At 37.8% G+C, this 72089-nt stretch overlaps 3 protein-coding genes and 2 pseudogenes across 11 annotated transcripts in view; 2 read left to right on the top strand and 3 right to left on the bottom strand.

Annotated features, from left to right (window-relative positions):
• Positions 1-13085: 13085 nt before the first annotated feature.
• LOC149816098 (uncharacterized) lies at positions 13086-14453 on the bottom strand. Of its 4 annotated transcripts, none has more exons than XM_089987107.1 (4): positions 14236-14453; positions 14054-14119; positions 13696-13789; positions 13086-13579 (listed from the first exon to the last, which is right to left on the bottom strand). In XM_089987107.1, the coding sequence occupies exons 1-4, from the start codon at positions 14392-14394 to the stop codon at positions 13527-13529; spliced, it is 372 nt and encodes a 123-aa protein (XP_089843233.1). In that variant the 5' UTR covers positions 14395-14453; the 3' UTR covers positions 13086-13526. The 4 variants fall into 4 exon arrangements, with proteins under 4 accessions (XP_089843233.1, XP_089843231.1, XP_089843232.1 ...); XM_089987105.1 differs by having other exon boundaries at positions 13510-13579; positions 14218-14442; XM_089987106.1 differs by having other exon boundaries at positions 13510-13575; positions 14218-14440.
• Positions 14454-28571: 14118 nt separating this feature from the next.
• Positions 28572-28997, top strand: LOC149816099 (uncharacterized; annotated as a pseudogene). Its single transcript, XR_016427750.1, has 2 exons — positions 28572-28725; positions 28840-28997. The product of XR_016427750.1 is annotated as an uncharacterized LOC149816099 (transcript).
• A 2557-nt stretch (positions 28998-31554) lies between these two features.
• Positions 31555-34572, top strand: LOC149816100 (pentatricopeptide repeat-containing protein At4g19220, mitochondrial pseudogene; annotated as a pseudogene).
• Positions 34573-35770: 1198 nt separating this feature from the next.
• On the bottom strand, positions 35771-41269 carry LOC149816101 (uncharacterized). Of its 5 annotated transcripts, none has more exons than XM_089987486.1 (7): positions 40731-41269; positions 38646-38887; positions 38372-38494; positions 38107-38223; positions 37816-37992; positions 37313-37454; positions 35771-36121 (listed from the first exon to the last, which is right to left on the bottom strand). In XM_089987486.1, the coding sequence occupies exons 1-7, from the start codon at positions 41062-41064 to the stop codon at positions 36009-36011; spliced, it is 1248 nt and encodes a 415-aa protein (XP_089843612.1). In that variant the 5' UTR covers positions 41065-41269; the 3' UTR covers positions 35771-36008. The 5 variants fall into 5 exon arrangements, with proteins under 5 accessions (XP_089843612.1, XP_089843611.1, XP_089843615.1 ...); XM_089987485.1 differs by having other exon boundaries at positions 40599-41269; XM_089987489.1 differs by having other exon boundaries at positions 40642-40772.
• A 29015-nt stretch (positions 41270-70284) lies between these two features.
• Positions 70285-72089, bottom strand: part of LOC149816102 (non-specific lipid transfer protein GPI-anchored 10-like) — a 1884-nt gene continuing 79 nt past the window's right edge. The window contains exons 1-2 of the mRNA XM_089988041.1: positions 71844-72089; positions 70285-70415 (exon numbers count right to left, since the gene is read on the bottom strand). The exon at positions 71844-72089 is cut by the window's right edge and continues 79 nt beyond it. Of these exons, the coding sequence (XP_089844167.1) occupies positions 70285-70415; positions 71844-72089 (377 nt within the window). The remainder of the gene's footprint in view (positions 70416-71843) is intronic.

Here is a 72089-nt window from a genome sequence, read left to right on the forward strand (position 1 = left end):
AGAGGGATTCGATCCTAGGCCTTCAGCTTGACACAGGACCCCTCTTACCACGTGGGATACCACCTCTGTAGCACAAAAGGCATTTTGACATCCCAAGGTTTGGTAGATCACTTGGGCACTTTTTGAAGGGTAGCCGCTTTCCATGTGTATTAAGGCCTGCACAATGAAACCAAGAATTAGGCTTCTTTGGAGCTATATATATATATATATATATATATATATATATATATATATATATATATATATATATATATATATATATATATATATATATATATATATATATATATATATATATGCCGTTGTTTATGTTAATTTTGCATCTTCTTAGTAAAAGCTGTAATTTATTTTCCCATAAATGGCTTTGAGGTTTACCACTTAAGAGCTTTATTTTCTTGAACATTGTCCATGTGGGGGACATATTATTATTCATTCCCTGGTAACTTCAATTTGATCATACAGCGTTATTATAATCTATACGAAAATTATCCAATTCTTTACGTACACTTTCAATTTATTCATCTTTTTTTTAAAGACCAATTTAGACATCTGTTAATTGCTTTTACCGCAGTATAATAAGCTCCATAAGACTTGGCATCACATGAAAGACGACCGGGCTCATGACTACAAAATTTACAATTTAGAAATCCTAGTTCATGAACTTGGTGATTTTGGCTTGGTGTTCGTAAATAGATCAAGCTGACTTGACGTATCTATGACTCCTTCGATTTTATTAAAATCCATTCAAATTAAGTGTCTCTTAAAGTCCCTAAGCATAACCAACCGGGCCGGGCTCCGCTGGTAGGAGCACCTAGTGCATGTCACCTTGTGTTGGGACGCTGCAAGTTCAAAACCCAATGGTACGGTTATATAACTGGTGGGGTCTGCGTAACCCAGCTTGCCTATCAAAAAAAAAAAACATGAGCATGTAGTGTGTGTGTCTACAACAACAACAACAACTACGCCTTCATCCCAAAACAATTGGGGTCGGCGATATGAACCAACAAATAAAATCATTCTGGGTCTTCCACATGAATCCTTCTCCTCCAATCATTTCTATCCAATGCCATGTCCTCGGTGAGGTTCAAAGCATTCATATCCTTTCCTATCATCTCCACCCAAGTCTTCCTAGGCCTACCCCAACCTCTTTTAACTAATATATTTTCCCATTTATCCATCCTTCTAACTGGAGCATCATTAGGCCTTTGCCGAATATGTCCAAACCACCGTAAACGATTCTCTCTCATCTTATTTTCAATGGGTGCAATGCCTACCTTCTTACGTATCTCCTCGTTCCGAATCTTATCTTTTATTGTATTTCCACACATCCATCTAAGCATATGCATCTCAGCTACACTCATTTTTTGAATATGATGTCTCTTGGCAGCCCAACATTCCGTACCATACAGTAAAGCAAGCCTAATAGTCGTCCTATAAAACTTTCCCTTCAACCACAATGGCATTCTACGATCGCACAACACTCCAGTTGCACTTTTCCATTTCATCCACCCAACCTTTATCCTATGATTTACATCTCCATCAATTTCTCCATACTTTTGAATGATAGATCTCAAATATTCGAAACAATCATCCACCAGTATTTCTTGCTCACCAAGCTTCACTACACTCCCATCACTACTTCGTTGCTTACTAAACCAACATTCCATATATTCTGTCTTACTCTTACTCAACTTAAAACCTCTTGCTTCCAATGTATGTCTCCATAATTCTAACTTAGCATTAACCCCAACTCTAGACTCATCAATCAAAACAATATCACCAGCAAACAACATACACCATGGCACATTTTCTTGAATTGCTCTAGTAAGCTCATCCATCACTATAGCAAATAGGAAAGGGCTTAATGCAGATCCTTGATGTAACCCAACCGTTATAGGAAAATTGGCTGTCACCCCTCCACAAGTGCAGACATTGGTTACTACTCCTTTGTACATATCTTTAATTATACTAATGTACTTGAGAGAAACACCTTTCTTCATCATTGTCCACCAAAGAACATCCCTAGGTACTCTATCGTATGCCTTCTCCAAATCAATAAAAACCATATGCAAATCTTTGTTCCTCTCTCTATATCTCTCAATAAGTTAGTCATACCCTATGAATATGAACCAATGTATGTGTGTGTGTGTGTTTTATGAAAATCCTGGTTTAGGAGGTAGGGCTGGGAGAAATTTATGTTAAAGATCTTAAAAAAAAGGAATTTTTGCTATACCACCTTCAAGCCAAAACTAGGGGTGTCAAGTGGTTGGGTTTGGTTAGGACCCAGGTGGAACCAGATTTGAGATGGTGGTACCAGGTATGGACTCGGGTCTAATCGGACTCACCATAAAAGAAACCATACCCAGATCCTATAAGGATTACATGAACCAGACCTAGACCATACCTGGTAAAATATATTTTTTATCATTTTTACATTAAAAATTTGCAGGTCTTAATCGAAGCTCGGGTTGGGCCCAGGTCTGATATAAAATTTTACAAACGATACCCAGCTCTATGTATTAATCAGACTCTTCATGTCCCACCCCGATCCAGATTCTAATCGGGTCTTCTTATTTATCACCCTAACCCTATAGGATTTGGTACAGGTCGGGTTTGGTTTAAAGTGACCCGTTGACACCCCTAGTTAAAACCCCTCAACCACCACAGTTGCCCGCTAAAGAGTCTGCTTCTCTTAAGGCAAAAGCCGCACACTTGTGACATATCCTTCAACTTGAATGCTTTTAAGCCAAGTCACCAAGGAAATGTGTTGACTGCAGAGCTCTTGTAGGCGTATTGCCCCTTTCATTATTCACAAATGTATTTCTTTCTTGCTAAATAAATGTTAAAAAGATAGAAAGGCTATTATTTTAGAGAAGTTTGTGCAAAGTTTGGGTAAGACCACATCAAATGTGCCTTCTTGATTTGATGCATTCTTGTGGTTCTTTTTTGTTTGACTGGCTACGTCATTTAAATCTCATACCTTAATTTATTCAGTGTTTTGCTTAAAATCGTACGTAATAGTATCAAATCTTTATATATATTTTTTTACTCCCAGAAACCGCCCAGAGACCTAGCCACACTAGCTCAGCCTGCCATATTAATGGTTGCTTTTTATATCGGCGTAAAACTTTGAGGGCTTATCCCTTGACCCCAAAGAGTCGCCAAGCTTCGGCTTATGCAGGAGGTGACACCTATGAGATTTGAACTTAGACTGCCCGTCAAACGATCTATGCCCCATCTCACTACACCAAACTTCTTGAGTCTATCAAATCCTAATCTTGGTGGGTAGATCATACCAATGTTCGCAAACTCGGCCTGAATTGACTGGGATGCAAATTTATTTTTTAATATTTTTAACATCTTTTATTTTTAATAACATGTGTCATCTAATGATAAAAAAAGGCTGGTTTAAGATCGTTTGGGCTTTTTTGGCATAGTGAGATGGGCCTTAGGCTCTTAGGCAGGCAGTCTAGGTTCAAATTGTTGGATGTAGGAAGAGATGAGGAGGTAATTCAAATAAAGAAAATAATTGGGGACCATTCCTTTATAAAGTGCTTTTGGACTTTGATGATGTGGAATAGTCCCATATTGAAGAATCTAAAAAAGGTTGTGCGCTTTATAACCTACATGGAGATTCTAACACTTGTTCTAAAGAACAAGGGGATGGGATGTCTACCACACACACGCACGCGCGTGCCCTCCCGTTGTGCCGTGCTGGGCCGAGTTTGGATAATTGGCCCTTTAGGGCCATATCCATTATAAGTCCAATGTTTTTTTTGTCTCACATTATTGTTTTTATTTGAATTAAATAATGGGATAAGAGGAATGAATAACAGATAGTTCTGTTATCGGGTCACGTTACTTCATAATCTGTAACGGGTCTCTTCCACGTTTCGTAACCGTTCAGAGGTTATAAAACGTGGTTAGAGGGCTGGGGCTTCACATATGAAGACGCCAGTGACTCTCACATTTTTGGTTTTTTCTCTCCTTGCTATCTCTCTCTCTCTCAGTTTTCCTTATGGATGTTCCCTTGAAAGGGAAGTTCTGTATCATCCGTTTGCTGAGATTATCTTCGAAAGACGATCTACCATCGGAGTACATCGATCCAGATCATCGATGCTACTGTATTCTGGGGGAAGTACGCTTGACCTTTTTGTATCGTATGTGGGGGCAAATCTTCTCTAAGAGGAGTATTTTTATACGCTTTAGCCTTTTGCAGAATAATAACATGTTTTCTTTGTTGCTTTTATTATGTTCAATGCATATGTTTGATCCTTTGATCTTGTCTGGATTTTGGTTTAAAACCGTATATGACATGCTTTAACCCTGTTACAATTTAAATCAAATGTTTTATTTCTATATCATGTTATATGAAAATCTGATTTACATCATGATACTGTTTTTTATTCTAACAGTCTTAGAGAAGATTCTAGGCATGTCAATTGCATCAGGTTTTATACCGAAAGTAGACATGTACGGTATGCCTGAAAAATTTGTCGGTCAGAATTTTAAGCATTGGCAACAGCTTATGAAAATCTGGTTCATGACTATAGGCTTGTTATATGTTCTAGAACTCAAATGCCCTTCGGTTTTTGAGACTGATCTTGATCCTGCTGCTGTTAATGCGACTGTAGAGTGGAAAGAGAATGATAGTATATGTCGTGGTTGCATTCTGTTGGCTTTGTCCAACACTTTGTTCGAAAAGAGGCATCTGAGTCAAGATGCCAAAGAGATTTATCAGGATTAAAGATGTCAACGGAAGAGACTGTGGCTCTAGTGGATGAAGATGCTCTTTTGAGTAGAGGTTTACATGCTTTCAATGGATGGTTCACTTGATTCTTGTGTAGGTCCGACCGAGGCGATATTCTTTTCATAGGGTTTCTTCAATTTCGGACAATAAGTTTTCATGTGTCTCGGTTCTCGGCAATAGTAACAAATGAGTTTTCTTTTTTCAAATTCATTTTCTTATTTCTTATCATTTGTCCTCCCATAATGTGGGGGTTTGTATGTACGAACATGGTTTCTTAGTCTAGATACGGCTAGAAACGAGTCATCATCGCATTTGGAGATTCTCTTCTTAAGCCTATTTTATCCATGTTTAATTCTTGTATTGTGTCTTCTATTGAAGGAACATTTTCTCAATGAAGAAGAACGAATTTAGTCTATTCAAATTTCGATCTTAATCCACTAATAAATTGAAAGAAATGCACGACATTTATTTGGTTTTGACGGAGTTCTATGTCTTGTGGATAATGCCACTTTGGTTCAAGTAGAGCCAACTCTTTTCATAATTTGGACAAGCTATTATAGTACTCTTTAATGCTCTTATCTCCTTGAACCATATTTCAAACTTTGTCTTGTAAGTTGCACATATGTGCAATGTCTTTAAGAGAATACATTCTCTTAAGATAGTCTCAAGCATCGTTTGCATGTTCAAATTTTGCAAGACTTGAACATTTTTTGATATCGACACTACTTATGAGCTAAGACATAAGCTTGTCATGTCCCATTCTCCATTCCTTCAACTTTTTTTCGTAAGTGATAATGACTTTATTTTTTTCAACCTCCGTAAGAGGTAGTTCTTTCTCACCTTCTACCTTTATAAGGATTAGCTTCGGTTCTATCAACTAATCTCCACTACCCCTTTTCCCATATAAGGTGCTTCATAATTGAATCCTATGTAACATAGTTCATTTTACAAGGTTTGATAAGAGAAATAAAGAAGAAGAATAGAGAAGAAGAAGAGCATAGAAGAGATGAAAGAGAGGATAATGAGTACTCCACCATCGATAACGAGTATTTTTCCTAGCTTTCACACGATCACGTTTTCATATATACTTAAAAGAAACTTTATTTTTTTTTTCAATCTTTGAATGTTACGTTTTTTAATGCATCGAAACTCAACTTAGTTTGATCACCAAGCTCTGATACCATATAAGAATATGAGTCTTGAATCACCACCAATCGAAACTTCAAATACCACCAACCAAAGTGCCGAGAAAGATTACTCACAAGAACCACAAAGATTTATACAAAATACCTAAAGAAGAGTATGCAACAATAAGAAGAAAAAATATTTTTTATTGATTGAAAATCACACTGAAGAAAAACTTACATTACGAAGAGGCAAAGCCTCATATTTGTACACAATCAAAATGACTAGAAGGAGGGAGTCATTGGGCTTCCAACGACTCTACGCAATGTCTCTTTACCTTTTTGACTAAGTCAAACATTGATTAGTCAAAAAGATTATAAAATAAAAAATAAAGACAGAAAAGATCCTATTCTAATTAAACTAGACTTATACTAACTAAACTCAAAAAAAAAACTAACAAAGATTCCTAGTTTATTACATATAATTTAAGAGTTCTTGTGACACTGTAGAGTAGTAGCTCATGTAGTACCGTCAATGCTGGCCTTTTGTACATTAGAAGGAAATAGCCTTTAATTGTAATGCCATATATTTGTTCGCATTACTCTTATGAGAAGAGATCTAACTTAATTCTTTTGATCAACCAAAACATATAGTTATCAGTTATATGAAAAGGGGGACTTTTGCCGTATATCAAAGCAAAGGAAGTAGAGAAGTTATTTTATCCCTCGGCTTTGTTGGTCTGTTTGATTGATATCCATGGTATTCAATTGTAATCAAGTTTACAATGATTTCTTCCTAGATGTTTTTGAGGCACTATGTCAATTAAGGTCAGGCCATTGTATCAGTTGGCAGCTATATAGGTGTTTTAGTAAATCTAGAAATGGGAATGACATTTTTTTTTATGGTTGTTGGATGTATTCACTAAGGAGGCGTTTGTTACACTCCCACCCAAGGGAAGCTTCTTTCCTTAGAAAGTGCCACTTTGGAGGGAAGTGCATTCCCCATGGGGGGAGTTATGAACTCATTTTTGACAGGAAAAGCTGCTTTATTGCATTTATTACTCGGGTCTCACCACATATTTCCCAGAGTGCGAATCAGGTTAGAGTGTGCTCTTATGGTAATTCGTTAGAGCTCACTCTGATGTCGTTCGTTCATACGAACTCTGATTCTTTTGGCTGAGTTCCACACTTTATTTCAGAGTTGTTGATGCCTTATAAGATGAACAACATCTAAGGTTTGCAAAATGAATGGATAAAATTAGTCCGTATGCATGATATTTGAGATGCTATTCATCGACGACATCAGAGTGAGCTCTGACCAATTATCATCAGAGCATGCTCTGACCTAATACACACCATTTCGCATGGACATGTTTGTTCCACTCCTAGGAAAGAGGCTTCATACTATGTTTCACCCTTAGGAAAGAGGCTTCATTTTCTATGAAATAAACTAAGTGTCAGATAAATGTGCAGCATTTACTTTATATACTTATTTGAATGCTGATAGTGGAACTAAAGTAGGGTATATTTTGAGAATTGGTAGTGGCAGGAAAATTGAACTTGTCAAAGTCTACCGAATTTTTTGAGGATAAATGACTAGCAGCATTCTTGTCATTTTTCATTGTTCCTGGATGTCTAGCTGTACCGAGTAGTTGGAAAATGTAAAGACTAGTTGTTTTGGAGGTGCATATTCTGAACTTTTTTTTTGTCAATCATATTTTTTTTTGTAACAAAATGAAATCATGTAATACCATCTACTATGTTTTATGTAGGTGAGATGCCTGCCATATTCATGGGATGACCTTAGTGGGGAATTGGGAACATCTAGTGTGTAAAGCCATTTTTTTTCTAGCCATCGGTGTTAACAAGCGACAATGAAAGTAAGCGTGTTTTAACCAACTTAAGAATTGTCTACCGGTTAGCTTGTTAATCTGATTATTTCCAGGTTGCATGTTAGACATCCCTAAGGCTGCAAGATGTATGTGTTTGACGACTCCTTGGAGCTCTACCATAGTATGTGAACTGTAAAAGCTCCTGTTTTAATACATATCAAGTATAACCTCACGGTAGGGATGGCAGTGGACCAGGGCAGGGGCGAGGGACAAGGTCTCCACCCGCCCTGTCTCTAAATCCTGCCCTCCATCCCCGGTCCAAACGGGGCGAGGCAGGTCCCCTCGGTCCACTGCCATCCCTAAAGAAGGATCAGGGACGGGGCAGGGCGGAGCAAGAAGGGGATTGGAGATGGGGATGGGGGACGGGGCGTGAAAAAGCGTAAGTCCATTCCCGCCTCCATCTCCGGTCCAAACTGGGCGAGGCCCCGGTCCACTGCCAACCCTACTTCTTGGAGTTGAGTTCAATGCTTAATTGGTCAAGACAGTGGGCAAAGCCATAATAAGAGCTGATGAGCATCACGATTGGCCCAGATCCATTCTTGAGCACAACACAAGTAAGTCTCTTTTTGGGAGCTGGGCGTCGTAGGGAGTACACATGAAAAAGTGGAGGCTATCAATTCCCAAAATTGACAGCTTCTTTATGTGGAACTCGAGTCCGACTCCCAAAATTGATTTCTTCTATTGTTTGGAAGCATAATCAAGGATTCAGGCTTTCAACTCGTGATTCCTCACCATGCTTGGCTGTAGGTGATTACAAGCCTCTTGTGTAACACCCCAATTTTTATAACCCGAAATTGGTGGAATTTTTTTTTTTTTTGAAATACATTTAAATCTTTTAGCAGTTAACAGCGGAAAAATACATTGGGCATAAAACTTGGCGTGCTACTTCAGATGAATGCTTGCAAACATATACTTATGGAATTTAAACTTTAACAACTAATTAACCATGCATGAAATAAAATCAAGTTCCATAATATCCAAAATTTATCACATTTGTCATTGAATTGAATTAAAGTAAAATCAGAGTTCAGAATTCATGAAGCAGAGGAAAGGTAGGCTCAGACCCCGTCGCAACCTTCCGCCTTCGCACGTAAGTACCTACTCATTACTTGAAAATTTTTAAACCATATAGGGTCAGACAACATGTCTCAGTAGAGTAATTATGCTAAACTTGTAAGACAGAATAACAAGACAATGATTTCAATAGAAATTTCATGGTTTAACATTTAATTTAACTTAAAAAAAATCATACAACAATCATGCATGTTTAGAAGTTTCATATTTAACAGAAAGACATAAATTCATATATTCAAAATACAAAATGCATGAACCATTAAAATGCATGACTTACCATATGCAGAAGCTCTTTCAATGCATGCATATTTTCTTATCTTTAGTTACATTTTCTTAGTTAGATGATGCATGCGATGCCAAATTAATGCACACACCATTTAAGTTATCACTTCTTAGCCCTGCTGATACGACACAGGCAGACATTCTCAGATCAGGACCATGACACAGGATGTGTTTTACATACAGGGGTGGCTTTAGCCTGGCCAGGTCCATTCACTAAGACGGGGTGAGGGGCGTTAATACCAGAGAGATTCCCAACACCTTTCAACCCGATGCATCAGTTTTTTTTTTCCTCATGAGTACTATAACCTCTACGCTGCAGTCTAATGCAGAGGTTTTCCCCCTAAAATCGTGGGAGGGGAGGAGCAACCTTCCGTGCCCGTAACAGAACTTGCCCCACGAAGTTTTGTATCACCTGCTACTCTCCAAGCAAGTATCTTGAGTTTAATGTCACATGATTACTTGTTTATAGTCATACTTTTTATGCAACATCAAACTTAAACCACTTTATGGTCATGGATGCATTCTTATAAAGCATTGGACAAAGTCATATAATTAAACTTATAACAGACACTAGAGCACATGTGTAGCATAAACATCTTATTCACTTTCACACATTATAATGCATATGCATGTACATGGCCAATGCAACAAGGAGAATATATATGAACATCCGTATCAATGAAACAATCATATCATCACGATATCATGAACATACATGTAGGCAACACATTTTTAGAATTTAAAACATAAACTTGTATTCATTGGACCTTTTGATCCTAAATCTTTAATGTGTAACCTTCCATTTACAATTCATGCCATAATCATATAAGATTGCATAAAATCAGACCTACATAATCATTCACATAATGCATACTAATTCTATAAAGAATTTGATTAAAAACATATATACTATGCACCCTTTGAGACTTGATTTATGAATTTGCTCTAAATTTTTCCAATTTCTTAACTCTGTCCGACTGGTACAGAGCTCACAGAAAATTTTTGGCTTCATGAACAGAGCTGAAATTTTTACAGTATATATAAATTATTGTCAGCTATCCATAGCCGCAAACCGTTTGTAAAAACTCTTCCGTATGAGAGAGTTATGCATGTTTTACTACAGACCTATTTGTTTTTGTTTCGACTGTCACAGAGATGTGCTCGGTCCATGCACAAAGCCCAAATTTCTACAGTAGATGCACAATGGAGTTAGCTTTCCAACACAACAATCCGTTCATCAAAACTCTTCCGGACGAGGGAGAAACGACCATTTTACTGAACGGAGGTCAAGTGGAAAACTTGAAATTCCGAGATTTGCATTTGGGTGAATCAAACCGAGTCACCCGAATCCCAAGAAAAATTAAAAGAAATAGGGAATACGCATGAAATAAAATTCTGAAAATTCTAAAATATTCAGAGTAGATGAAACACTTCATAATCTATCAATCCAAACTAATATTTGCATAAAAATCATGGAATAAATCAAATACAAATATATTTTACGAATCTATTTCTAAGAAACCGATTTTTATGATAAACCCGATTTCAAAAATGGTTTTCTTTAGGGGAAAACGTGTTTTTGCCATGGATCATTAGATCTGAGTCAAATCCACGGTTAGGAAGGTTTGATCATGATCTAAACTCATGAAAAAGCATCAAAATCCATGCCAAGAACTCCGTTCTTGCAAGAAAAGCATAGAAACCCTACATTTTGTTGAAAAAAATGTATTTCTTGATAGATGGACACTCTTTTTGCTCGATCCACCGATCAGCTCCTCCTTCCAGCAAGGTGAGAACCTTAGATCTCCTCTACACACCCCTTGAGGCCTGGATCTTGCACTCAAGAACCAAAAGAAACCCTAAAAGAAGAGAATGAGGAAGGGAAAGAGAGGAGAGAGAGAAGAGGGTTTTTGGGGGAGAGAAAAGCTCTCCTTTTTTTTTCCAGCACAAATGAGGAGGGCAAGGGCTATGGGAGGGTTTTATAACCCTTCTTAAATTAGGTTATGTGCTGGAATTAATTTCAGCCCTTGATCTCATTAATGAAATTCATTTGGAGCCCTTGATCTCCACTTTGACTTTTCAAACTTTAAATAACCTTGAAAATCACTATACCTTTATTTTCAATTTGAATTTGAAGTAAGATGCCACATAGGATGGGACGGCCCACCTATGGGCTCCTACTAAACTAATGAAAATGAATTTTAATTTATAAAAAAGAAAACTATTATATTAAACTATTATTGAATAATCATAAAATTCTAATTAAAAACCGTTTTAGTTTTATATACCCACAACTCATGTGAAAATGTAAAGGAATTGAATATAAGTTAATTCCATCTTATTAAGCATATTAATATGTATATTTTTAAAATCTACTTTTGTTAATTTACTTTATTTAAATAATTTTACTTAAAAGAAAAATCAACATTTTCTTTTTAAGTAAGACGTTTTCAATTAGACATCACTTAGAATTTTCTCAGATATCCAAACCATGTAGGGTTTATATTTACTACAATTCAATATAATTAAACCCCTTAATCCTTACGAATATACTCAAACATTAATTTTTAAAGAAATTAAGGTTTTATATTGGCACGAAATTCAGGACATTTCACAATGCTATAGAAAAGAACTTAGAATTTTTTGGGATATTACATCTTGAGTGCAGCAGCCAAGTAGATCGGGTTTATGGAAAGAAGGAAACATGGTGAATAGAGGATTTACTGAGGTAAATACAGAAAAAAAATTCAACCATCGGAAATTCAATGACTGGTAGGAATCCTCATGATTCAAGGAGTTGTAAATATGTCCTCTTTATTTGATAAGTTGTAAATATATCACAATATTTATATTTTAAAAAAATATTTATCGTGAAAACCCCTAAGTTTTTTATTTTTAAATGTGTTTTATTTATACTTTTTAATTTATTTTTTATTCTTGAGATTTTGCTGAAAAATGCAAGAATTATGAAAAATTTCAAAATCTTTCGAGTTTTAACTTTTGTCACTATGGTGAGACCCATAGTCTAGATTGGGGCCAGATCAGGTGCACTGCACAAAAATATGTACCAAAAAATACGCACTGCTGTACCTGACCACCCACCAACCATCTGTTCGGTTCATTGGCGGCTTTGGTGAGTCTCAACAACAGGCTGCAGGTGGTCTGTTGCAGCGGCAAATTATTTTTGTACAATATGATTGCACTCGATCCACATACACCAGGATTGAAAGCGTCAAACAAGGAGATGCGAAAATGTGGCATCACTTTTTTTGTGCAATTACATCACACCTGGTCTCCGATGTAAGTGAGGCAGGTAATGGTTAGGGAGGGATGTCAATGAATCAAATTGTATCTGATATTCAACCAAATAGGTTTAGTTGTATATGGTAAGCCAAAACCATATCCAATTATAATCGGGATGCAGGTGTGATTTTTGAATTTTTGCAATTGAATCTGACAAATATCAAAATTTGATGAATATTTGAATATGTTTACATGTAAGAAAGTGGATTTGGTATGAGCTTTTCACTATTCAATTCCGAATCTGAATGCAAATCCATATAGCCAGAATTGATTAGTCGAATATGATATTGGCCACATGCGACCCGAATCTGAACCGTTTACATCCCCAAACTAATGGTGGCTTTGGGTGGCTCGTCCCCTTGATAGGGCCTGCTGAAATAAAGATTCATTTTTTTTGAGACACGTTCTTACGAAAATAATGTTGGATTTTGAATTCACTAAAAAAAATAAAAATTAAAAGAATCGATGTTTATGTTCACGCTGAATCCCCGAAAACAAAACACATCAAATCTTAATGGAAAGCATACCTAAATCCATTGACGCTTCGGTAGATCGTTGATAGGTATGATATTTCAAAATCAGTATATGTGATTTTTTTTTTCTAAACCTTATGAGAGGGACTATGAGGAGCCTCAAAGAGAATGCCACTATAAAAGGTTTGAGGACCATAACTTAATTTGTATTCAATTGAGAGTCTATTTTCAATTCAACCCATCATAGAGTTAGAGACAGACTTAACAAGTCTCTTCACATAATAAGACCATACTATATGAGACATTATATGGCTCAATCTGATTCGTGTGATTTATCGTGTGTAAACCCACGTGAATTTTTTCAACAAATAATTTCATTAATTGAACCAAAAAAGATAACAAATATGTAATGTAAGCAAAATGGTAATCTTTCCATCCCAAGTAGGTGTGTTGTGAGCATTCTTAACCGCTAAGGCTTCCCTTCCAGCTCGTGTTTGTAGGTTGGTCCCAAACTTCCCATATTTGTTTATGCTATGAAGATGCCTCCTCTCTATGGAATTTATGCCAAGTCGATCTTCAATCTTTATTTCTTTCATTTATTCTTTTCAATCTTGAATCAGGAATTCACTTATTGTTTGCTTTGTTTGGCTGGTTTCTTCCCTGTCTCCTGATTAGACCTACCTGCATGAAATTCCAAAAGCTAATAAATATATCTTTGCGTCTTAATTCAATATGGTATGCATCTATCATCTCATATACTAGTTTAGAGTGAGAAAGAAGTTGAAAAGGTGACAAACCTGTCTTGGTGGGTTCGTTTCTAGATTGAGACAAACGGGGAATAAAAACGCCCGTTCCTTTGCTCCACCTCTGCTCTGACCCCAACAACAAATCCTGAAATAATTTTTTTGTTAGCGAGGGAGAGAAATACAACATTACCACTCATGAAGATCAACAAAATGTTGAACTCATGAAATGAACAAGAGCAAAAGCCAAAACAAATAAAAAAAAGCAGAAGAGAAAAAGAACATCAGACAAACAAAACGGGTTTACGCAAGAGCCGCTGGCCCAGAGGGCGGCAAAAGAAGGGAAACATCAGCAAGAGGGAGCGGGAGATCACTAAGATGCATACTCAGGAAGAGAGAGAGAGAGACTTACTATGTTGGTTATTGGGTTTTGCAATCTGGCAGGGGAGAGATGTTTGTGATGGTACTCATCAAGTTGCTGGAGATTCATGAAATGAAAATTATAATGGAATCAAAAGAAGCAGGAACAAAAACCTGGCATAAAAAGTCACAACAGATGAAATGGTGAAAATATACATGTTTTTTCAGATTTACATGGAAAGGACATGGCTGGCTTGTGTAGTAGCAGAAAGGGGACTCCAGTTCAACTGCTGATGTTCTATCATCCTCATCCATCATGAGCAGTGCAATCTGCCTTTCCAGATCGGCAAATAAGATGTCATCGTCTGCCTTAGTATGGAACTCCATCTCCATGAAGTCACCCCCAACCAGAGAGAGGGAGAGAGAGAGATGTGGGGCAGTGAGGGAGAAAGATGAGGGTTAGAGTTTAATTTATGGTGCTCAAGGCAATTACAGAACTTGATTTTTGATATGGTAATATAACTAATGAGAATTTAAAGCCTGACGTTACTTTTGGCCCTCACACGGTTCTCCATTCTGCCATAACCACTCATGCCGACCAAAACACCACTTCCCACCATGATGATGATGATGTAATCAATAGCGTTATGGGATTCCCATATAAGAAATGAATAGCATCTAATCTCTCTTTCCCATCGTCATGCAAACATGATGTGACCAAATAATTTCCTCATAAATTCTGTTCATGGTGTTTGTGTGTAAGGAAATGAACCTATTTATCACTATCATCAATATTACTATATTAACCTAAGACTCTGAATCCGGACAATGATGAAAGATTTTGCTAAGGTGTCCCAGATGCATAAGGCTGCATTTGGTCTAATAATCAATCTTTCACATGTGGTTTCTACCCTGTCTTGCCTGTTGAAAACAGGATGAAAAATATGATCCATTATCATAGCTATCATTACAAAGTTTACATTAAACAAGTATGGAAATACGAAAGGATAAGGCATGTGATCCACTTGGTTGCCTTCAGAGGGAAGAACCACACCAAGATCTCCCTTATTGGATGTCTACACTGGATTCTGGGTAATGGGGGGACCCATGTGATAGCTGTATGGTAAGGTGGAATAAAGCTGTAAGATAATGAGTTTCTTGCATATCAATTTTTGTTCTAACATGATATACTATTGAATGTACGATATCCATTTTGGCATCTTTGTCAAGCTTGTCCTGCTTCAAATAAAAGCCAAACTCCCTTTTTTTATATTTTTTTTATTCTGTTCATAAGGAACTCACGTGCGGACGTCATCGAGAGTGTTATTTTAACCTCGAGTGATTGTATCGATCCTTGAAAAGGCGATGATGTAGTAGTGCTGCCAACTTTATTTTTATGCTAAAAACCCTTTTTAACATATCAAGTATTCAATAGGGAACGAATATTATTTAATAGGACTTATAAAAGTAAACTTGGAGCAATGGTCGGTAAGCACAGAGAGTGCTATCAGATGCCAAAACTTGGTTGAAAATTAGCCTTAACATAAAAACATTGTAACGAGTTAAAATATGATTTTATGCACTGTTTAGATGACATAAAACTTGGTTGTACCAACCTAAGTTTTATTCAAAGCTTAGGTTAGTGGAAAATATGACCTCCCTTAATCCCCTTACCCCACCCTTTCCCAATTTTTCCATTTCGAAGCCTGGTTTGTCAAGGGTGGAGATTGTAGGACGTCCTTTCTTCCCCCCTACATCTTTGTCCTCTTTCCTGATCAAAATTTTACTAGATGCCCGTGTTCCAACATAAAAGGTACCATCTTGGCTGTTTTTCGACCGGTGGTAGTGAGCTATCATAGGGATACTTTAGGAGGCGTTTAGTTCACCGACAGGCCTAGATAAGGACACCATGTCCTGTCCAAGGCTGGACAAGGATACATTTTGTGTTTTTTTTTCAAACGTGTACAGGGCATCTTGTCCTGTCCCGCATAGAGTCCCTTTGTATGTTTGTTCTTATGATAATATCACACAATAAAATAGTAAATCATGTCCAAGGAGGCTTTCTATCCAAGGAATCCAGGGCATTGTTAATCCTTAAGATGAACGACACCCAGAATCCATCCAAAACTTCAGTTCATTGAATAAATTGGGACCATTCATGTTGCACATGTCAAGGGGAAGTTACAAAATCCTTCAACTATCTTCACCCTTGAGGCATGCTTCCTTTTATCACCACCACCACCAGTTCCTTGATCCCTAAAAGTACTCAGCATACATCTCAATGCAATATGTTAATGCAATGCAAATCATCAACATAACAACTTCAGTTCATTGAATAATGTGTTCGTATCCTTAGTCTAGCCCTTTACAATCAAACACATGAACTAATCCTGGTTCTTTTCCAATAAGAAATTCCAATACAATAGCTAATTAACTTACTGGCTCGTTGTCGGTGACTGAGGTAAGCCAAATTGCTGAAATGACATAAATTGATGCGCGAAAGTAAAAAAAAAATTCTGCTACACTTGTTTTCTGTGATAGTTGCAGAAAATGATTGAGCACCTACATTTGTACTCCTTGCTATTTAGAGTTTTTAGTCAGCCTTATTCAGTTGAAGATGAACCTGGTTTTCTATCAGGAGCTGGACTCTCTCGAGAAACATGATGATCATCAGACACTAACATCTTAGTGAGAATAAAGTCTCTGTTTGAGATCTATCGACAGAGCGCAGCTAAGGAATCTCTAGCATCAAAATCATTTGGAGAAAGAGAATTATATGAAAAGATGGACTGGCACGGAATTTGCTGCACCAGTTCCTTATTTGAGCTCTCATCTGAACGAGGGCTCTATTTGGGAGCTAGTAGCTACGATAGGAGTTTTATGCATTTTGTGAAAACTTGGTCGAACTATCCTGATGGTGTCTGTTTGGAAGCTGACTGCTGGGATGGAAGTTAACGCATTTAGGAAAGAAAGTGAATCTAGCTCTACTTCGTATGACGGAGAATCAGGTGCACTCACATTGTCCACTTTAGTGTGCGGCTGCACCTGATCAGCCCTTCATCTTCTGTTGGGCCCCACAGCTTACAGGCTGTCTCTGAGATGGAGGACAGCACATTGAAAGTGTGTACCACTTCTTCCATGTGATAACTGTCAAATCAAAGATTTAGCAGCTGCCACTTTTTCAAATGCATATTCTTTGAAACCCGAGATGTTTTTTTTTAAGGCAAGCGGGGGTTAGGCAAACCCCCTAGTAGAACAACAGCTTATTCACGTGGCAGTGGGATTGGATCCCAGGCCTTACATGGGATACCATCTCATGTTAGAAAAATCGCAAGCAAGAAACAACCGAAGAAAACAATAAACAAGAACGATCAAACCAAACACAACAAAGACACAAAGATTTACGTGGAAAAACCTTTCCTCAAATCCGAGAGAGAGTAAAAAACTACGACCGCCCAAAAGAAAACTTTATTGCATTGGAAGGAGCCCCCAAACCCCCTTCCTGCAAGGGCAAAAACACTGAATCAGGCTCCACAACTCATCACCTCGGAGATGTAGTTGCCAATTACCACACCAATTTATTCTTTGGATGGAGCTTCGAACTTTCTGGCCACCTTTTCAACGACCTTCCCAGCTTTAATCTCAGCTTGAAAATTGCATTCCGTACAACATGAAAATGAAAGTGAGGAATCCCCAGCAACTGGCAAATCCGCTTCCATCTCTTGGTAATATCCAAATCTAGGATCTCACCTCATGTCCACAACCACCTAGGAATGCAAACCAATCGGATATGGAACAACTAAGTACATGAGAAAATAGGATATGAAACAACTAAAAACGGCAAAACATCCGACCAATTCGCATCCCTTACACCACCACCACGTCCATGTGACAAAAGGCTGAAAAGGGACTGAAAAGTTTACCTTTGACATCCTTAAACTTGTTTGGCCACAGGGATGTTGATGAAAAAATAGTTCACTTTTAACTTTAATGCTTTAATTGAACCTCATATATGGATTCAACATGATCTAAATACCGAAAACTGAATTTTGAAACATGTTTTTTCAATAAAAAAATATGATTTTATGAGCCAAGAAAATATCATATATTGAAAATGGAGATTGCTGGAGAAGGAGGTGGAGATGCAGGGGTGGAGCCGAACCAGCCTCTTTCAAGTGGAGGATCAAAACACTACGTCTCTCACAGCCACAACAGGTGTGAACCACCACCTCCAGAGTTGATAATGGTGGGAACTCCTTCTTAGGTGGAGGTGGTTAAGGGGCTAAGCTACAAGGCAACAAATTCAGCAAAAGGAATAAGAGCTGAGAAACTCTACACCATACTAAGGGTTTACATATCGGTGGGTTTACATATTGGTGAAAAGATACTGTTGAAAAAATATGCTTCACTTAGTGCGTCAAGCAACTGAACTTGAACCAAGTATGCTCGAAGGCACTCTGTACATGTGCTATCTTTCAAGCGATAGTTGTCCCACTTAAGATGAAGTCCTTTGTTAAATGAGAATGATGCTCTCATGATACAATTGAGATTTCGCCTTCTCAAAGAAAATTAGTCCTTATCCTACACTGGTTGAGATCAATAACCTTGACACAAACCATTTTGAACAATCTCTTGACTTGGATATGAAGATCTATGCTATAATTGAGTATGAATCATGGGTTCGGATATGAGTATGGTTTCTATATTCAAATATGAATCCGAACTGCAATTGGAGATTGATCTTAGGTATGGATCTGAACTGTAACTGAACCTGAATCTTAGGTATGGATTTGAACTACAATTGAATCTATATCTTATGTATAGATCGAAACTACAACCTAATCTAATCTTATGTATGAATCCAAATTGCGACCGAGTATGGATCCAAAAAATGAACTCCAAGAGAGAAGAGAGAGAGAAAAAAAAAGTAAAGCTCGAGGAAGAAGAGAGAGAGAAAAGAGTAAAGCTCGAGAAAGAGGAAAGAGAAAAAAGTAAAGCAGAGAGAAATGAGAGAGGGTTGAGGTTTATATAAGCCCCAGGCCAAGGCCACTATGAAGGGCCTTTAAGAGACCCATCAAGAATAAATGGGCATGTCCGGCTAAACAACCATCGATTAATGATTAAATGACTAGGAATCCAAGGTCGTAAAAATTAGACCAAAAGAGCAAGTATCAAGTTCAGAAGGCCTCTGTCATGGTCAAGATGATTCGAGATGAGTTAAAAAATCAATGGTCAAGGAAAGGGCGATTGGTGGACCATTAAAGCCTCATGCAAAATATTGTGTTTGGTTCATACGAATCCAGATAAAATCTAGAAAGATCAAAAGATAAATAATTGCAAAATCAATGATAATTTTAAGGCTTGGTTATTAGACTTGGGGATTAAATTTGTCCCAAGTACTAAAAAGTTATATCAAAACCCAAAGTCAAGATCAAGATCCAGAGAGGTACAAACACAAGATCTAATTCTTTTAAGGACCATGTCCTTTAAGGCACCACCGAACAAGAAAAGTTCCTACAACTTTAAATATGAGGCTAAACTTTACAAAAGACTAGAAATCCATAAAGTAGAGAAATGGAAAAAATTGCATATGAAACTTAAGAATAGTTTTGAGCCATATCCAATAGATAGAAGAAGCTTTTAAGGCTGATGCAATGGACACTATTGGTGGGGTTGCCATCATATTTTCAGTAAACAAAATGGAATATAATTTCATATATAAATCATTATTAGCACAATGGCCACCGATGAGAGGCCTTCAGTTCTCGTCGATGAAAGAGGGTCCCTTCATGATAACTATCAGTCGCGACAAGCATATGAACCTAATCTCTTGGAAGGGGGCTAGGCGCATGGCTAGTAGAACCCCAGTGACCAACATGTGGAAATTGGGGATGCCCCTATGACTGGAGGTCCATTAAGAAATTCTGATTTGGATAAGGTTACCAAATCTTTCCCCAAATCTCTAGTTGGAAGACATTTTTGAAAGAGCGGCCGCAATGGGAGGCGAGTTTGTTGGCAAGAATACCTTAACTAGAATGAACACATTGGAGGTGCCTCTAGATTATGTGCCAGTCCCCAACATTGAGATAGCCATCGTGAATAACCAATCTTTTATGTAGGACATTCTTTATAATAGTATTCGGTATTGTAGTATATGTGGATTCATTGCCTACTCGGTTGAGAAATGTAGGGAGAGAACATAAGGGACAATGAAAGATTCACTGGAAGGTTAACAAACACTTGAAAAAAGAAGGCAAAGGCCCTAGTGGTTTCCAAAACACCAATTGGTTCTCTTTACTACAACAAACAGGCAAAGCTCAAGAATGTTGGACCGGGTCACCTTCATATGGAGGACTCGGTCCACTTAGGGCTGTGAAAAGATGCCCTTTTGAGAGGGGCATGTTTTTATTGTAAAAAGAAGAGGAATAAAAGGGCACGATGACTCAGTTTTTGTTGCTCTCTTCCTTTGTAAAGTTTGGTTGCTCTTATAAGAGATATAGAGAGATTGAGAGAGAGGAAAGAAGAAGGAAAAGAAGTTTAGCTTGGCTGCATTTTATTCTTTATCTTCTCCAAATTTGTTTCTTGTTCTTATGAAGATTGAGGCAAGAGAAAAAGGACTTTCGTTGTGGGAAGGTCATCACTAGCTACTTATTAGCTGTTATTCTTCTATTTTTACCTTTTTGTTTGCATTGTTATTTATCTATTATGATAATGTGTGGGTTTATTAGAGTGTAAGCATTATGTATGCCTCTTTGTAGCCATTCTTTATATCATATAGTGGAGTTGTTGTTGGGTTGCTCTCAATTTCATGGTTTTTACCTCTCTTTTGAGAGGATTTTCATGTAAAAATTGGTGTGCCTCTCTCTTATTATATTCTTTATTTTCCTTATTATCCTTTTCTCATGTGCATCAAAATATATATTTTGTGGTATCCCTTGTATGATAAGGGTTTTATTTTGAAGCTTGGGTGGAAGAAGCTGTTCTATGTGATATGTGCAAGGCATAAAAGTAATTCTTTTTCAGTTTTTTTGTCATCATCATCTTCATTTGTGAAGTGGGTGCATTCGGTTTGTGTATCTCTTTCTCAACATCAGTGGTATCAGAGCTTGTGGTTCAAGAATGAATATAAGCACAAGTCAAATGATTAGTTTAAATGACACAAATTATAATTTATGGAAGAACAAGATACAAGATCTTTTATTTGTGAAGGCTATGCATCTTTCGATGTTTGCTACTCAAAAACTCGAGTCTAAGAGTGATGAAGAGTGAAAATTTAAGCATAAGCAAGTATGTGAATTTATTCGACAATTTATTGATGAGAATGTCTGCAATCATATTTAACATGAGAATCATGCAAAGTCATTATGGACCAAACTTAAAAATTTGTATGTTTTAAAGACCGACAACAATAAATTATATTTTCTTAGACGAATGATGCAATTCAAGCATAAAGAAAAAAAACTCTATAGCCGACCACTTGAATGAGTTTCAAAGGCTTATTAATCAGTTATCTGACATGGGTATTATATTTGAAGATAAAGTTGTAGGGCTTTGGATGCTTGCCACTCTACCGGATTCATGAGAGACATTTAGGGTCTCACTTACCAACTTTGGTCCAAATGATATTGTTTCTATGGAGCTTGTTAAAGCTGGTGTTCTCAATGAAGGGATGAGAAGAAATTCTCAAGGCTATTCTCCACAGTCAGTGGCATTGGTCACTGAGAATAGGGAGATAAATAAATTCAAGTGTAAGAAAGGTAGCGATAAAAGCCGAAGCAAATCAAGATCAAGGTACAAGAATATGGAGTGTCATCATTACAAAAAAAATGGCACATCAAGAAATAGTTTTCAATTAAAAAGAGAGAACAAGAATGTTGAAAAGAAAGAAAAGAAGAATAATGAGAATGATGATCGTATCGCCACAACTACTTTGACTAGGTTAGTTATTGTCTATGATGATGATATGATAAACTTGACTAGTCATGATACTAGTTGGGTGATAGACAATGGTGCCTCTCTCTATGTTACTTCAAACATGGAGTTCTTTGCTACTTATACTCCAAGTGACTTTAGAGTATTAAGAATGAGTAATGATGGTTTGTCTAAGGTTATTGGTGTTGGTGATGTAAATTTGCAAATCAATAATGAAACCATGTTGATGCTTAAAGATGTTAGGCATGTGATAGATGTTCGCTTGAATTTGATTTCAGCGAAAAAGCTTGATGATGAAAGCTTTTATAGTACATTCAATGATGGTCAGTGGAAGCTCACTAGCAGCTCATTGGTTATGGCTCGTAGAAAGAAGTGCAATCGTTTGTATGTTTTGCAGGGATCAATTTTAAAGGATGTCGTGAATGTGACTAAAAATGAGAAGTTAGATGAATTATGACACAAGCGGTTGAGTCATATGAGTGAGAAAGACAATGAATGTTTGATAAAAAAGAATCTACTTTCTGGAGTGAAGAAAAAGAAGTTGAAGTGATATACTCATTGTTAGATTTGTAGATCTCCAATCTTTTATCTGTAGAAGAGGGAATAAAGAAAGTGATGATAAGAGGCTGCACGAAATAGAGAGGGAACCCTTTCACCCTGGGCGTCCATTCTCATTGAATATAAAAAGAGCTTACAAGACTTATTAGGGTACAAAGTTACCCTTGAACAACAATAAAAAATTACAACATATCCACCTTATAGGTGACGTATGGAAATTAGACATATAAGTGATTGGATCCGGATCTTAAGGATCTGATCCAGATTCAAGACACTAATACAGAACTAATGTTATCTTTTCACTCATTGCTTGATTGAAAAGCAAAAGAAAGTATCTTTCAAAAGTCATCCTTCATCAAGAAAGAATAAAATTTTAGAGTTGGTACACTCAGATATGTGTGGTCCTTTGAAGGAGAGTTTACTTGAATGTGCACTTTATTTTGTGACTTTCATTGATGATCGGTCAAGAAAGTTGTGGGTCTTTGCTTTGAAGAGGAAAGACCAAGTGCTTGATGCATTCAAGCAATTTCATGCTCTTGTTGAGAGACAGACAAAGAAGAAGTTGAAATGCATATGAGCTGACAATGGAGGTGAGTATTTAGAACCATTTGATGAATATTGTAAGATGCATGATATAAGGCATCAAAAGACTCCTCCTAAGACTCCTCAGTTGAATGGTGTAGCTAAGAGAATGAATAAAAATCTTCTTGAAAGAGTTAGATGCTTGTTGTTAGAGGCAAAGTTGTCAATACATTTTTTGGGTAAAGCATTATATATTGTGGTTGATGTTATTATCTTGTCTCCTCATGTACCTCTAGATGGTGATGTTCCTGACAGGGTTTGGTTTGGAAAAGATATTTTCTATGATCATTTGTGTATTTTTAGGTGTAAAGCTTTTGTGCATGTTCCTAAGGATGAAAGAAAAAAGTTGGAAGCAAAAATATGACAGTGTATATTTTTGGAATATGGTCAGGATGAATTTAGGTATAGGTTGTATGATCCTATTAAAAAGAAGCTTGTTAGAAGTAGAGATATTGTCTTTGCTAAAGATCAGACCATTGAAGATATTGATAAAGTGGTGAAAGAAAAATCTTAGTGCAGTGATAGCTTGGTTGATACAGATCTTGTTCCTTTGCCATCTTTCCCAAATTCAGTTGAAGATGACACATATGAGGGTGTTGAAAATTTACAGCAGGATGTTGACAAGTCAGATATGTCTAATGGTGATAATGTTGAGCAACATGAGGCTGGTTCTTCTTCAGGTGTAGAGTCACTTCGTAGATCTACTAGAGAGAGGCAATCTTCTACTAGATATCCTGCATATGAGTATGCTTTGTTGACTGATGGTAAAGAGCATGAGAGCTATGAGGAGGCTATGTAAGATGCATAAAAAGAGATGTAGATTGAAGCCATGAAGGATGAGATGCAATCTCTTTATGACAATCATACCTTTGAGCTTGTACTGTTGCCTAAAGGTAAAAAAGCTTTGAAGAATCATTGGGTTTTAGAGTAAAGCAAGATGAGAAGTCATCATACCCACAATATAAATCTAGGTTGGTTGTAAAAGGCTTTAATCAAAAGAAAGGTATTGACTTTAAAAAGATATTCTTGCTAGTTGTTAAAATATCTTCTGTCAAAGTTGTTTTGAGCATGGTAGCAAGTCTTGATTTAGAAATTGAGCAAATGGATGTGAAGACCACCTTTCTCCATGGTGATCTTGAGGAAGAAATATACATGGTACAACCTGAAGGCTTTGAGAATAAAAGAAAGAAATACTATGTTTGCAAGTTGAGGAAGAGTTTGTATGGTTTAAAGCAAGCTCCTAGACAATGATACAAGAAGTTTGAGTCTTTTATCGGTGAGCATGATTTTGTTATATTGTTGCTCTATGTTGATGACATGTTCATTGTAGGTAAGAATACTTCAAGAATTGCTAGCTTGAAGAAAGAGTTGAGTAAATCATTTGCCATAAAGGACTTTAGAGTTGCAAGTCAGATTTTGGGCATGAAGATTGTTCATGATAGAATGGCAAAGAAGTTATGGCTATCACAAGAGAAATATATTGAGAAAGTACTTCAAAGATTCAACATGGACAAGGCAAAGGTAGTGAGTACCCCGCTTGGAGCATAGTTCAAGTTAAGCGTGAAGTAGAGTTCTTCTACAGATAAAGAAAAAAAGGACATGCAAAAGATTTCTTATGCTTCAGCAGTTGGCAGTTTGATGTATGTTATGGTGTGTACGAGGCCAGATATAGCTTACTCATTTGGGGTTGTCAGCAGATTTCTCTCAAATGTTGGTAAAGAGCATTGAAATGCTGTGAAATAGATTTTGAGATATCTTCGAGGCACAAGCAGAGTGTGTCTTTATTTTGGTGCGCAAAAGCCTATTTTGGTAGGTTATTCAAATTCAAATATGGCAGGTGATGTTCATTCTAGAAAGTCTATATCTTGATATTTGATTACTTCAGCAGGTGATGCAGTGTCTTGGCAGTCGAGACTTTAGAAGTGTGTGACACTATCTACCATAGAGGCAGAGTTTATTGTAGTAACAGAAGCAAGTAAAGAGTTATTGTGGATGAAAAAGTTTATGTAGAAACTTGGTTTTACTCAAAAGAAGTATGTTTTGTATTCTGACAGTAAGAGTGTGATTCATCTTGGTAAGAATTCTACATTTCATGCAAGGTCGAAGCATATTAATGTAAGGTATCATTAGATACGTGATGTGTTAGATGCAAAGCTCCTTGAGCTTGAAAAGATTCATACTGATGACAATGATGCAGATATGATGACCAAGGAGTTGCCTCATGAAAAGCTTGAAGTATGTTGCTCCACCGTCAGATTGGAAAAGTCTTCTACATAGTCAGTGAGGAGGAGATGTGTTGGATCGAGTCACCTTCATGTGAAGGACCCGATCCACTTAGGGCTATGAAAAGACACCCTTTTGAGAGGGCCATGTTTTTATTATAAAAAACAAGAGGAATAGAAGGGCACGATGACCCTATTTTTGTTGCACTCTTCCTTTGTGAAGTCTGGTTGCTCTTAGAAGAGAGAGAGAGAGAGAGAGAGAGAGAGAGAGAGAGAGAGAGAGAGGAGGAAGAAGGATGAGAAGTTTAGCTTGGCTGCATTTTGTTCTTTATCTTCTTCAAATATGCTTCTTGTTCTTGTGAAGATTGGGGCAAGAGAAACATGCTTTTATTGTGGAAAGGTCATCACTCATTATTAGGTGATATTCTTCCACTTCTACCTCTTTGTTTGCATTGTTATTTCTCTATTGCGATAATATGTAGGCTTATTGGAGTGTAGGCATTGTGTATGCCCATTTATAGCCATTCTTTATATCACATAGTAGAGTTGTTGTTGGGTTGTTCTCAAACCCGTGTTTTTTACCTCTCTTTTGAGAGGGTTATTCACGTAAAAATCAATATGTACCTCTCTCTTATTGTATTCTTTATTTTTTTTCGTATCCCTTGCTCGTGTGCATCAAAATATATATTTTGTGGTATCCTTTGAATGATAAGGGTTTTATTTTGGAGCTTGTGTGGAAGGAGTTGTTCTATTTGATATGTGCAAGGCATATAAGTGATTCTTTTTAAGGTTCTTTATCGCCATCGTCTTCATTTATGAAGTGGGTGCATTCAGTTTGTGTGCCTCTTTCCCAACAAAGAAGCCCAAAGGCAAGGCTCGAAGATAATAGTGTCCAGGATGAACGCCATCCTTGAATGAGTTATTAGCCACAATAAGAGGAATCAAAGGCCGACACATTCAAGATAGTATTCTCCTGGCCCATAAATTAGTCAACTCAATGTTGTCATAGAAAAGGAAGAGTGGCATCTTCAAAATTGATCTAGTAAAGGCCTACAATCTGGTCGAGTGGGACTTTCTAGAAAACACACTCTTCTTTGGCTTTGTGAATGAATGGGTTGAGAGGATTATGATATGTGTGAGAATCCCATCTTATGGAGTCTTTATTAATGGTGAACCAAACTAGATTAGTAGAGGATTGCCACAAGGCGACCCCATGTCATGTCCCTGTACTTGTTCCTTCTAGTCATGGAGCGACTCACTAAGAACCTGAACAAAGCAGAAGCACAGATGATATACCTGGTAAAAGTGTGGGGTTTTAGTTGGCACCACACATTATATGCTGACGATGTCCTCTTCTTTCTGAGAGACTATAAAAGCTCAATCATAATTTTTTAAAAATTGATTCAGTTGTTTGAAGAAGCATTAGGTCATTTGGTTAGTAAAGTGAAATCAACCTTTGTGACTTTCAATATGGGCATGAGTCGGGTCTCTCAAATTCAAAGGTGGAGTGGACGAAAGCCAGCAGCCCTTCTCTTTCAATTTCTAGGCCTCCCTCTTTTCATCAGTGTGTTGATGAGGAAACATATGTGTCAAGTACTAGTCGATAAGTTCATACGTCAACTAAGTGCATGGAAGGGTCAAAATCTCTCTTACATAGGCCGCATAACGTTGATTAAATTGGTGTTATCAGCATTTTCGGTGTATTGAATGTTGATCATCAAACTGTCAGTTGCAATTCGCAGAGATGATGCTAAGTTTCCTATGGAATGAGGAGCACCAGTAGAAGCATGATCATCTTCTCAAATGGATCAAAGTTTAATATATTTTTATTATTTTCTGACTGATACAAAACAATTCACTTGAGTATCGACCGATATAATTGAATTGGTGGCCCAGATTCAGGGCCGATGCTAATTAATACTGACAACATTGCTTGAGACGAATCAGGTGTAGATACCTATCAAAACCAAACACTATGTTGAGTGTAGACTGGCTAGGATGGCTTCCTCTGGTGTAAACAAGATTTGTAATCAGTGGCAGAACTAGGAATCTAAAATAGGTAGGCACAAACAAACAGTAAAAAGAACAGGTAGAAGAAAGTCAACTATATTGTTACATCATACAATGTGATTGTTTGCGCTATGTTATTCATATGTACCTTAAGATTTACCTATTGAATCGATACACATAGATCAAGGTAATGATCACATAAGAATACTTCTCAAATTATAAACTTTCGGAAAAAACCTATCTTTAATATTTCTCTCTTATCAGTAGGTCAGTAAATTGTAATGGCAAACCACCTGAGTGGTCTCCTTTAATTTTGGATTTGTATTAGTATTTTACTTCAACTGTACTTGGTAGGGGTCTGCCTAACCCCAACTAGATTATAAAAAATACCAATTTGACATGCATAGTAGCTCACTTGCTACTCCAATAAGAATAACTACATGAGTGTAGATAACCACCAAGCAACCTAGCCAGGGTAGAACTAACCCTCACCAACCTAGATCTAGGTCTAGCCCCATTCATCCTCCCCTTTGTGGGCAACTTGGTAAGTGGTTCACTAGCAAAGACTGAACGTGGGATGTGTTCTCTACTTCTATCGAGCCAAGTCCAAATTGGTTCCACTCATCCCCTATTTCATTTCAATCTTCACTCTTATTTGGGATTTCAATGATGCAAGTTGTTTTCATAAAATTGGACATCATCAAATCAACGGTTGACAAAACACAAAATCTTGTGATTTAAAAATCATACTTTGTCATCAAAACAATACGATCTAAGGGTCGATTCTTGTTAAATCGACCGTACTGAATTCATTTATAATGTCAGATTTGATCAAAACAACCTACATTGTAAGATTTAAGAGCAGTATGTAGATGTGGGAGATGCTCAATCCATCTAAGGGGATGTGTATTATTCAGAAGTTATTGAACACATTCTAAAAATAACATGGTTTTATAGAAATATTGTTATAAATAGATATAATCTTAAAATATGAGCAACATTTTCATATCATATAATTTGACATGTCAATATTAAAACTATAAAATAACTTTTGTATACATCTTTATATTAATGAGACTTCGTTAAGCTTTTCTCGAAACACCCACCTACCCATAAAAGCTATAGATAAGTTGGGTTACAACGAGGAGCACAACTCGAAATCCAAACTTATCCCAATTTTTGAATAAATGGGCGTTTCCAAAATGCAAAAATACCCCCTCAGAATAAAGGCCTGAGAGAGAGAGAGAGAGAGAGAGAGAGAGAGAGATGAACACAAACATCATGACTCTGACCAAAGTGGAGTATCCAGTGCTGGATCGGAACCCTCCCTTCACAAAGACTGTCACCAACTTCAGCACCCTCGATTACTTTCACCTTCTCACCATCATTGGCATCTCTGTTACCGTCGGATACCTCTCTGGTAATCCTCGAATTTCTTTCTCTTCTTTTTTTCATTTCTTTGGTTTGTTGGTATTCTTCTGTTGGTCTTTGGGATTCTTGAGTTTTGATTTATTTTGTGATTTGGAGGGATTAGGTGTCAAGCCCAATATCAGGGGCCCTTTGATGGTCACTAGCGGCTTAATCGGGTTAATGGGTGGATTCATGTATGCCTACCAGAACTCTGCGGGATGACTAATGGGTTTCTTCCCCAATGACAAAGAGGTAGCTCGATACAAGAAGTATAGGAACTAGGATTCCTTGGGTTTTGGAAGGGATTTTATGGTGCTCTTCTGATGTTTAGCGTCTCCACGATTAGATGGATTTTCTTATTGCTCAATTTCCTCACTTTTTTTTCTCTCAATCATATCATGATTGCATTTGTTGGTATATCTTGAATTGAAAAACCGGGTTTCACTCCTTTATAATAATGCTAAAGTCTGGCAATGTGCATTTTGGTTATCATATATGTCAGGATTGATTTTTAGATGGATGCCTGGATTTGGATTTTATGAGAGATTTAGTTTTTGAGTAGATAGGCATACCCATTAAGGGGTATATACAGAGTTTATTTATCAGTCTTGCTTTTTTTTATTTTTTCTTTCCCCTCTTTGTTTTGTTTTGGTCTTATATGACCCCACGATAAATTTTTTTTGACTTCTCTGTTCCTTTCTTATTGAATCTTGTTCTAGAATTTTGGGTTTTATATGGTTGAGAAAGTCACCTTAAAAGTGGCATTGGCTTACATTTGGACGTTCAAGTGATAGGTTCCCCATTGTTAAAGTTATGAACTTTATGTCTTCTTTTCTAAGTTACACTTGAAATTGAAAAAAAAAAACGACAGTTTGCCTTTCCGATAATCTTACTGAAATAAAAAATTAAGGCAACAATTATAACGTAGAAGCTTTTCTTATGTATAAAATTGGAAAGCGCACTTTGGATTGAGTTGTTTTTGACATAAAAGATTGACTTATTGTGTCATGAAATATGGTGGATTCTGCGCAATTGAATTTTTAAATGTTATTAGAAATTGTCTAAAGATATCAAATCTAAACACTCATTTAGTAATTAAACTATAGAGGTTGTGGTTGTGGATACAAAGCACTCATTCTAGCAGTCTATTTCTCTATTCCTTCCTATCCAAAGCTGCAACTTAGTGCACCACACATTATTTATTCCTCTCTTACAACTTCAAGTCTTCATTTCCATCTCTTTTCATATGTTTTTCCAACTTGTATCTTGTCAACCTTTCTCATGGATGTTGTGATAGATTTCTATGCAACTTGTTGAAACCAATCTTAGATGACACTCTTTTATTAGTAATAGTATTTTAAGTAGTGGTATCCATAAGCATCCTTTAATCTATTTATTTCTATTGTTATTTCATACATCCATTTTGTCATATACATATGCAATATATGTAGTCTCTCTTCCTATTATCGCTTAGTTGCTCAATGCCCAACATGATATAAGAATCTTGGTGTTCATCAAAACCTGCCATCTTCTTGTATATCCAAGCATCAAACCTTTTTTTCTGTATTGCATGGCCTTCTTTTCTAACTGTCACACCTTCTTCCCCTTTCCTCTACAGTTGCATTCCATATATATGGTATTATTGTATTGACTCAACCCATTTTGAAGACATTTCTCCAAATTTCTTTCATGTACATCTCTCTCGAATTTCAGCAATATCTTAAATATATTGTGATATTAAATTAAGCAATAAAAACACTTTTTATATTTCGATCATTTTATTTATAAATTATATATTTTGTACTTTTAAATTGTTATATATGCTAATATTTCCGCTCGATCTTCACAATGAAAACAATTTTATTTTTAGTTTACCATGAGATTCTTCCTCTCCTCGATATTTTCTTGAGAATGAGTTACAAAAGACTGCCCAAGTCTTTAGTTGTTTACAAGAACCCCCAACGCTTGTATTATTATATTCAGACGCCCTCCCTTTTTGTAATGTATTTCAAATACCCGCCAAAAGCACAAACTGACATTTTGGTCTTCTTCAATAAAAGAACCATTGTAGGCTTCTCATAAGCAAGCAAAAAACAAGGGCCATCTTAGTCACTTTGTTTACCAAGCAAAGTCCACTGAATCATTTCAGGTTGAAAACATGGGAAAAAGGAGTACCTCAAACATCAAACGACGTGACGTTCAGGCGCGCACGGCACATCCTTTTTGGACCCTTTAGCGGCGGTTGCAACTGCTAAAGGTCATTTGAGCGGAGGCTATTAGCGGCGCATACCAGTTCGATTCCGGTCGAATGTTTTTGGATGTTCGACCACGACCCCTACCCTGAAAACAGGCTGTTGAATCAAAATGTTAGGTGGCTATTTGTAAATAGCCGATAAGTCTGCAGCTTTCTCGTAAATTTTTCTTTTTCCGATACCAAAATTTGTGCGATTTGAGATGAACGTTTTAAAGCGGAGCCTAGATTGCTGGGCTGCCACTTTTACAAAATACTCTAAAGAAGATGGAGATTTTGGAAGCATGTCTGGACTCTGGATACATCACTTTTTAACTTACCATTAGCTGATGAGGCATTTTACAAAAAGAATAATTTGTTGATTTAAAATTTTCTTTCTTTTCCCCATGATTATTATTATTATTTGATAGGCAAAGCTCTCCACACCTTGGTCTGCATGAAATGGACAAGTTTGCATGCAAAATTTATTCAACCAGCTACCCTGGTCCTAAATGCCATGCCATTTACAATGTTCTCTGTGTCACAGAACTCTTGTATTCCTGAAATGGAATGATGGTGCTCACATAGCAAACAGTGGAAACAGTTGACATGGTTTCACCTCCACCCATCATTTCTTTCAACTCCATCATCAGAACCCACGTCAAGAATGGGTGCTTCCTGCAAGCATTCCATGTCTTCCACCGCATGAGAATGTTAGGTCATTCACCAGACAGCTACACCATCCCTCTAATGGCCAAGGCCTACGTATCCCTCTCTGCTTTGCAAGAAGGGAAGGCCTTGCACTCCTTATCCATCAAGCTTGGAATCCATTGTAACCTCTTCATCCAGACCTCACTCGTTGACATGTATTGTAAATGCGCCAGCTTTGGTTCTGCACGACAACTGTTTGATGAAATGCCTCAGAGGGATGCCGTCTCTTGGAATGCCTTCTTCACATTCCTTGCAGAGAGCGCTGATGAAGTTTCTTCCTTCCTCAATCTCATGAGATATTCAGATGTGAAACCAGACCTTGCTACCATTCTCACCATACTTCCTGCTTTCAGGTATCCTTGTCGGTTGTATCAGGGGATGTCTGTTCACTGTTTGGCAATCAAGAGTGGGTTGATTGTGGATGCTGTGTTGGCCACTTCATTCATTGGCATGTATGGCAAGAGTGATGATCTGGGTTCTGCCTGAATTTTGTTTGAGGAGATGGTTTTCAAAGATCTGATATCATGGAATGCCATGATTGGTGGGTGCTGCCAAAATGGATGTTACAGAGAAGCAGTTGAGCTGTTCTTGCAAATGAGGTTGGAGAATGTAAGTGTCGATTCTACATGTCTTCTAACTATCATGTCTGCTTTATCTCATTTGGGTAGTTTAAGGCAAGGTCAATCTGTTCATGCTTTCAGTCTCAAGCATGGGATGGAACATGATGTGTTGTTATATAATTCTATTGTAGATATGTATGTGAAGTGCTCGGATTTGAGATCTGCTGAAGCCTTGTTTCAGACGATGCAATTTGTAGATGTTACATCATGGAACCCGATCATTCATGGATGTCTGCCCAATGGAAATTATGCAAAAGCAACTGCCTATTTCAGGGAGATGCTGCTCTCAGAAGGTAGAGTTGATGATATAACTCTTTCCTGTATCGTGTCAGCATGTGCTGATCTGAGAGAACTCAGAGTTGGAAAATCGGTTCATGGTTGGGAAATCAAGAGATCTGGGGATCTGAATGTTTCTGTAGGCAATGCTCTTATTAGGATGTACTCGAAATGTGAGAAGATCAATGCGGCAGTGAATGTATTTAAGGGATTGTCTTATAGGGATATTATATCATGGAATTCAATGATTGATGGACTTGTAGAGAATGGCCGAGCTTCAGAAGCTTTCAGTTATATGCGTGATATGCAGTTGGCTGGTGTCAGACCTGATTCAATTACTATACTGGCTATACTTCCACTTTGTGCTGAACTTTATCTTCTACAGCAGGGAAGAGCGATTCACTGTCTTGTTATTCGCAGGAAATTCGATGTGGACTCTTCTGTAACAAATAGTTTGATGGACATGTATTCAAAATGTGAAGATGTGAAATCTGGAGAACTGCCGTTTGAAATGATGCCTGAAAGAGATTTGATCTCATGGAACACCATGATTGCTGGATACTCACAGAATGAGTATGCAGGAGAGGCATGGTCCTTGTTTCGTGAGTTGTTTGCTTCTGATGTAACTTGCAGCCTGACTACTCTGTTAGCGTTGCTGCCTTCTTGTCACTCTGAGGAATCACTACAACCAGGAACATCTCTTCACTGTTGGATGCTTAAATTGGGATTTTCAGCCTATGGTTCTGCTCTAAATGCTCTCATGTTCATGTATATAAACTGTGGAGACTTGTCTGCTGCTCGCTTATTGTTTCAGGACGTTCCAACTCCAGACTTGGTTACATGGAACACAATCATTGCGGGATGCACCCAGTTAAGCTTTTATAGAGACGCTTTGGATATTTTTAACCAGATGAGGAGTGCAGGAATGTATCCCGACTCAATCACTCTTGTTAGTGTGCTATCAGGTTGTGGCCATCTGGAATTCCTTGGTCATGTCATGGCCATTCATGGCTTTGCACTTAAAACAGCACTAGACTCTGATCTTCGTGTAAGCAACACATTGATATTAACGTATTGTAGGTGCAAGGTTGTTGAAGCTGCAGAATCAATATTTGCTGGAATTGATTATAGAAATATATGTTCATGGAATTCAATGATCTCTGGTCTTGTGCAGAATGGATGTACCAAGAGAGCCATCAAACTCTTTCATCAAATGGAATTTGACCCTAATGTGATTACCCTTGTTAATATGATATCTGTTTGCACACAGTCAGGAGCTTTGGCAGTTGGTAAGAGCATAAACGGGTACATCCTTCGGCTGGGGTTGCTTCAAAACATCTATATAAATGCAGCACTTGTGGATATGTACAGCAAATGTGGTAGACTCGATATTGCAGTAAGAACATTTGATAATTCAATGGAGAAATCAGTCGTATCTTGGAATTCCATGATTGCTGCTTATGGATTTCATGGCTTGGGTAAAAAAGCTCTTGAATTGTTCTCAGAGATGTGCATGATGGGCATAAAACCAACCAAGAGCACCTTCATCAGCCTGCTTTCAGCATGCAGTCACTCGGGGCTGGTGGATGAAGGATTAAGGCATTTTAGTAGAATGTCAAAAGAATTCAATATAACTCCTAGCACCGAGCATTACGTATGCATGATAGATCTGTTTGGAAAAGCAGGACGAATTTATCAGGCGTGTGAATTTATTAAAGAGATTAAAATAGAAGCTGCACCCGGTGTGTGGGGTGCACTCTTGAGTGCATGCAAGGATCACAGCAATTTAGAAGTAGGAAAGCAGGTAGCTCAGTACCTGTTTGACTTGGATCCGGGAAACATTGGATATTATGTATCACTTTCCAACATGTATGCAGCTGCTGGAAATTGGTCATACGCATCAAAGCTCAGGGAAATTATCAAAATTAGGGGATTAAGAAAACTGGCAGGCTGGAGTCTTGCTGATTCTTGTTCAGGGGAAGAACAGATGAGTGCATTCTCACACTTGTCACTCTATTAGTAAGACAAAATTGATACGAACTTCTGATTCTGTACACTAAACTTTCCTTCATTTCTTAGGCTGATATTAAACAAGTAGTCAAGAGTAAATACTGTACAAGAGCAATGTGAAAAGAAGATATACAGTAGAGCCCAAAAGTCTTGTTCACATAAAAAATAAGGGTTGTTAACAATGAGGAAAGGAAAAGGAGATCATAGAATAACTGGAATTCTTGCTTATTTTTCAGGTAAACCGTTGATGAATTGGATGCAGATTGAGCTTTGCAGTTAGGTTTCGTATGACACGAGCACTAGAATGGCTATATGATACTGGACATGGTCGATTCTTCAATTTAATGGGGATTTGTGCCCCAAGAAGAAAACTGCAGACTTTCTTCTAAAATGTGCTTCCTAAGTTTTCAGCATCATATTCCTCAGCCATAAGGACACTTAATGCAATTAAGGGACACCCTTAATCAAGAATCCAGGCACACCTTTAACTTTCTGATCAAACGCAATTGCTTCCAAAGGCTAATAATGGGTCTCACCAACCACGAAGTATCACCATGCCTAGCTTACTGATCATACACATTTGCTTAGTAGTGGATCTTACCAACCCGAGTATCACCATGCCTTCCTTGCCCATGTCTTTACCCTGGACTCACCATACCAACAAGTTTGGGATCATTGAGGTTTGTGACACTGGTTTGCATCTGGAGATGTCAAACGAGATAAAATCAGGTCATTCACCTTGGATGCTCTTCATCACAAAATGAACGACACCATGAAAAAAGTTTGGTTTAAGAAGTAGATGGGTTATTTAAAATTGGATGGTTAGTTTTTGTTAGAATTTGAAACGATCAAACGGGACTGCTTTGTCCCCAGATCCATGTGTTATCAAGCGTGGGACAACTCACGTTGAGACCATTTTGTCCCCGGCTGGATTTTGTCCGGCATTTCAAACGCTCATCCTTACAAGGGTTGACAAGTCCAGAAATAGTCGTAGTACTCTGGTTTACCAATGGGATCAAGTAGAGTCTCTACTGTAGAGAGTGTTATACAGGATAGCACGTTTCTTGTAACCTTTCTCCAAACTATTCTCAGCTTATCCGAACTAAGAACTATAAACAAAGAATCTTCTGAATCATCGAGTTAGTAAAGCCATCTTCCAAACCACATACAAAGGTATTCGCATAAGTTCATTAGAGAACTAAAAAAAGTATCATGTAACTTCAAGGGTATTTTCTATTGAAAATGTATGGTATATACACCTTTGATTATAACCAGTATTGAGAAAAAAAGATGCCCAGGAGACGATATCAGAATTTTGGAGAGAACAGAAACAAAAACTCATCTCTCTTGCCACCTTCACATCAAGAAAAATTGCATAATTTACAAGAGCTAGAAAAGAACTATACAACAATTAGAGCTTCAAGATATGAGATGAGGCTTATTCCCTTAATCGGCATTCCTGTCTAGAATTTCCGACTCCTCGAGCTGATTATTACTCTCTTCACTTTTCTTTGGTTTTTCAGGGGATGATCCAAATAACTGAACTGTCAAACTTCCACCTGTGAAAAACAAGTTGCCAACGTGAAATCAATCAGAAATCAAGCAAATGAGTTGAATATGAAAAGAGGATATTTGCTACCAGAATTTTAAAACAATTGCTTGCCAATATATCATAGAAAAGCGAGCACCTAGAAGGACCTCAAGCACCAAGGAAAAAAGCCAATTTGGAACTAGCAACTCCTTGTTGTTAAATGACACATAGTGGGACACCTTTTTCCATAGTTATAAAAGTATGGATAAACAAACTAAGAAGAGGTGAACCAGAATGCTAAAAATTATCAAAGAAAAAAAAACAAAAATAATGCGGCAAGAGTTGATAAACTTACATAGCAATGACAAATGATAGTAGCGTGCAGAAAAATACATAATTAATAGAGACCATAATTTTGCATATTTTCATGAGCAAGAACTCAATTGAAATTGTAAGCTACCATGCAATACGTCAAAATTGATGTTAATGTCACCCTTCTTGGCATTATTTTTTTCCTATTATATATTGACGATATGATTATAAGTATTGAAGATATCTGTTTGTTTTTTTCAATACTATAATGTGCAACTTCATGAATAATTTAAAATGGCCTTAGCATTTTCTAAATATTTCCTACATGTTGAAGTTGATTATTCTCAACATGGATCCTTACTATTCGAGCCAAACTCACAGCTGATGCCATTGCTTACAAACACCATGTGCACTATCATTTCTCAAGTTGTTTATCCTATGAGTCAGTTCCAATGGAGTACATGGCTTAAAGATTAGTTGATACATTTAGCTCCCAGGACTAAAAGAAGTTTTCTTGTATGAATCCCTTCCACAAATGGTCGTTGAAGTGGATTCATACCACACAGGATATTGTGAAGGCACACTCCATCGCCGGTGTTCCTTAGGCCATTCTCCTACTTGAAGAAAGCAATATTACAAGTGCATGTTGGAAACAACAGATGAGAATTCTCACCAGGCCCAAAATTTTTCTTGTTTGGCTGAAGTCAGAAAGACAAATATATGGAAGTCAACAATTAGAGCTTCAAGATTCTCTTAAAAAGATTTTCTTAAAATTGCCTAGGGAGGTGTTGGTTAATATTCCCTTGAAAAAGCAGAAAGATGACCAGCTACATCATGCCAACGATGTGGATATTTTCTTTAATTATCTTAAAACCAGGCACCATAATTCTCTTAAAAAGTATCTTACCCAGTACAAGCACAGCACCGAACCACCCCATGGCACCCCACCTCTCATGAAGCATGAACCATGCAAAAGCAGCCCCCCAAAGAGGTTCCAAACCATATATAATAGCAGTCTCTGTTGCTGAAACATCTCGCATGGCAGTCAACTGCATGTTTATTCATAGTTGACAATATATTATAATGCAATCAACAGCAAGTTGAACAACAATCACTTCCCCAGAAATGTTGATAATTATCAGCCTATGTCACATGGGTGCGGGTGCGGGCGGGGGTGCGGCACTTTAAAAAAACTTGGGTGCGGGGTTGCGGCAAAAATATAAATATATAAATATATAAATAAATATATATATATATATATATATATATAAAGTCCAAAAGTTGGACATAAATGACCCTGGGTGTGTTGACTGCACCCAGGGTCAGGTTGACCGCATCGAGTGCGGGTGCGGGTGTGGCACCTAGTTGAAGAGTCCCTGTGACATAGTTATCAGCATAATATGAACATACCTCAGCCCATAAGCACAAGACCGTTGAGAAAATGCCAGTGTATAATGCTGGCACCCATGGAAACGCAAGTAAACCATCCCACATTGCAGCCCAAGATATTGAGTTCATCTGATGAGTGTCAAACAACCCACTTTTCACGAAATACCAGATTGCTGATGATAAAGCTACAACCCAGACCTGAAGGTCATTATCATTTTTATTCAACATTAACGGGGTGGAGAAAAATATGAAAGAATTACCAGAAAGAATATGATGACATAAGAATCAAAAAGAGCATGAGAGACGTCCTACTTCATATCCAAGAAGAGCCAAAAACTTTTCTTTTTTTGTTGTTCTTGAATAGTGTTCAGTTCTAAGCATGTGGATCCCGAAAGTAACAGCACTCAAAAAGTTCAAGAAATCCCCAACCTTGAACATATTGATCATAAGGAGGTAAGTCAGGCACACGTATTCAAATAGCAAGAAGCAATTCTCTGTTACAAGTCATCGTTTTGATCAATTTAAAATCACAAAACAATGGAGCCTGAAGAAACCATTCAAAGTATTTAGAGCTTACAGTAGGTGGAGAACCACTAGATTCAATCAGCCCAATTCCAACAAGTGAAGCAATGGCACCAAACCATGTAAGCAAAGGAATCCTTGCTCCTAAAATACCATCGATCAAGGGCACAACAATCACCTGGCCATGTAATGAAAAACTTCAGATCTCAATCTTGTACTAGACTAGTCCTAGAATGAATGGATTAGTACTCAAAGGAGGTTGCAGAACTTATTTACTTTTTTCTTGGTATCATGTAAATGTCATAAAGGAACTGAGGTAAGGAAATTACTGTGAATGAAGAGATAAATGATGCACGTCCCGCATCAGATGTAAGAAGTCCAAGGGCTTGAGTTAGATAACCCAAACTAATCCAGAAGCCCAACTCCAATCCTGCAGTCCGGGTCTCAGAATCCTTGTGGTCCCGCATTATGAAGGGCAGAAATGGCACAGCTGATACAGCAAATCTTACAACTGTAAATAAAGCCGGATCCATGATAGCTTCTACCGCTTTGACCACCGGAATATTGCTTGCTAAAAACAAAGAGAGAAGCAAGTGAAGCAGCATTAGTAATATATCATGGCAAAAATAAGATGATATACACAGTTTTGTAACAAAGCTCATAAATAGATCCCTAAAGCAAACACCAATTCATTGTAGAATTGGGATAACTTATAACAATCACGACACAACCATCAGTTCCATGGTTGAGATATAAGAATGAATAAGCAATAAAAGCCAAAAAAACGCAAGCACAAACTCTGAAATACAAAATTTTCACATGTATGACTTCTGCACAGTAAGGTATATGAAAATTCTGTATGTTTCAAAGTGTCAAACCATAGGCAGAAAGTCTGCAAAATAATAAGATCTAAAGGATGCCACGTCACCCTTGGACAGTTGACAAGGGGTCACCCACCGATTTTTCCTAACTAACGATACATGTAAATGTTAACTATTATCAAAGGTGCATATATTGAGTAGAAAGCACCGTTTCTTCATAGATCAGACCCCGGAGATATGATTTGTACAAGTTGTTAATGCAGTGAACATGTTAACATCCACAATAAGCCTAGATCTTGAAGGATATATATATATATATATATATATATATATATATATATATATATAGAGAGAGAGAGAGAGAGAGAGAGAGACAACGGCATGGGCATAGATATGGTCATCTTCCTTCCCATCTTCCACAAAACTAAGTGCCCACATGTTCGAAAAAGTCAATTCATAATTCGACCTTATACTTACAAATTATGCAGATAACAAGTGAAGCTCAACTTGTAACTTAATGCATCACACACCAGAAAAATGGACTGTCAGGTGCATATATCATAGCCCACCTGCCCATACCAAAGACATCTACATACACTTTGCTTGAAGATGTCCATTATACAAATAGGGCACTGCCCACAAATCATCAGTAACACTGCATAAAACTAAATGGCCACATGAAAAAAAGAAATTCAATTGGTAATATTTTCATTTTATCTCATAAAATATATAGATAGCAAGGGCACCTCAACTTTATTAACTTCACGCATCATGCCAATGAACTGAAACTCAAGTGTCAGATGCATATATCATCGCCTACTTATGCATACCAAAGCCATCTACATACACTTCTCTTGAAGATGTTCACTATCCATGAATGAGCACTGTCCCACAAATGATCACTATAATGATTGCTAATCGTTTCATGCCCTAGCTCCAAGGATTTGAAGGATCAGCTGCAAAGCACAATATGGTATGCAACATTTCAATTAATAAATGAAGTTGCTTATGCGGTGTAAGTAATTACAATTAGGGAAAGATCAAGCATGCCTTCTCATATAGCATAATATCAATTGTAGTCAAAATGTAATGTTAACTATTTGGATACCAGCCCATGGACAAATGTAGAATTCTTCTTCGCTAACTTCAAAAGAAGAAGCGGTGAGAGAGCTCTGTTAAACGATCCCAGCTATTGATTTCTCATACTCTGTCTTCCCCGTCAAGTTTTTGACAATTTTTCAGTTTCAATCTACATCTAGAAACAACTGCAGAAACTAAAAACCGTTCTACTCGTTTGATTACAGAGCCAAGAATCATAGTATTTGTTAATGATGGCAATAAGTCCAAAAGTTTTTAAAAGAATACCTAGAAGAAAACAAATCAATAACAAACTAGAATTAAATACACAAATTCAGCAAAATGACCAAAAAGCACCATGGAGTTGTTCAAAAGCAAGGATACCAAAGATTATGGTGCTAATGTTGAGCAATATGATGCTCCTCACTTTCTTGGAAGCAAAGAAAATCCTCTTCCAGACGGGCTGCTTAGAGATCGAAGAATTAGACCAATTCAAGAGAAATCTAGGAAACACACCCCCATTTCTTGCTACATTCTCATCGCTATCTTCCTCCCCGACTATGAAGAAGCTACTATCTGCAAACCTGCCTACCAGACCATGCTTCAAAACCCTCTTCGGAGTGAAATTCTCAGAAGATTTCAGAGGAACAAGAGATGGGTTCGGACGTGAATCCTTGATTCCGCCATGTGGGGACTCGTCCAACGAGAACCTCACAAAACGGGCACCTCTGCGATTAGGTCTGGTGAAAGAATTGTCCGAGAAAACGCAGATTTTCGAAGATTTGATGAAGAAAGAGATACCAACGACGTTTTTGGTCGTCCCTCTCCACGGGGAAGATGGAGAAGCCATGAAAAAGAAGGCTGAAGGAATCGTTCAGAGAGGGAAACAATTTGATGGGTCACTAAGAATTCGAAGAGAATTGAAAGGGAAGGCGAAGGGGATGAAGACGGAGCTCTGATGGCGTTTTCTCCATTGCTGCAGATCAAAAAGCCTACCGTAAAAGAAGGGTTGAATACTTTCGAAAGAAAAAACAAAACAAGGGTTCAAACTGATAGTCAGAGATGGCTTCTCATCCTTGTGAACCTCTCTCAGGTTGTTTTGTGATGATGTGAGAGAGATTTTTAGTTTTCATGAGTGGCCCAAGGGAGTTGGCGTAGTGGGGTGGGACCTTGCCTGCTAGGCGAGCAGTCAAGGTTTGGGGTCGTCTTTCTTCGCAAGCCGATGCCTAGCGTAAGCCCCGAAGGCAAGGGTCCTAGCCTCAGAATTTTACGCTGCCAGCAAGACCACCATAGGTATGGCAGGCTGAGACAGCACGGCCGGGTCTTCGTGTTGAGTCCGGTTTTTAGGGTTATAAATTCAAAAAAAAAAAAGAAGTGAGCATGGGTGGATTCGTCCTGGGTATTGCAGACTTGGACCCAGGCCGAGCCCACACAAGTAGGATGTACTCGAGTTGGATTTCAGTCAGATGTAGTCACATGCAGCTCAATCTGATTCGAATTCGAATGGGAAAGGTTTTCAATAAATCCACCAACAGGGGCTCCGCTTGTTTGGTAAGTGCACTTCACCTTGTGTTGGGACGATGCAGGTTCGAATCCCAATTATATCGTTGTATAACTAACCCATGCCTTTAAAAAAATAAAAAATTTCAATAAAATCTAAACCCAAATTAGAGTGAGATTCAGGTTCGAAGGAAGTCGCTTTCCCTTGAAAGAGACGCTCAGAAGGGAAAACTGCTTCCTCACAAGGAAAGGTGTAAACCCTACACCGTGATGGGAAAGATATTTGGTATTTAATAAAAATGGGTCCTGCCACATACTTCTGGTGGAGATATTCGTTTTGCCCTCCTTGTGAAAAAAGGGCCTCTTTGCCTCTTTCATGGGAAAGACAAAATACAAACGCATTGGCGTCCTTGAATGAAAAGGTCCCCTTACTTGGAAGAAGAAGAAGGGTCCTGTAGGGTGCCATACCAAATCTTTTTGGGTTTTTTGCAAATTGGTGTTCGCCTTATCAGCTATTTGCAAATTAGCTTCTTTCTCATGGTTTATTACAAAATTATCCTTCTGTCAACATCTGCTAGGTTAACCATGGTCAAACTCCGTGAAATTATTATTATTTTTTTTTTTAAAAGGCAAGTTGAGGTTATCAGTCATACAACTATACAAACTTGAGGTGACGTACACTAGTTGCTCCTATCAGACAAGTGAAGGCCCCATTGGTAGGGTAAAAGGAAGGTGAAATTTCCGTCAAAAAGAGAGCAACGGCTGTTAACGTCAATGACCAATTTGCAAAAGTTAACCAAAAGGCGGGTATCAATTTGCAAAACCTTACAAAACAAGCGCTAATTTGCAAATAACCAATAAGGAAGCGACCAATTTGCAAAAAATTGCTGGATTTTTTTTTTAGGTAAGTACAAATGGGCCAAGCCCCCCCCCCCCCCCCCCCGCCCCCACCTGCGCTGCATTGATTGAGGTTTGGACCAATCTGGTGATGGGACCCATAATGTGCGGACCATGCGGGTCCCAAATTCGGACGTCCTTGGAGGTAGCACCACAACATAGACTGTTTGCACTTTGCACTTAGGGGGTGTCAATGGGTCGGGTTTAACCCGACCCGTAAGGGTTTGGTGATAAACAAAGAAGTCCCATTAGAATCAGGTTCAGATTCAAAGGATCCGATTAATATACTTAGCTGGGTATGGTTTATGAAATTTTATACCAGACCCTGTCATGACCCGAGTTCAATGTAAAAAAGATAAAAGAAAATATATTTATTTTACTGGGTCTAGTTCATGTAATTCTTATAAGGTTCGGGTATGGTTTCTCTTATAGTAGATCTGATTGGACCCGAGTATGAAACCGGTGGGCCTATACTAGCATCTTAAATCAAATCTGGGTTTGTTCCCACCTAGGTGCCAACTAAACCCGAACCGTACGCCCCCATTTCCACCTAGAGGTTAGGATGCAAATGGGTTGAATCCAGGATGGACCTTTTGCAATTTTTGGCTATTTTGAATCGGATTCTTCATGTATTTTAACTGTTCTGGATCCAACCCGTTTGATTCCTGCCTAGAGGCAGAGAATGTGCCCCTCTTTGTACAGCTAAAGTTTGTATGGGTCCAGTCAGGTTCCACATTGATGTGGACCCAAGTTTGAGATGGGTCTTGGTTTGCACGGTTGTTGTTGGCCCTGCAAAATGACAAAATAACGTTGAGATTGTCTGGAAAAACACGACATTTTTGTTGCCGTTTAAATGGCAAAAAAAATGCGATATTCTCAACGTATCACGATATTAGCGTTTATATCAAAATATTGTGATATTTACTGATGTATTAGCTATTTAACAGGTTAAATATTTTAAACCTGTATTTATTCTTACGATTTTTTTTAATGACGTTTTGCAGGAAAAGAAAATTGTCAAACAAACCCGAAGCAGTGTGCGTTGGACTCACCCACACCTCCCATTGATTGCCAAAAAAGTTAGGTTAATTGGCTCCAATGGGTTCCTCTGCTAAATCCAAAGCTAATTTGGATGGATCTTCAGAATCCAATATCTGGCCAACAATGCTCCCAACTCACCAGGCCTAACATGGGCCACCTTTACGTCACCGACCAGGCTCGGTGTAGTTCAACCACACTGCCTTAGCAGTAGGGACGCCAACCAATCTGATTCGATACGGATAATCTGATGCTTACCCAGATTCAGTAAAGCACTCCAGAGTCCAGATCCAATCATCTAGATTGGCCACATCTAATTTTGGGTTTTCATATCGTATTCAAGTTGGTTCAAATCCCATACCGGCTAGACCAATCGGCCCGTTTGATTAAAATCTCGATGCCATAAAAAATGCATGTTTACACTTGCGTCTTATATGCTTCAAAATCACATGTGATTTTTTGTCCTAGGGTTCCAAATCCTATGAATCCAAATTACATGGTAGACAATGTGATTTGGAATCACACGAGAAATTAGTAAAATGAATCCTACGTTTGGTTGGATCTCATGTAATTTGGAATTACATGAAATTTATAAAGTGAATCTCATTTGAACCGTATTTAAAAGTAATCAAACACAAAACTTTTTGGCACATAGGCCCAAAAACAAGCCTCGTAAAAAATGAGAACCTCAAACGTGAGATTTAGAAAGTGAGTCTATGCTTTATCAGGAAAACCTTAGAAAGTGATTCTAAAAACTTGAAATCTCATGTTTTTTCGTAGATAGGATTTTAGGAAGAACGTGATTTCGAATCATTATGATTCAAAATCATGACAACCATTTGAAATCTCACGGGTTGATCATTCTGATTCCAAATCCCGTGCCAGTTGAGGCACCCAAATGCAGCCGAGGTCTCATGTCTCATGAGATTTTTGTGAAAGTGAATCTCTTTTGAACAGTATTTTCACTTTTCAAAAATACAACCAAACAACTCCCATCATCTCTTTTGAAACTAGGAATTTTGCATCTAAAATGTTTAAAAAAAATAGGGCTTTTCTTAACTCCCACCATCTGAACCTGGACATGGACCTGGACCTGGACCTGGACCTGGACCTACCTAAGCCAGATCGGACTAAACCAGAATTCAGATCCAGCATTGCCACCTAAAATTTGACTCTGTTATCGATCTCTTATGGTCCAGTCTAAGTCCACCCCGTTAATAAGCAGACTTGCTTGCACTGAAGTAGCGCAGCAGGCTGTAAATGGTTAGGTTTGGTGAGGCCTCCGATCTGATCCAATCCGACAATTTATTTACGATAAGAATCATTAAACTAATATCCAAAAGGGTATTTGGATCGACTTTGGATTTACACACTCGGAAATTCTACGGATTCAGATCAGTGTCATACCAGATCCACATTTAGATTCAGATCTAATCATATCCATTTATACACTTTACATTGTAAACCCCTTGAATTTGGTCTTCTTACCAGACCCAGTATACCGTATGTGTATTTTTTTTATCTGGATTCAATCTTACGTCATCTGGTCTTATTCATGCTCATGTCGACTGCACAAAATTAAATAAGTGACCTGATTTTTCATGAGGGTTGCTCGTCATAAAATAAAAAGGAATGGTTCACTTCATCACTTCCCAAACCAAACCAAGTCAAGTTGAGAGTGGTTCCCTTTGTTTGAGCATAATTAATGGTGATGATAAATTGATTATATGGAGTTGAAAACGATGTTGTCCCAAAAGAAACAAAAAAAATGAAAGAGAGGGATTTGACAAAGATGTCCTATAGTCACAAAATCTCATTATTTGGGAATTTCTCAGCAAAGCAAAATCTCAGAGGATAAAATTAAAGGATAATTTTTTAAGAGAAAATATCAGTACCTTTACAATTTGAAAACATATAAAAATATAAGGAAAACACTAAAAATATAAAAACTAATATATAAAAAAATTAAATATCACATTGATAATTTGATAATGTCCTGATACAAATACAATATTTTTGAAAAACACCATGTTTTTCTCCAGTTTATATCAGTTTTTGACATTCTCGCAATAAAATCAAGAAATTTTTTCTAAAAATGGCCAATATTTGTGACTATGATCATAGCAACTTGCAAGGAAAGCTTCTCTCATTGGACCAGGTCAAGCCTGATAATGCCATAACCTCTTATTATGACGAAGCTTTCTTGGAATTCACGGTTCTTTGTAGCTCAGTCTTCTTCAGACCAGAAAACCGTGAATTTAAAGTCCTTGAGAATCTCAAATTCTTTGGTCTAAGTTACTGTGTGGTAAACCCTCGCGTGGGCCCACGCCAGATATATACAGAGGCAATCAAACACTCAATGTCTCGTTAAAAACCGTTGGGGTCATTCTCGCCCATATAATATAACCAGCCTCAGTTTTTACTTTTTTTTTCCACAGAAAAAGAAAAAGCTGGGGTTAGGCAGACCCCTACCATTCCAATCATACCCTTTGGGGTTCGAACTTGCAACGTCCTAACACGAAGGTGACGTGCACTAACTGCTTCTGCCAAACAAAAAGAGCCCCCGTTGGTACCCTCCGTTTTTCTTGCACCATACTCCATGCAGGGAAAATGAAAGCTAACCTGTATAAAAGGAAAGTTGCCTGTCAGTTTCTTGCTGACTTGTAAAACCAGAGAAGACTTCATCTTTGAAATTCTTGTCAACAAAATACCCGGAGCCATAATTCTCAAGCGACTTCACATTGAAAAGTCATCACCACCACTTCCCATGAAAACCCACTTCATAGACTTCTCTCCTTTGACTTGTCTTCTGTAATGCCTGGTTCAAATTCTTCTGATCTCTGGTTTTGCTTGTGATGCTTTCTTCAGTTTTTAGAGAACATAGTTGGGTGCCATACGCCTGCTTCTGCTATTCTACCACCAAATTGGCACCACCCATCTGTTGGTAAAAGGGCAGAAGAATGGGCAAGAAACTCGATGCTCTGTTTGGGTCCTTTGGGAGAAAATCAAAGGAATCAAAACTCAAGTCCCTTCTCAAACTTGCAATCTCTAGGCTTGCTGTTCTTAGGAAGCAACCCCGTGCCCGTTGTGCTCTAGCAAGAAAGGATGTTCTGGAACTCCTCAGGAGGGAAAAGCAAGACATAGCTCTTATTCGGGTATTTGTTTGGTTTCTGTTGAATTCTGGAATAGAAAGCTAATATAGAAAAAGAGAGAGCAGAGAAATTAAATAGTTTTTAATTCTTGTAATTAAGTTTTTGTTCGGATGCTTTTATGATTTTTAGGTAGAATCTGTGATCAAGGACCAAAACTTGTTGGATGCTTTTGATATGATAGAAGGCTTCTGTCGTCTGTTGATAGAGAGTTCCTACATCATAGAAAACAAAGAGTGAGTTTCCCTGACTTGTCTTTTGCTCTGCTGTAAAAGGTCTGACCCCCGTTCCTTTTCTTTTCATGAAAATTTATTGGCTTCTCAGAACTGCTTTCTCAAACTTCTCTTCTCTGCAACTCGTGTTTTTCAACTTTTTCCGCTTCACTGGACAGCGAAGCAGTAGATAATCTGAAAATTGCTGAAAAAGAGGAACTGTTGGTTGGTATTTCAGGACATGCCCAGATGAACTGACAGAAGCAATTTCTAGCTTGATTTTCGCTAGTTCAAGATGTGGACAGTTGCCTGAGTTGCAAGACGTTCGTTCAATTTTGGCTTCAGCTTTTGGAAAAGAATTCACTGATTCTGCACTTCAACTGCGTCAGAGCAATGAGGTGCATGTGAAGGTATGCATCAAATATAGACCAAAATGACTTTCCTAAACGATAGCAATTTAATTTTTAATCTCTCTCACTCTCTCAGATGGTTCAGAAGATGTCAATAGAAAAGCCAACTCTGGAAGCCAGACTTCAAGTGCTCAAGGAAATTGCTTCCGAACATGGTATTCAACTGAATCTGGAATATCATCTATCTGACCTCACTGTGGTATGTACATGAACACAGGCTCGTTTGGATTCTTTTTTAATTTTGTCAACTGCAACCATTTGTAACCATCTTTACAGGAAGGGATGGGGTTGAACCAGGAAAAGCCTGCAAGATCAGATGAGGATCAGAAGGAGATTTCGATCAGAAAGGAGACTTCAATAAAAAAAGAAGCCTCAAGTGTTCGTGACAGATCAATAGAAGTTGAGGAGTTTTCGATGAAAAAGGAGACTTCAGTCAAAAAAGAAGCCTCAAGTAATCGTGACAGTTCAGTAGAAGTTGAGAAGGAGATTTCGATCAAAAAGGGGACTTCGATCAAGAGTGAAACCTCAAGCTATCGTGACAGTTCAATAGAAGTGGAGAAGGAGATTTCGATAAAAAATGAGACTTCAATCAAAAGAGGAACCTCAAGTTATCGTGACGGTTCAATAGAAGTTGAGAAGGATCAGTTGATTTCTGCACGCGTTCAAGCAGCAAAATATACGGATGCGGTGGATGCAGCACAGGACGCTTCCCAGTTTGCCGCTTTTGCAGCAGCAGCAGCCAGAGCAGCGATGGTACTTTCACGGGAGGAATCCCAAGGTAAAGGTTTCGATGAATCTGACAGTTCCGATTCTGAAAGGAAAAACACATATGGTGGGAATGGAAATGAAGGGTCCCCGCACTCCGGAGCCATACACTCAAGGGCCTCCTCATCAGGCTTGGAGAAGGTCCAGCCTGCACAAGATTTTAGCTCCGGATCAGAAGAAGAAGAAGAAGATATTGATAAGATCAGATGGGATACAGAGGAACAAGAATATGCGGAAAAATTGAAGTGGCATCCACAAAGATCTCCACCTTTCTCTATCTCAGGTTCTATTAGCATTTCTCAAGCAAACAAAAACACCCCTTCAAATGCGTCACCTTGGTTCGGAGGGCCTTCGATGGCGAGTGCGAAACCGCTTCGCCACGGTGAGCTTGGACCACCAACAAACTCCTCTGATGATGACCACTCTTCGCCAGAAAGAAACAATGACTGGAAATACAGGAAGAGTACGAGTCATGGATTTAGAAGGACCCATACAACTGAGGTCATAAGAGATGGAGACTTCCTGAATGAAACTGCCGAAGATTTCAAGCCAGGTGACCCTTACCAGAGACGACACCTGGTGCAGTACCCCACAGATTCACACATCAACATGAAAGGACTGGCAAAGAACTCAAGGGTTGAGTTTTATGGCTGTGAAGGAAATACTCGACCAGAAAATGAAGACGACTATTCCACTGGGATGCTGCGATGGCAGAGCTCGGACATGGGGAAAGAGTCGTCCCGAGATGAGCCCAATAAATGGCAGCAAAGAGGATTTGTTTCTGTACGGACCAAACGAGGATCCATGTGAGAAAAACAAAGGGAAATGTGAGGCCAAAAGATTTTGTTGGAATCCAACAAAACTGTCTGCAGAAAGTATTGTTATTCCCTTGCTCTTCTTCCTCTTTCCTGTTGGTAATGTATTTCAAGTGTTCTCCTCAGTGTTCCGTTGAACTTGTTAATGATGTAAAGCCGATGGCTTGGCTGTTCAAAATACAAGGATTTCTTTTTAATAAAAGTGACGATATACCATAAGAGCATAAGAGCAGATGCAGGCTACTGCTGCTGCCTGGCGATGATTACATGTTCAGGATTTTTTTTTTTTAAGGAATACATGTTCAGGATTTCGTGCTACAACTTCTTGATGCAAACATAAATTATGGGTATGCATATTGTAAAACCCAAGATTTTTTCTTTTTAAAAAATTGTTTTTGGGTTGAACCCAAGTCGGGTTCAGACCCGACCTAGATCCAAACCGGGTGCACGCCCTCCCCCGTGCTTACTTAAAGCATACAGGGGGCAAGGGTTTCGAGAAACCCTATGTCCCTGCTCTCTCACGCCGCTCGTTCGATTGTCGATCATCACCGCCCCGGCTTCGGGGGCTTCATCGGTGCCTTTCCGGTCGGCACCCTCCGTTTCTGACCTCGTCGGCCACCTCCTCTTCTTCTCCCTCACTCTCTCCCTTCTTCTCCCTGTGTGCACCGATAGGCAGCCCCAACTAGTATCTCCCCCTTCCTCTCGCGTAGACTCAACTTGTCGGCAATAGTCGTTGGAGCCCCATTGTCGCGGCCTTCTCAGCTTGCGTAACAGAGCTCTCTCGTACCCCATGGTCTGAGACGTACATTACTTACGTTCAACGACGTACGCAGCACCGCAACTCCTCAAAGTAGAGAAAAGTTGTGCAAAGGACAATGGACAAACTTAAATTAAACAATTAAAATTCTAAAATGAGAAAAGAAAGGACTAAGGACACAGTTTCGCGATCCTTGTCCTCTTTACTTTTCTGCACTTTTCTTTTCCTATTGTTGTCGCGCTTTATGTGCCTAGGTTTTTACTTTCTTTCTATTTTTTTACTTTTCTGTATTTTCTTTCCTGTTGCCGCCGTGCTTTATGTGCCCAGACTTTTACTTTCTTTCTGTCTTTTTACTCTTCTGTATTTTCTTTCTTGTTGTCGTCGCGCTTTATGTGTTCAGGTTTTTACTTTCTTTGTCTTTTTACTTTTCTGTATTTTTTTGTTGTTGCCCTGCGCTTTATATGCCAAGGCTTTTCCTTTTTTTGTCTTTGCTTTTTTATAATTCTTTTGCCGCTACGCTTTATGCGTCTAGGCTTTACTTTTCAGTCTTCTCCTGCTTATATTTATGTTCATGCTTTTACTTATTGTCTTACCTATTGATCTCGTTGTATGATAATCGTTAGATGATGCTATTATGTTTCTATGTTCTATTACTACTGTTTTGAATTGCCACACATGTTGCAAGGATTTGCTTCTTGTGATTCTTTCAGGGCAAACTTTGCAGGGCATGCGAACGCACTTACTAATGTTCGCTCTTTTCGACAACATGCGAAATTGGGTATTGGTGCCTCAATCTCAAGAAAATGTTTTTCTATGAGGATTTTGGATTTTCTCGAGAGTGAAGACATGCATGGACTTACTTACTCTATGGTGGGGTACTTTTGAGTACCCCTTATCTACCATTACAGTCATACCTTTGGACAGGGACGATGAGTTACACTATAATGAGTAGCTCATGAGGTTGATAAAACCTCATAACGTTTAATGGGCACAAATATTAAAATTCATAAAATGATGACTATGTACCTTCACAGGCAAGATGCTCGAGTAGGTCTAATGGATCAGAGCATGTAGAACGGGGCAACGGTTAAGAAACTCCCGTTATGCTCGTTTGTTATGGTTCATCAAGAGAGATGATGGATGATATAAAAACTCTTATGGACAGGCCATTAATGATTATTACGGGTAAATGACTCAGCTTTTTCAGTCATCGAAGTTAGGAGAAATGGGCTACAAAAAGTAGCTTCATACACTTCTGTAGAAGTAGGATGCATCTTTTGAACGAGTGGCCTTTAGAGAAATTCTCTCTCAATCATTGACCGTCTCCTTAAGAGTGAACTCAGCTAGCTAATCGGGTTATCATAAAATACATGGCATAATAAACCTTCGGATTAGTCTTGATTGTTTTCACATGTCGTACCTTGTGCGTACCCGCAAGGCCAACTAATATCAAAATAATAAATATCATATTCACAACACTTGTTAGCTTGAGTCTCTTACGACTAATGTAATTGCATGTCTTATAAGTTGCATATATCTTGTGATTAAATGAACTGTTTGTAGTGAAATTGCATATAACATGTGGTTTACGAACTGTTTACACCCTATGATTAATAGAATTGCTTGTTTCAGTTTCATATTGTCTCACTTGTGCACCTACCAGTTTTCCATAAAACTGACCCATTTTATAGACACATGTAATAATTGGATCTATACAGACTGCGATGACACGATGACGTGATGAGATCAAGATGAGACTTTTTCCCTGACGTTTCGCTCCTGAGAACATTTCAATAAATTTGCATAAAGGTGTTCTTGAAAATCTCTTTTTTGTACAAGTCTTAAACTATTAAGAATTGCATTTTCATAATCTATTGATTTCTTAAATATATGGAGTTTTAAATCTGTTTGTAAAGAAAAGTTTGCGTTGTAATGCACGTAAGATCCATTGACTTGCTATTTCAAACACTATTTTCTGCTGAATTATTATTTAAAAACTCTGATAAACAAAGAATTACAAAGCTTTCAAACTTTTCATAAAAAGTCATAAGTTCTGAATTTTGGGTTGTTACACATATAAGGGTAAAAGTTTGCTCAATCCTTTTTTACCTACGAACGACTTAGCAAAATCTTTTTTTTTGTCAAAATGATTAGTGACAGTAGAAATCAGCTTTTCCATTGTCGGAGAATCCGACTTGTGTACAAGTTTTTTTTTATGGAAAAAAATATTGACGGGTGTATATACATTGATTTGTTTGAAAAAAATATTTTTTTAATAAAAAATACATTATCCAAAGTTGGATTTCTACTTAATCAAGTATGCTAAACACATCTACAATATTAGATTGACTCAAAACAACATGAATATATCTCAAGATTCCAACTAGATTGCAGGTACAATCGTATTCATTCTATACCCTGCATGTAAATCCCACAAGGTATGAGCAACGAATGGACAGTTTGAATGTTATAAGGATATATGGCTAAGGCCATTAAAAAATGATCTTCTATTAAGAAAGGATTAAATCCTCTTTAATGAGGGGATCGTGTGGATCCTTAATGTGTGCATGAGAGGTTGGCCTACCTCCAACCTCTCGTGCGCATATTTGAAAATTAACAAATGAATGTTGACACTAAGGATTGAGAGGATCAAGAGGGGCGTTTCACCAAGAATGAGAAATGAACCCAGGCTCAGGTTTACAAAAGGAGAGTCTCTGGTTCTCTAAGAAATACGCATACCAAACAAAAAAGAGAGAACAAACAACAGAGAGAACTTTTACCTGCTGAGGCTGTGACTAGTCCCAATTCTTTGGAGATCAAAAGAATTACAACGTGCTCTCCCTGATTGATCCTTGTATCACCCGTACAAATGTTACGGGTAGTTTATGCTTAACCTAAATTTGAAGAATTTCCATTTATAAGTAATTAATGCTGGATCCATTGCTTGTTTACAATAAACCTTCTTGTGGGTCAAAGTGTTTTAAATAGAAAACCTGACTTTTTATATTTCAAATTTTAGAATATGTATGTGTGTATGTATGCGTGTGCCAAATTAGAAAAGTTTTATATCCTAAACATCTTAAACACTTTTAACAAACATAGTTGGAGAAGTTTTTTTTGTTTAATCTAAACTTATAGAAGTGATCATCATTGGTTGTTCACGCTTTGGAACCAATGGGGCAGTTTTTGCAAGTCACAACATGATGGGACGTTGCAAGTTCAAACCTCACTGGTATATGGTTAGTTTAATAACTGCCTCGTAGTATGAACATGCCACCTATGACCTGCTTGGGTTGGCTAAAAGCTGTTTCTAAAATGGAGGGAGCTCTAATTTCCCCAGCTCTGATATAAAAAAAAGCATGCTTTGGAATCAATTTAACGAGAAAAAATGATTTTTATGTTCTCAAGTTTTAGTGCACCATGAGCCTTTGGTTTTTCATTGCTCTAAAAGCACACGTAGCCTAATACATGTTTTCTGGTAAATAAGCCATAGAAAATACATCTGCAAGGTCAGATTAATACAACACCCATAACTTTGTCCTTTGAAGCCTATTAAGATGGTTTAAGAGACAAAACTGTTTAGGCATACATGTGTATGTTTGTGTTTGTTTGTGTTTGTGGGGGGTGAGGATGCACACTGACCGGTAGATGTGTATGTTTGTGTGTGGGTCACACACTACAAGAATTTTGCGGATTAGCGATGGACGCTATTCGACGATAATTCATCACTAAACGGATTAGCGACAACTTAGCAATGGTTATCGTTCATCACAATTTTTTGGTCGCTAATTAGCGATAGAATTGATTTGTTGCTACTTTCATCGTTAATTCACAACGGATTAATGAATGTAATGATCCGTCGCTAATCCGGTGTTAAATAAGGATTGATTTAGTTTTGTGACAGATACATATCTGTCGATAATCCATCGCTAAAATTTAACGATGGATATATTTTCGTCGCTAAATTATGTCGCCAATTTATCGACGGATTACATTCCGTCGTAAAACATCGACTGATTCAGTTTTTGAGACAGATAAATATACGTCCCTAATCTATCACTAAATTCATGACAGACATTAGCGACATATATTATCCGTCGTGAATCCATCGCAAAATTTAAAAAAAAATTATTTGAAATATAAATATCGAAAAAAAAATCTCGTTATAAAATTTATATAACCTCTATATAAAAAATAAAATACATATAAAAAATGCATATACAAAGCAAGTAAAACAAATTTAGCACAAGTTATACGTGAAACAAATTTAACAACCCACTGTAATTCTCACCAAGTTCTAATTAGTTACAAGTGAACATATACAAAGAGTTTCGTTTGAAACAACAAGTACGTGAAACAAATTCAACACATGAATCTAATCATCGTCAAGATTTAGAGCATCATCCTCTTCATTGTCTCGATCTGCTTCTTCATCCATGCCTCCATGAACTCCTCTACACTGATCATCTCCAGCATCCTACAAGAGAACCAAAATGTTAGTATTGATAAACAAAATATAATGAAATAAATTATATGCAATGCACCTAATCTAAGGCAATCAAAGTAACATGATTGAATGACACATAGACTAGCAATAAAGTGAAGGACATTAACAGAATTCAGATATGTGTTCTAAGGCTGACAAAAAAAATTCATAGTGATTCAATCATGCAGATGTGTTCTAAGGTTGTCAAAAAGCTATCATAGTGATTCAAGCATGCATATATGGTTTATAAGGCTGACAAATAAATGTGTTATGTATCACAATCATGCATATATGTGTTATAAGGCAGTCAAAAAACTTTCATAGTGATGAAATCATGTTTATATGTGTTCTAAGGTTGTCAAAAAACTTTTATAGTGATTCAATCATGCATATATGTGTTATAAGACAGTCAAAAAACTTTCATAGTGATAAAATCATGCTTATATGTGTTCTCAGGTTGTCAAAAAACTTTTATAGTGATTCAATCATGCATATATGTGTTATAAGGCAGTCAAAAAAACTTCATAGTGATGAAATCATGCATACATGTGTTCTAATGCTAGCAATAAAAAATCATAGTAATTCAATCATTCATATATGTATTCAATCATGCATATACTAGCATGAGATCTAACCACATGAAACAAATGACATGAAACTTTATACCTGACGAACACCAGAGCTTATGTTGAATGCAGACGAAGTTCCGCTGTCCCAAAAAAAGTTGCACAACTCATTATGGACAAAATTGAGAATGACTTCATGTAAAAAGCCACATATTGTGTCCTGAAGAAGCTGGCAGACACCATCCCAAGAAACAGTAGGGTCAATCGGACGGTGAGAGTTGATGCTGGCGGGAGAACTCTGAGAGCTCTGGCTGCAAGAGGCAACAACTGGTGTGGTGTTCGTGTTACTTCCAAACCTTAACACACGACCCTTTTTTGGCAAACCGGTTGCAGTCACTCATACTGCAGGATCAAAAGGCAGATGCTGAGTGGAGTCATCGTCATATCGTTGTACCATTTGTTGCTCGTATGACTCCTACAAAGTAATGATTATAGTATGAATTAATAATTAAGAATTATAATATTTATGATAATGTAATTCATGGTAACTTGTATATTATAATGTTTATTAATACAATAAATACATATTGTTGTTGCTCTCGCCTTATTTAATATGAATTCTTCTGTGTTCTTACGTTTATGTGTTTCAACAAATACATCATTATAAGGCATAATGCCTCTTTTTTCGGCTTTCTGCAATGTTAAATGATAAAAAAACCAATTAGAAAGTATGCAAAAATACTTATAAATTTGACTATATATATTGATGAGTTACCATTTTCTTCTGGTGGCTCTCAAAAATCCTAGAACCACCCGTGTGTAGATGGCATCGGACATCTTCGCTCGGTTTTATACAGCCTTTGCTGAGCGGTTTTGAAATTCATGACTCGCTCACTTGTCCCACATTGCATCCCAATAATTTGTCCTGATAGTAGAAGGGTCATGGCCCTTCCACTACAGTGGATCATCTATCCCACCAGCTGCTTTTTATTACTGCAGTAGATCATCTATCCCACCAACCTCCACTTGATCCTCGACTACTGGGTGCTCGACCACTGTGACCTCCACGAACTATATTCTAACAAATAAAAATGTTATTTGGATAAGTTATATAACTCTTGATTTTAGCATGAACATGACATATGCATGAAATGTAAAGATTTAAATGTCCTACATAAATCAATTTTATAACTATGCATGAATTGTGCATGTACATGTACATGCTAAGTATGCATGGAATGTAACATGATATGCAATTCCATGAGCATGAATACATAATCAAATCGAAAATAACTTCATGAAAGCATGCATACAGTCACATCAAACATGGCAATTCATTCAAATCATTTATATCACAACAATGTCAAACATGTACCTACAGCAAATACACTCTAATATCCCGCTAACTACAACCATGAGTAGCATGGTCTCTGAAATACAAACATAAGAGCATATGAGAAAGTGATGTGGTATGTATTACAAGATATATTTTACTAGCTCTAGTATACTTTCTCATCACTTGTTTGACTTTCATACTTTTCTTCTTCCTCCTCCTCCTCTTCGTCTTCTTATTCATTGGGCGCCTATCCACTTGGTATATCATTTAGATCACATTCTTCCATACATGTGTCATCGAACAATGGAGATGTGACATGCAAACCATGTGTGACATCATGACCATAAGAGAAATCATACATATCATCTGATTGATAGTAATCACACTCTTTAGCAATCTTGTCTTTCTATAACTGATCATACTTGGGGTATAGTTTAGACTTCACCTTGCAAACTGCTCACCATTCATTTCTATCTAACTTCCTTGTATTCAGATATGAAGTATAATAAACTTGTTGAGTTTGTGATGCTAATATGAATGGTTCATATGTTCCAAACATTGATTTATGATTCACCCCCACAATGCCTGAGGCTTTGTCGACTCTTATTGTTGTGGGATCAAACCAATGACACTTGAATAAAGTTATCGTGTTATTTATGCCTAAGTAAGACAATTCTATTATTTTTTCAATAACACTGTAGTAGTCAAGTTCATTTTCACTGTAACTATTATCCTTAACACACACGCCACTATTCATCATTGATTTATTTACACCGTAATCTTTTGTATAAAATCGATAACCATTTACGATGTACCCGTTGTAATAGTGTACAACTTTGGTCGGACCATTTTGTAAATCACATATTCCTTGATCATTAACATCACCATGGCGGACCTACAAGCATAAACAATGACTGTAATCACGACCAATTAAGTAACATGTTGTTGTTTACATGGAAAGAATGCATGTCATCGTCCTTACCAACTCTATGAACCATGCCCCAAACTTATTTTCATGTTCTTTCTATACTTTTGAATCAGTGAGATGTGAAAGTTCTCTTCGGAACTCCAGATCAAATCATCTGCACTTAACAAATATTTATATTACCGAACCATGTACGCACGTAGAGAACTTAGTATTACATATTAAGTATACTTACTCGATGTAGGGGTCGATCGTTGAGCAATTAAAAAGGATATAGATTTATGCTGCATCTTGCTCTCGATCTTCCAAGAGTCTTAACCGACAACTGTCAAAGGCATGCCCAAGTGGTTTAAATATTCATAGTTTGTCGGCCACAATAACTTGTTCTCTATCATCATTACGAGGTGGGCAAGTGTAACGTGTTGGAATATGAGGTTTAAAGTATATAGATGAGAAATTTGAAATCTCTTCAAAAGTGTACGCCTCACAAATTGAACCCTACACTCTTGCTTTATTCTGAACCTTTTTTTTTAGGTCAAACATGCATCTGTTAACAACATACATCTCGTAATACAATAAATTCTAAATAGCATCAGAGAAAAAAGTATAAATAAAAATATATCTTTCAAATGGGTACATCCACCAATATTGCATAGGACCACCAACCCTAAGTTCATATGGCAAATGTATGATCATATGTTCCATAACATCGAAAAATGCTGGCAAAAATATCTTCTCTAGCTGACAAATAGTAATGACGACAGAATCTTCGAGATTCTTTACCTCAGTTACTATAACTTTCGATGCAAAAAATGTTTTAAAAAATCTACTCAACTCGGATAATACTCCCTATATAGGTTTGTCTAACATATCATGGAATGCTAGGAGAATCAACCATTGCATAATGACATGACAATCATACCTCTTCAACCCATATAATTGTTCATCGTCTATATTCACAGCCCGAGCAATGTTAGAGACGTATCAATCTGGAAATCTCAATTGTCTCAACCACTGACATACCTGCTTTACTTGATCTGGTCCAAACACGTACCTTGCCTTTGGTTTCAATACTTTGCCATTGTACTCTTAGAGTTCTAATTCTGGTCTTTTATATATTACTTTTAAATCCATACGGGCCTTCAGATTATCCTTTGTTTTTCTTTTGACATTCATTACCGTATTTAACACATTATCAAACACATTTTTCTTTGCATGCATCACATCCAAATTATGTCGTATCAATAAGGTCGACCAATATGGTAGTTCCCAAAATATAGATTTCTTTGTCCAATTGTGATCCTTCCCAAATCCAAAGAAGGGCATTGGACTACGGGCATATGTCCGTCCATATGGAAAGTATTGCAATTGTATTAAAATCTCTATGCCAGACAATCATAGAGGTGGACCTTCTATTTCAGTTGTGTCAGCTCGGAACACATTCTTTTATCGTCGGAACGGATGGTCGCTGAGTAGAAATCGACGGTGACAATCAAACCATCACGGCTTCCTTACATGCATCAATCTAAAAGATTTTGTATCCTTCATGCAGTACGGACATGCCAACCTCCCATGTGTGCTCCAACCATATAACATATCATATGCAGGGAAGTCACTAATTGTCCATAGAACAACAACATTAATATTGAAGTTTTGTTTTTTGTGGGCATCATACGTGAAAATACCGTCATCCCACAATATTTTCAGTTCATCAATCAATGACCTTAAATATACATCAAGTTTTTAGCCCAGAAACGTCGGACCAGAGATCAATAGAGACAAGAAAAGATTTTGACGCTTCATACACAAGTTTGAAGGAAGGTTGTATGGGGTGACAAATACTGACCAACACGAGTATGAGGTTGATCTACCCCCAAATGGATTAAATCCATCTGTACATAAATCGATCCTAACATTTCTCACTTTCATTGTGAAGGTCTGATGAGTACAATCAAAGTACTTCTAAGCTTTCGCGTCAACAGGATGTGTGATCTTGTCTTCATCATGTTGAACTTTATTTACATATCATCACATGTGTTTAGTTGTCCAAAAAGACATATACAATCATTGTAATCTAGGGGTGAGAGAAAAGTAGCAGAGTGACTTGTATGACACTTCTTTTAACTTCGTGCTAGCATTGCCTCTTGTCTTTGGCTTGAACCGAGGATGCCCACATGATGGACATGATATGTTATTTTCTTGATCTTTGAAATACAACATGCAGTGATTTGGACATGCATCTATCTTTTGATACCTCATACCTAGAGCGTTGATCATAACCTTCACACGATAAAAATTTTATGGCAATTTCTCATCTTTGGGCAACATAGTCTTCATAATAGAGCACAAACGGTCAAAACGTGATTGACTCAAATTATACTCTGACATCAAATTCAGTAGTTGAAGAACTGCAGATAAGATAGTGTGACTCTCGCAATCATTCTATAGTAGCTCATCAGCATCTCAAAGTAAGTCATAAAATCTACAATCTGCATCGTTTGTTGTTTCTTCCTCTAGCCCAGTTGGTACATCACTAGGACCCATAGCAGAACCCAGTTCTAGACTTACGACATCAAATATCAAATCTATATATGGATTATCGTGCACCATATCCACTCGTACATCAAAATTGTTCCAAAATTCTTCACAATGAAGTGTTCAATTCTGATAACCACTCACAAAACTCTTCTTGTATAGGTGATGTCTAACGCCATGAGGTTCTACGAATCGATTGTTCTTACAAATCGTGCAGGGGCACCTGATCCGACCGATGTAATCCATTGTACTAACACTTGTCATTGCAAATTCAATAAAACTGTCAACATCATCCATATATTCAAGTGACACTTCATTATTAACTATCCTACGGTACATTCATTCACGGTTTGCAGTCATTTTATCCTATAATGTTACGAATATTATCTTTACTAGTTAAAAGAGAATCATAATAATGCATAGATAAAGAAAATATCTAATTTATCATGCATTGATGGTGGATATATATATATATATATATATATATATATATATATATATATATATATATATATATATATATATATATATATATCACAAGGATATTTTGAAAGATGAAATTACATTCACAAACACGATACATTCAATTTAAGCATGTTTTCATGATACAATTTTACATAGAATGCATAATCAAATCGAAAATAACTTCATGCAAACATGGATAGTCATGTCAAACATTGCAATACATTTAATCATTCATATCACAAAAATGTCAAACATGTACCTGCAGCAAACACACTCCAATATCTCGCTAACTACTACCATGACTAGCATGTAATCTGAACTACAAAAATAAGAACACTTATATTCTCATACATTCAAATAATGCTCAACATGATCTCCAAACTCCAGAAAAACAGTCCTAGATATCCACAACTAAGTGAGTGCATGAGCAAGAAAATGCTGCATCCAAGAAAGTAAATAACATGTGATGTGCTTGCATCACTTACTCACCACAGGTATTTACCTGATTTGCATGCTTTTGCATTTGCATTTTTCTTGTTTCTTTTTGTATGTCATTTTAAGTCAAGGTCTTAGGCCGCGAGGCGCGTGCGGCTCTGTCGTGCGAGCTGCGAAGGCACAACATATTAACATGCTAAATAATAAAAATGAAAGAAGAAGAAGGGGCATGGGACACACCCTTGTCGGACAGGGAAATGAAAAGGGGCAAGAGGTGAAGCCCTCGTGCCGAAAACCCAAAGGCAGCAGGGGGGCTCGCCCCTACCTGCTGAAGGGATAACAGGGGCATTTGCTATTGTTGAATGTCACATTGTGCATCCTTCACGAGAGCAACCCATTAAGAGGCGATAAGGGCTCTGCCCCCCGCCTAGCAGAGAGAGAGAGAGGTGGTATACCTGCAGACTCATCGGCGAAGGGGATCTGGCCGTGGGTTGGCTGCGGAGCGAGGCTACCGAAACAGGAGGACGACTGACGACAAGATCATCGACGTGGGTCAGGGGAGAAGAGAGTGATCGAGGAGATTGCGGACGGGAGAAGATGAGTGGGAAAGGAAGAAGAGGAGGTCGGCGAGGGTCATCGATGGGGGGAACTCCGATGGCTGTCGGCCGGAGGCTGGAGGTCGAACGGGAGAGGAGAGAGGGTGAAGAGGGAAGAGGGTGGCAGTGAGATGGGAGAGAGAGGAGGAAGGCAGAGAAGGTACGATCGTCTGTGCCCTTTTAAAGGCACAACGAGGTCTCCTAAGAGGTCGACGAGGGTCGCCAGTGGTGGTGGTGGTGTGTGTGTGTGGTGGTGGGGGGGGGGGGCTCCGACGACTGCCGACCGGAGGCTGGAGGTCGGACGGGAGAGAAGAGAGGGCAACGGTGAGAGGGGAGGCGCAATCGAGGAGAGAGAGGAGGAAGGCAAAGAGGGTTCAGCCCTGTATGCCCTTTTAAAGGCACAACGAGGTCTCCTGAAAGGGTAGCAAGGGTCGTTGGTGGGGGGGGGGGGGGGGATCCGACGGTTGTCGGCCGAAGGCTGGATGTCGGACGAGAGAGGAGAGAGGGTGAAAAGGGATGAGGGCGGCGGTGAGAGGGTCAGACGGGAGAGAGAGAGCAGAGTTAATTTTGTGCCCTAGATGGGTCGTTTTATATCAAAAAATAACTACAAAAAAAATTTGTCTCAAAATCCATCGCTAATTAGCGACGAAAAAATTCTTTCGCTCATCCGCCGCGAAGTTGAGACGAAGTTTGAGACAGAACATTTTTGTTGCTAATTCATCGTTAATTAGCGACGGATTTTGAGACAGAATTTTTCTGTCACAAATTTTACAACTAATTCTATTTTTAGGGATGACTAATTTTCTCTCGCTAATCTGTCGCAAAATTGCGATGAATTATTTTTTCCACAAATTATCGTCACTAATTAACTTTTTCCTTGTAGTGACCGTCATAGTGACAAAAGTTGAAAACGGCAAAATATCGGCAACCAAAAACTCGCAAGAAATTGTTTTTTTTTTTAAATCTCACATTTTTGGGCAAAATCTTGGCAATAAAAAATAAATTAAAATATAAAATTTAATTTTTATAAAAATATTTAAAAATAAAAAACAGTTTTTTTATGATAAATGGCCGATAAAACATAAATATCGCATATAAAACATGAAATTTATGTTTTTGATGAAAAACACGCGAAAAATTTTCATAAATCTCACGAGATTTGTCACTATGGTCACGGTTGCATAATGACAACAATCTTGCCCTTCGTCTAGTTTGTGGCATTGACAATAAAATGTATATGCCATAATGTATACATTGTACACAAGCCCATGGGCCAAACCATGGCTTGCACATCAACATGGCCTTTGTGATAAGCATGGCCAGGAGCATCGGAACACGTCAATAGATAACCCAGCTAGTCAGACCAAACAACAGCTGACGAAAGCATTGTAGAGAGAGTAGGCTGTCGACGGGTATGGTCAGAGCCGGGTCAGGGTTGACTCGGACCAGCCCATATAATTATGGTTTTGTCGGGCCACGAAAATGGAATGTCAAATCCTGCTCCACATAATTTCAGATTTTTTTATTAAAAATATATATAAGATACTTGGGTCGGGTACCCTTCAAAACTCATGACCCAAACCCGACTTGCGGGTGAGGTTTCGGGTCTACCCAAATATTATTCAGATCAACATTTTGCATGCCCATGCCCGAAAATTAAGGTTCGGGTACCCTTATAAACCTGACGACAACCCTAGTAGAGAGGCGGGCCATTGATTGGCAAAATTGTGATTGCAATGACGAGCAATAGAGAAAAATAACAAACGTATGAATCATAAGATTACGCCACTCAACCCGGTGCAGTAACTTCTTTATGTTTTAATGCTTCACAAGGATGTTATACATGGATGGGACCTCTTTAAGGTAAATATCCCAATTCCCAATCTCACCATCGTATATACAGTCACTAGAATATGAGAACTACATATGAATCAGGATTTTCATGAAACTTTTGTTCTTTTCTCTTAGATCTGACAGTATATGAAGTTATTCTTCTACATGCCTGGTTTTATAAGAACCAACTCTTGAATCATAAGGTTATGATGCATAAACAAGATTTTTTAAGGCTTCAAAATCAATGGCTCGCAATCTTTATAAATATTCAAGAACCCAAAAAATTATATTTTTTATTGAAAATACACTATTCAACAGTAGTTTCCTAGCAAATTCATCATGCCAAACATATCTACATGATTGGATTTGAAAAAAACAAGTGTTGGAAATGCCCAATTCACATGGCAGTTCTCATATTTCTAGTATATAAAATATGTACTAGAAATCCTATATATATACTAGAAATATGAGAACTGCCATGTGAATTGGGCATTTCCAACACTTGTTTTTTTCAAATCCAATCATGTAGATGGTGTGTGTGTGTCTCCCTCTAATGCCACTCATCCACCGTAGTTGGATTCCTTATGCCTCAGATGGGCTATACAAAAAATTGCAGCACCACCGGTGATCTAGATGGATGGATGGCATTAGTGCATCTGTGATGGAAGCAAAAGCTACAACCACCGTAGTTGGGTGCCGTTTGTCTGATAGATGAGTGGCATCCAAGGGACCATGATGATGTTATTGTCAAGGTACCCCTTGATCGGCTTTCTATGCATATACATAGAGAGCGGACTAAGGATGGCAGTGGACCAGGAGAAAACCTCACCTCACCCCCATTTGAACCGGAGATGAAGGACATGAAACGAGGATGATGAGGGGATGAAGGTTAAAATCAAAATCCGTGCAACGATGAACTTATGCTTTCCCCCACCCCATCCATGCTCCCCATTAATAAAATAACTAAAATGCTTTTAGGGATGGCAGTACATCGGGGAGAAATGGGGTCCCACCCTGCCTCTTCGCATTTGGACCGGGGATGGATAAGATGGCAGGAATGGAGGACAAAATTTTGAGACGGGGCATGGGTGGAGACCTTGTCCCCCGCCCCGGTCCACTGACATCCCTAGAGCAGACAACCACTGTATGCATTTATTTATTTATTTTACTGGGGGTTTTCACAGTTTGTTTAACGGGAATGGAATTTTGGATAGTCCAATGACACTATACAAGCATGTTTTTGAAAGGCGCCATAGAGCATAATTTTTAGATTTTTAAAACTTAAAAGATCACTTTTTCACGAAAAAACGTGATCCAAGAGCCCTTCCCTCCCAAATGAACCATATTCAACATATCTGTGAGGTCTGATTCACAAAGCATCGCTAATGATGGTTAATTTATGCGCAGAGTTGAGGAGAAATCCCACACCACAGTAGCAAAGATAAGCTTTTTAAATTTGACGAGGTCAAGTTCTTACCTTCCTAAGGATAACAAGGAGTAAGTCCACGGAGTTTTACTGATGTGATTACATGATGTGGATTCGGTGAACACCGATCCATGATCCAAGATCCAAATAGATCTCATCATGCATGAAAGCTTATACGACAATAAGTTCGAACAGGACTCTGGGAAGATAGAATTTTGGGACCTGCACACTCTGTTTTGACAGATGCAGTCTAAATAAAAGTTGTGCGCGACTCACACGGTTTTTCAACGAAACTGAAAACACTGGATTCAGATCAGCGGTGTCTGTTCCACATACTCGGAACTGGGACAGACGAACAAGGCTATGACAGACTTTCGGATTTTGCGGACAGTCTATTCGAAAAGGTTTTCGACCTTGCAAACAGTGAAGTTTATGAAAACTCTCAACTAAGAAATTGAATTTCAGATCCAGACCTTTCCAACGAATCAAGATTCGGAATTTTTTGAGTTTTATACAAGGCTCTACGAATTTTTGAATTCTGAAAATGGTATAAGATATTATCAAAGGAATCAAAACTTCATGTATTCAACAGCAGTAGAGAGATTAATATTTTTGAGGTACTTAAACGAAGATTCAATTAAAACTCAAAACATAAAAATTTTAGATCTAGGTTCTAGATTTTCATAGAATCAAACAAAACAAATTTTCATATAGGAAATCTCTAGATAATTGAAAAATACCGAACACCAATAGGAGTGTTCTGAAACAAACAAGTGAGAGTGGATTCTTGTTAATTCGAGACTTTGAGAGCACTTTTCAGAGACTCAAACGGCAGATTCACGAAATGGCCTCAACTACAAAGTTGTAGAAAATTGTCTTAGCTTTTCAGGAAGCTAAAGAACGGCAAAAATTGATCAGTATTGAGGCCAATACTATCATTTATTTAGAGTCATTTTTGATAACTCAAGATTCAAGAATCCAGTTTTTGACAAAAAAATTGAGTTATATAATAACCAATAAAGCTGAATATTTTATGAATAATAAAATCACTTCTTAATGAAAAATACTTTAAACATTCATTCCAATCAAACAACAACCAATCAAACAACAAATGGTTTACTTGCAACTTTCAAGTAATTTGTAACGAATGAGACGAAATACATAAGATAAAAATAACACAAATGAAAATACATAAACCAGTGAATAATATCCGGATGAAGATGATAATGGGTGTCGTTAGAAAGCAACCGACACCAATAGAGATTCATGAATAGTAGATCGAACAAACAGCAACCATGAACCCAAGTGCCAACACGCCAAGGTCGATCTAGACAAGATCACCTTACACGCCCAAGTGAAAAGAAATTGATCTTCTCTTTCACTCAGAGATGTTTTTCTCTTCCAACCGAAAATCACAGCCACACCAAAATACGTTTTTTTCTTCAAATGAGAAGCAACCTCTCTTCTTTGGTTGACCCCCTCATCATAAAAGCTATGGAGAATGGGGAAGAGCCACATTAAAGAGGCAAATGGCCTTTCCACGCCATGCTCCAAAATCGAGTTTAACTTATGCTAATTTTGGCCATGGGCATTAAAAGGTCCAACAACTATATTTGACTTGGACTAGTCAAGATTGTGATTTTGGATGAAGTCCAAGATGGTCCACTCCAAAATGGCGCCAACTAGGACCATCTTTGGAAACAAATCTTGATCCAAATCCAAAACAGGCAGTGAACTGGATCCTGCACAAAACGCATTAGAAAATTACAAATGCGAAAAAATAAAAACTACCCACGTTCCCCATACACCCTCTAGTATCACAAAAGAATCCTACAGAGCACTAGAACTATCCAGATCCGTAGAATCCAGCTCTTAAAAAAAATATTACATGAAATAAATATTATCGATAAAATGTCCAAAATATGATTCCATAAAACGCAATGAAATTGAAACATCTAAAGATGGAGCACGGCGAACATCAACTAAATGGTAGATCCACTAGGGCAAGGAACGTCCTGCAAGCGTGTGGATCACCTTGGGTAGCGATGCCTGGATCGAGTCTGGAGAGTTGGATTGGGATCCAACTCCCCTTCTGAATTCTGAATCTTCGGATGCTCTGCATCATTTATGCTGCCAGAATAGTGATCATCATAAGTATGACATGCAAAGCCAACAGCTAGGTCTCCGAACCTGTGGGTGGTTTCTTGGTGTAAATATATAAAAAAAAACTCTTACCTCTCTGCCTGCTAGTGGCGGTCCAGCCATTCGGTCGGAGTCAAGACATTCAAGCGAGCCTCGGCAAGATGTTGGACCTACTTCTTACCAAGAACCTCCCTGCCTTTGACAGTAACCCTCCTTAGTTGTCACATTTATGGGATGCAAACATGTTGGGTACGAGTCTGGTCAAGTTTGAACCCACATTGGGCCCATTTTGAAGTGCCTTCCCAATCTTGCGATCTGTAGGCTTGGAGTTCTCAAGAACCAACACCGTGCCCGTTGTACTCATGCAAGAAAGGATGTCCCTCCTCAGGAAGGGAAGCAAGAGAGTGCTCTTGTTCGGGTATTGGTTTGATTTCTGTCGAAATTTGGAACAGAGAGCAACTATAAAGAGAAAACAGTAGATGGGCCATCACTTGCAAATTATTTGTGTGGTTGTTTTTATGATTTTTTAGGTAGAATCTATGATCAACGATCAAAATTTGTTGGACGCGTTTGATTTGATAGAAGACTTCTGTCAACTGTTAAAAATGAGAGCCTCCCTCATCAAAAACAACAAACCTTCAGGTTCATCTCACGGCACGCCTAAAAAGAGACCTCACACGCCATTTTTGTGTGTAGTTCCCCATTAAGAACAATATCTATCAGCACCCTACACGGAAACCACTTGAAGCTGCATCCAGAAAGGTCTCTATCTTCCTCTCCTAACTCATATTCGATTAGCATTTGTCAACATTTCTTCAAATTTCTTTAATTAGGAGTTTTTATATTTAGTTTGATTAGGGTTTTTCGTGATTTGATTAGGCTTTTTTTTCTTTGATTTTCATTGATTAGGGCTTTGAATCAAATATCTTTAATTAGAGCTTTGGATATTTAGTTTGACTAGTTTTTTTTCTGTGATTTTTTTTTTATTTGGGCTTTGAATCAAATATCTTAGAGCTTTTGATATTTAATTTGATTAAGGCTTTTCTTTGATTTGGTTAAAGTTTTTTTCCTTTGATTTTCTTTTATTAGGGCTTTAAATGAAATTTCTTTAATTAAGAATTTTTATAGGTAATTTGATTAGGATTGATTTTCTTTGATTAGTGTTAGAATTAGGGCTTTTTATATTTAGTTTTATGATTTATTTATGTTTTATTTTTCTTGTAGTTTATGGTTTTTTTGTTTTATTTATGGTTTATCTATCATTTATTTTCTTGCATTTTAGGGTTTTATGGTTTTTGTACATGTATATAAAAAATATGAATTCTTATTATTCTTTCAAAATACACAAATTTTAAACATTTTTTAGTACTTGGATCCGATTTGAGATTCATATTTAGGGCTAAAATCCATAATTTTTTGATAAGCATTCATGATTAGATCCAATATGACACCGATTAAAGCATTTATGTATAAAAATATCAATTCTTATTTTTTCTCAAATTATATAAATTTAAATATTTTTTAGTTTTTAGATTCTATCTGAGATTCATATCCGGAGCTAAAATCCATAATAAACATAAAAAACAAAGTTATCTAATTCATTATTCATATCTGTCTAAGTTGTCCGCACAAAATGTAAAAATCAAATGCCAATTACAAGGAACATAGCTTTTTGTCCAGTCAAAACAATACGTCAAATCTTGGACAAGCAATCTAATACACCCTAAATTAACGTGTGGGTCAGCCCAGATCGACTTTACAAAGTGGTGAAATGTATCGATTAAGAGAGTAAGCAGCATTAGAAACAAACACCAACCATGAAAAAGAGCCTCTTATAATTATGTGGATAGAGTGGTGACATGGTATTGACTAAGAAGGTGAGCAGCTTGAAAGCAATTACACCAGTCACCACGGAACATAAAAGAGAGCCTCTTGTATCTAACAAAGGGCCCCACATGTTTGGTAGCAGCAGCTACCTTGTGTTGGGACATTGCAGGTTCAAAACCCAATGGTATAGTTGTATAACTGGTAGGGGTCTGCCTAACCCCAGCTAGCCTTTCAAACAAACAAAAAACAAAAAGCCTCTTGTATCTAAATCCACTAACATTAACCACCACAAAATGAAAACTAAGGGTCGGATGATTGGATTTTCCATATATGTAAATCCAGGTCCTTAATTTGCATCACAATAGGGATTGTAATTTTTTTTTTCTAATTTTGTGGTTTCCATTGTAATTGTGATATATATATATATATATATGAATTGGAGTGCAGTGCCCCCACTTTTTTTCTTTTTTCTTTTTTTTTTTAAATTACGCGCTCTACTTTAATTAATTTACAAAAAAGAAAACTACCTATTGTCAGCTATTTATGATCAGCTGCTTAAATTCTCAATCACGCGCCTGCTTTTATTCTTTATATTTCAAATACATGCTCGGAGCTAAAATCATTCTGTTTTTTTTTTCATAAGGTAAAATCATTCGGTTGATCTTTATTTAACCAAACGGTTTTACCTAATGGAAGAAAAGACCCGAATGATTTTAGGACTAATCTTTGTTTAATAAAATCAAGTAACTAAAATGCCCTCATTCTTTATTTGTTGAACAAATAGAGAATAAGATAACGTAAAAATGGTTGTTTTATTAAAAAAAGAACAAAAATGTCACTTTATACTTCAGGCTGGTATTTAGAAGTTTGAGTAGGTGGTTCAATGTAATGGTTCAAATTTTGAGTAGTTCTTTGCAAAACTGGGTTTTCCCTTGGCTAGCTAAAAAAAAAAAAGCGGCACATTTTTTTTTCTGACGCTAGTGTACTTGAGAGCGTTTTCACTTTTTATTTACAAAGTTTCTTTGTCCAAAATTTTCTTAATGTTATTAATATAAAAGTTAAAAGTTTGTAATATGTTTGCAGATAAAAATCAAAAGATTTGGATAACTTTTAGGGTGTTTGTAAGTGAGAAAGATGTAGGAAAAGTAATACAAAGTAAAAAAAAAAATTGTACTATTTTTTTAAATCTTGTAAATGAGAAAATTTCTCTCTGAAAGAGTTTCTAAAAAGTACACTTTTTTATAAGAAACATTCATCTGTGAAAAAAAGGTGGAAGAATGTTTCTTACCAAGAGAAAATGGTATGGTGAGTTATACTCCCCACCACCCATCTCACTACACTTCACGGCCACCACCCACCATTTCACCATCACCACCACCACCATACATCCCACCACCGCCACCACCATCCACCATCACCCACCTCCTGAAAAACACCCCTCCCCACAATGATTTTTCATCATCCGTTACCACCATCCATCTCACCACCACAACTACCACCCACCTCCTTAAAAACAGCATTGGAGAAACTCCACCACTACCACTACCCTCCTCCTCCTCTCTATCATTTTTTTAAGATTTTTCATTTTATTTTTCTCAAAAATTTATTTTTGAAAATTTATTATATCAAAACTCTGCAAAAACTTTTTTTTTCTTATGAGACTTTTTCTTGCTTCCAAACGTACCCTTGAGGAAAGGTTTCATTTTCTTTGACTACCTACAAATGCAGGATTTATATTTTATACATGGAAGAAACAAAATCCAAGCACACAAAACACAGCATACCTAGAGTCAAGGGCGATGTAGGAGCTTAGACTTGACATAGACTTAGAGTCAAAGGCGATGTAGGAGCTCGGACTTAACAGACTTAAACAACACACACAGACAGAAAGAGTGTATTCCAGCAAGTACATGCAACAAGCAACAGATCTCAAAGGCAGGAGCAATCTTGAGAATTCAAGGGCCTTTGAGTTGCACCAAGGCTAACATTGCAACCAGAAGCACCACCAATGTGTCAGCCTTCACTTGCATTCCTGCACTCGGTCCATGTTGGGTGCTAGCAACAGGTGGTATGGCACTCGATTCAACTGAAACATGGGGAGATGAGAAATCCAATGTAAGGCAAGAGAAGCTTTTGCACTTAAATCATCTTTACACTGGACCCATTTCATACTAAACACAACAGTTTATATAAATCCAACAAACCATGGAGTTTCACATTGACTGGTTTCCATAAGTTCATTCAAAACCTCTAGGCTTAAATCGCACTCTGTATGGAACATTGCCAAATCTCGTTCTCGAAAAAATATCAGTGAGCGAAAATCTAGCAATATTTTTCGGAAAAATAAAAGTGTTTTCTTAGAAAAATTGAAAGACAATATCAATATATTGGGTTAAAATACATAATATTTTCAAAATAGGCAATATTTTGAAAATACTGTGCTTTTTCAATATAATTTTATCCCTTGAAATATCATGATAAAATCACTATATTTTCAAAATACCGGAGATATTTGTGACATGACATGGACTTAGCTGCAAAATTCATTTGCCCTGTTGGCTGTTTGGATAACAAATATGGTCCTACGGTTTCCTCTTTCTTACTTTGAAGACCATATGTGCATAAAAGATACAAAATGACCCAAAATTGGGCTCGTTTCAGCAAGCCCATATATATTAAGTTGAATCAATCGCCACTAAGAGTTGAGTTGAACTTTGGTCAATTCTCAAGGCTGATCTTAGTCTTTATAGCTTGCCGCAGTGAGAGAAAGATGAACTATGTAATATACCTGGTGCGGGTGTAGCAGCATTGGAGTCGGACCGGCCAAAAACTTTGGATTCGGGCGAACCCGGTGACAAGTGAAGCAACCCTTGTAACAAAGAGAGAATTTGGTTAGTCACAGATTTTTTTATCCAAATGCAAATTGAAACCAAGAATGCTTGGAAACAAATTGAACCAACCGAGACTTGTTCGATTGATCTCAACCTGTGGCAAGTTTGGATCGTGGGCTAGAATGACTCACCAAACCCGCAAGACTTGGGAAGACTTGGCACAAAGGCTTAGGCTGCTCATCTCCCAGACCTGACCTTAGGCCATCATTGGCTAAGTTTCCGCTTAAGGGGTGTTTGTTTGCTCTTTTCTATGAAAAAGGTTTTTCATAGAAAATTGAGCTCTTTTCTAGAAAGGGTGGGCAGGGGTCCTAGCCTCAGAGTTTTATGCTGCCGGCACGACGACATAAGTATGACAAGCTGAGCGAGTGCGACCAGGTTTTCATGCCGGGTGTGGTTTCTTCGGGTTATAAATCCAAAAAAAAAGAAGTGCTTATAGCAAATATCATTTACTTTTATAAGACACTGAAGGTTAGGACCATCTTCATCTCTATGGAATACCAGACCAAACTGGTGGTGTGGTCCTTTTAGGCCAAGAAAAAGGGGTAGTATGGACTCAAAGGCTTAATCAAGTCAACTGAGCCTTGTCCAACACTACAAAGGCCACCCTTGGTCAAGGCACACACCTGGGCATCTTGATATGTTAGCATTGATCTGACATAGCATGGGCAGCTGAAGAGCCAGGGTCTGGTTAATGGCCAAGCTCGCTAGCCCGCTCTGCAAGTCCGAAGCATCCTCCAGGAGGACACAAAGGCACTTGGGCATGTCCGAGTAAAGGTGAAGAACGTTGTCGCAGCATGCCTGAGCCGGGGATGGCACGGATCCTTGCACAAAGGGCATGCAAGATGCTAGCATGAGCAGCTGCGAGCTGC

The sequence above is a fragment of the Nuphar pumila genome, chromosome 14, assembly GCF_984573655.1.
Source record: "Nuphar pumila chromosome 14, dmNupPumi1.hap1.1, whole genome shotgun sequence".
Classification (NCBI taxonomy): Eukaryota; Viridiplantae; Streptophyta; class Magnoliopsida; order Nymphaeales; family Nymphaeaceae; genus Nuphar; species Nuphar pumila.

What these genes read in the sequence shown, in the direction of transcription:
- LOC149816098 (XM_089987105.1), bottom strand. Translation starts at nt 14,394, where the DNA reads ATGGAGATGGAGTTCCATACTAAGGCAGACGATGACATCTTATTTGCC. An exon ending in ATGTAAATCTGAAAAAACAT is followed by an intron (nt 14,120 to 14,217) that starts GTATATTTTCAC and finishes ATGAATCTCCAG; the next exon opens with CAACTTGATGAGTACCATCA. An exon ending in AAAACCCAATAACCAACATA is followed by an intron (nt 13,790 to 14,053) that starts GTAAGTCTCTCT and finishes AAATTATTTCAG; the next exon opens with GATTTGTTGTTGGGGTCAGA.
- LOC149816101 (XM_089987485.1), bottom strand. Translation starts at nt 41,064, where the DNA reads ATGGCTTCTCCATCTTCCCCGTGGAGAGGGACGACCAAAAACGTCGTT. An exon ending in CTAGTGGTTCTCCACCTACT is followed by an intron (nt 38,224 to 38,371) that starts GTAAGCTCTAAA and finishes AATATGTTCAAG; the next exon opens with GTTGGGGATTTCTTGAACTT. An exon ending in TGGCTCTTCTTGGATATGAA is followed by an intron (nt 37,993 to 38,106) that starts GTAGGACGTCTC and finishes AATGACCTTCAG; the next exon opens with GTCTGGGTTGTAGCTTTATC.